The sequence below is a fragment of the Syzygium oleosum genome, unplaced genomic scaffold, assembly GCF_021117445.2.
Source record: "Syzygium oleosum isolate NSW1041296 unplaced genomic scaffold, Sole_v2.1 Sole_v2.50, whole genome shotgun sequence".
Classification (NCBI taxonomy): domain Eukaryota; kingdom Viridiplantae; phylum Streptophyta; class Magnoliopsida; order Myrtales; family Myrtaceae; genus Syzygium; species Syzygium oleosum.
This window is the reverse complement of record NW_026607534.1, coordinates 1,009,615-1,081,703: the sequence shown is the minus strand read 5'-3', so window position 1 is coordinate 1,081,703 and position 72,089 is coordinate 1,009,615. Positions and strand designations below refer to the sequence as shown.

The following is a 72,089-nucleotide window of genomic DNA, read 5'->3' as shown; positions in this document are numbered from 1 at the left end:
TGGGAAAAGGACAGTCTTTTTCTAGTCGGTAACATTAATAAAGGCACGAATATTTCGAGGAAGAATTTCTTTTAACTTACTCGACTGTTGGAAGACCTTGGTATCATTTAAGATGTTGAGGCATTTAAACATATAAGGATCCTATCCGATTCAGTTGCTTCAAGTCATTAAAGCATTCTAATATGACTTCTTGTGGGTGTTTGACGAGAGATGTTCAATAATCATACATTTTGTTCATCCTTGAGCAGACGCGACATGACGTGATTGGCCAACCTTGAAATTACTCTGAATCAGTGTGTCATACTCAGACTTGCAGCAAGATTCCATGTCACTGTGTCAGGGCTGAATTGCTGATTGCGAAATTGAGGTCTCTATTGTGATGACTTCCAGAAGTTAATTTCCTTGAACAAATCGCACTCATTAGTCTCGATAGACAAGCCTAAAGATGTGAATGATAACCGTTCAGTTTCTCTATTTTTCTATCTTTTTATTCCCGGAAATATATTTGGAACAAAAATCCGTTTGGTAAAATTTAACTTTTCTATTTCTGGAACAGAAACCTAAATAACAGCTCTCTTTTATTGCTCGCCCTTGCCACCAACCATCGCCCACCCACCGGCCGTCCGCCGCCGCCCGTTGCCGACCACCGTTGTCCGTCCACCGCCGTCCACCGCCGTCCGCCCTCACCCGCCGCCTGTCAGGAATAGAAATTTAAGAATAACCTATCAAAAGAATTTCTATTTCGAGAAGAGAAATTCTGTGTCGTTATCAAACGTTACTTTTACTTAGAAACTCGTTCAGAGAATAGAAATAGATTTTTCTATTTCTAGTCAGAAATAAGGCTAGGGAAGAGAAATTTTATCATTCGCGCCCTAAAGTAAACACAGACCACACAATCTGTGACAAATCACAACCTTTTTGGGACCTTGTTGGATGTCTCTAAGATCTCTACGATTTCCTACCCGATTAATTTGCACGCTCCTTTTGGATTCATCGCCTTCAATTCTAATGGGCCGATGCAAATCGAATACCCCGGTTGCTGTAAAAGATAGCGAAACTCATGCCATCTTTGTGTGGCGAGTCAATTAAGGTCATAGAACATTTCTCGTGTTCGATAGGTTCAACTTTCATTATGGGCGATTCTCCTGTCGTTTTTTACATGAAGCAAAATCATTGGTTTGCATCATAAGGCTCTCAGGCCTTAGAATTTTCTAATCCTAGATTTGGTAGTACCTTAGAATTTTCTGATACTCATATGCTTGTCATTTTATTGTGTTCGTGAAAAAGCTAGTCAAACAGCTCATCAATCATCATCAGCCCAGAGGGTATGTGACCAGTAAACCTATTAAAATGGATAATAAATCAATTTCTTAACACATATATTAGTAAATGGGTCATACGTGGGTTAATTACATTCACTAAATGGGTTATAAATGGGTCTAGACATAATGTGAATGTTAAATGGGTCACAAATGGATCTTAAAGGGGTTTACAATTTATTTAAACTCAATTCATCTCTCTTGCGGTCACTATATCTCGCGCTCGCTTATTCCGCACTCTCATTTCAATTTGGGTATGGGTTTTCATAGATTAAGTTAAATGTAGGAGTCTTTTAGCAATATAGGTTGGGTCGGATATGGATTGGGTTGGGTATGAGTCATTAGATTTTCATTACATGGAAATGGATTAAAATTGATTAAATTGGTATATTTGGATCGGACTATTTTCGACCCAACCCAAACCCGACCAGACCCACCTATTTAACAGGTCTAGTGACAAGTTTAGGCAATAGAAGAGAAAAGGTTATATGCAAAAATTTTTCCATTTATAATAAGTGGGTCCATTCATCCTAGAGGGTACTCATGAATGTTATCATATAGGGCTTGAGGTTTTACATACTTCCCCACTTAAAGTTACAGCAATGACATCGTTGTCAACGTGGGCCTTTCCTGTCACACCCCGACCCCATTCGAGCGTGCGATACCCCACGTTGCTACAAGCACACTTAAGGTCGTAACGAAAGACGTCGTCCCAGGAAAACGTCACCGACCCCACGATCAATAGCACATGCGGAAATGAATGTAAGAACTCCCGCACTAAAAAGATGACAATGGGGTAGGGCATCAAGAGAGTCAATGAACTAACAACATTAACTTTTATACATTGCCAACGTACCGAGCATACAAACAGTATTACATACAGGCTTAGCGAGACGAGCATCAAAATACCACCGACACAACAAAAAGGATCAGGTGGCTGGGTTAACTTAGCTTCACTATAGGTCGACCTATCTTCCAAAAAGTGACTGGTTTGACCTACCCTACACAACCCCTAAAATACCCCGATGGCTCCTAATGATCACCCTCCTCCTAATCTTCTACTAGGTCCTCTGGCTCGTACCCCGGAGGAATATGTGGATCGCGGTACGGAGGGATCGCCCGCACGGGTTGTACAGCCTGCGGCTCCACTGGGGGTACTATGGGCGGCTCCTCGTCGGGCTCCTCGGGATCGATGATCTCGCCATCAGGAGGGATGATCGCCATAGGATCCCACTCACCAACGCCGTAAAAGGGGATGTCGAAGCTTCTCAGCGGACATGTCTCCTCTAAGCTGTCTCGATAGGTCCAAGCTATGTACGAATAAGGCTTCAAGTATAATCCGCCCTCGTCAACCCAAACAGTACTTGAGTACCTGACAAAAGCTCGGTTGCCTCCTAAAGGGTACTCCACCTCCTGATTATCCACATGTCTAGGGATCCCAAAACGAGGAGGCGGGCCTCTTGGGTTCATGGCTGGGGGTCTGAAATGGTGGTTATTCAACTATGAGACGAATCTCAATAAGTGCACAATCCCAAACCCCACATAGGCTCTCACGTATCGCCAGAAAAAACATGCATAACACAAACAACCAATCTACTAACAATCACATGCGATCCTACCCGGGATCCTTCATACACATCCCTGCATGTCAGATAACAATATAGCCAACTCATTTATGTTCATACTCATCAAGCACTATATCACGCGAGGTAAACCACACTCGCAAACTAACTCACGCCATGCGTCAATTTTCACAAGTCTCGTGCATCAAACCGAGTCCAGTTCATTTCCAACTTTCCATCACTACCGCGCCCACGTAAAAACGCATCAAGCTAACGGTCTTCTGACCTCGTCAGCCATCGTCACCCCGTCGGGCCGGGCATTGTCACCTCGTCAGGGACGGCATCGTCCCGCGTAACACGCCTCAGGACGGAACCTACCCCGCGTAAACGAACACGCCTCAGGGTACCACTTTTCCGACCATTCCAATCATCTCATACCGTCAACCCACACGTGCCCCACGGCCACACATAACACACGGCCACACAATCACATGCCACACATACATTTCACAGCCACACGTCACCATCACACAATCACACCACATGGCCACACATACTTGGCACGCGGCCTCATCGCACGGTCACACCACCACACCTTCACAGCCACACACATGGCACACGGCGACACCACATTCAACTCAATATTCATTCAAAAGCCAGCCAACAACCGTAAGCCATACGATCATTCAAATAAGCTCATTCAAGCCGTAAAACCACCAATCAAACATACAATTCAGCCAAGATCATTTCGCCTCACCACAGCCCTATCCGAGCCTCTTAACCCGCACATTTTCATTCACCAAATTAGTCCACAACAACCTATTATCCAGCCCCTGTTTAAGTCTCAAAACAGCCACCTAATAGTACCCAAACCGAACCCTAAACGTGTCCAACAATACCCGAGGTCCTAAGGGAGGTTTGGGGAAGTCACTTACCTCAAAAAGGGGTGAAAGTGAGCTGGAAAGGTGGCCGGAACAACTGGACCAGCAAAGAGCAGCAAGTAGCATCGCCGGCACTGGGCGGTGAGCTGGCCGCAACGCCGTGGACGGCGGGCGGCAAAGGCGGCGCGATCGGCCGCTGGGCGGCGAACAGTGTCGTATGGGGCAAGGGAGGACGGCCGGGGGTGGCTCGAGTGGCCGCTGACCGAACAAAAGAAGGGCGGAGAGGAGGGAGAGAGAGAACTTCGGCCGGTGGGTGAGGAGAGAGAAAGAGAGAGAGAATTAGAGAGAGAGAGAGAGAGAGAGAGAAAATTAATATAAATGGTGCACCAATTATTGGTGTCTAAAACCCCCACCACAAATTACCAAACTACCCCTCTAACTACCACACCAATCCAAGGGCCAAGGTTCAATCTTATCCAAATCCAACGGCCCACATTCAATCTTATCCAATAATTCAAGGGCAAAAGGGTAAATGATCATGGGAGGAGAGGGGCATTCTTGTCCTTCCATTTTCGGTCATACAGGGAGATTATCAGTCCTCTCAATTTATCCAGTCTTCAAAATTCCGTTTCCGGTGCAAAAGGGCAAAACAGTCATTTTTCCGGTCTTGAACCAAAATCCATTTTTTTACAAAAATGGGTGGCCCCAAGGTTGGCCACACCAAAAACGTCATTGGCCGCTAAAAATTGTCACTTTCAAAATTCTCGATTCCCGAGCCCGGATTCCAAGAAATGATTAAAATCGAACAATCGCGACTTTAGCTTACCTCTTACTAACGGGTGGCTCATTGGGATTACGTGCTCTCGACCCGTGACAGACACTAAGTCGAGTCACGTTTAAGTTTGCTCGAGTCAAGGCGGCCTCGGTTGTCATGTAATTGCGAGGGTCTGTCGCTATTTCCATTTATACACGATCGATCGAATGGATCGGTCTCTGTTGGCCCAAAACATTCCCTCGTTAATCCTTATGGTCGAAGGTCGAACCAAGGTCGAGTTCTTTGGTCGTGCGAGCTCAATCTCGTGATGGCCTTACCCCTAAGGTTAGCATCCCGAGAATGATCAGTTCCGGGTGAGATCTCACTATAAGTGCATTGACTAAAATATTCATTTCATAAATCCCGGAAAAAAGGATCGAAAATTCAGAATGTTACATTTCCCCACTTGTTGTATCAATTCTCTCCACTCGAACCACACCTCTCCTGGAGGAAGTCCTATTACTCTGATCTACTTACACGACTCGGCTCATTCTACTTGAATCAAATCCCAAAAAAAGTACCCAAAGTCGTCACCGTTCATAATGGATTATACGTATCAATCACTTTATAAGATCCCTTTTATCCGACGGGAGACTTGAGGTATTACACTACATATTATATGGGTCCCCAATCAAAATGTTAGGTGTTACACCCGTTTAGATGGCAGTGCAGCGACGAGCTCACCTAGTTTACGATCCTAGATCAGTGTATGCAAATTGACGGGAAATGCCTAAAATCCAGTTCCAAAAGACTCCTGTTTATGATCCCTTCCGCAGGACAACATGCGTTAAGAGTAAATAATTTCCACCATAAGCGCCAGTCCTCAAGAGCTTGTTGATTTCTAAAATTTCAAAATACCAATCATAACATGGAGGATGCTATACAAGTTTTTAATAATTTTCTAAAACTAATAATAATTTTTGGCTTTCTAACTTGAGAGGGGAAGTCATAATAAAAGGCATGCTGTTTTTTCATTAGGGATAATGACAGAAACAATCCTTGAAATTTAGCTTAATGTGTAATTTAGTCCATTAATTTTTAAGTTGTTCAATGTAGTTTCTGAACTTTAGCCTAATGTTAATCTCTGAACTTTTAATTTGTTTAATGTGATCCCTGGATTTTTGGTACCTGTTCAATTTAGACCCTCAACTATATGAAAATATTCAATGTAATCTCTTAAGGGACGACATTAAATAAATTAAAAGTTCATGGACTACATTGAACATTAAAATAAAATTTATGAATTATATTGAATAAATTAAAAATTCATGCACTAAATTACATTCATGACTCCGATTCTTTCCGTCTTCTTCTGTAACTCAATACCGCCGTCGTCAAATCTTCTCTCCAGTCTTCAAATCTTTCATGGTCTCCTTTCCGACCTCGGCGACTCTCGCACACACTTTCGGCGACTTCAAACGCCTACTCTCTCCTTCACCCCCAACTCACTCTCCGACCGCTCTGTCACTCCTCTGGTAACTACCCTTCAGCGCAAGCCGATTCTTCACCGTCCTGTCGGCCTCAATCTGTCGTCGCATCGATCTGTTTGATGGTGTGCGATGCTCATTACAAGCATGCCCATGTGAGAGTATCGCCTCCGCACCCCAGTCTTAACATAGATCGTGATTCTTTGACTCATGAACATGCCATTACCGTCGTTGCCTCTCTGGCCAATGAGGCTGGTTCCATGGTGGCATTGAGTTTCTTTAACTGGGCTATTGGGTCTGATAATTTCAATCACTTTATGAGGCTTTATATAGTTTGCGCCACGTCGTTGATTAGAAATGGTAACTTGGAGAGGGCAATGAAGTGATGCAGAGTATGATCAAAAGCTTTGCTGAGATTGGGAGGTTAAGGAGGCTATTGATATGGTACTTGAAATGCAGAATCAGGGTCTGCTGCCCACTACCCGCTTGACGAATTTTGTCATGGTGGTAGCCATTGAAAGGGGTTTTCTTGACTATGCAGGGAACGTGTTTGATTAATTGTCTGAGAGAGGGGTTTGTCCTGATCCTAACAGTTATAAGCTGATGGTCGTTGCTTACTGTCGAATGGGGAGTATTCTTGAGGCAGATGCTTGGTTGAGTAGACTGATTGATAGAGATTTCATTATTGATAATGCTACTCTTCCCTTGATCACCAACTTGTTTTGTGAGAAGGGGTTTATGAATCGAGCTATTTAGTATTTTTGGAAGCTGATATGGGTTTGAAGGCGAATGTGTTAAATTATACCTCACTGATCGATGGGTTATGCAAGAAAGGCAGCATTAAGCAAGGATTTGAGCTACTGGAGGAAATGGTTAGAAAAGGTTGGAAGCCAAATGTGTATACTCATACGGCATTGATTGATGGTCTTTGCAAGAAGGGTTGGAGTGATAAGGCATTTAGACTCTTCCTCAAGCTAGTCCGGAGTGAAAATTACAAACCGAACGCGCATGCATACACTGCCATGATCAGTGGCTATTGCAAAGAAAACCAGATTAACCATGCAGAGATGTTATTCAGCAGAATGCAAGAACAGGGACTGATTCCTAACACCAATACATACGCGACTCTCATCGATGGCCATTGTAAAGGTGGGAATTTCGAAAGAGCATTTGAGCTGATAGGTATAATGACATATGCAGGCTTCAGTGCTAACATCTGTACATACAATGCACTTATCGATGGTCTTTGGGCTCGTTTGGTTCAACTTTGCAAATAAGCCTTGGGGGAATGCAAATACCTTTAGATTAAAACCCCTTGAGGAAATGCATATGGCGTTTGGTAACTACTTTGGGCCAAGTAGTGTTTGGTAAATTTTTTTTGCAAAGAGCTTTGGGAATTTTCTTTTTTATTAAAAAAAAACAGCTTACCCTACTCTTTGCTGGAGCCTTCGAAGGGCTACGGCTACCGGCGGCCGTCGCCCGAGGTCGGGCGACCCCCGACGAGCCAGATCTGCCGTCAGGGGCTATCGCTCGAGGTCGGGTGACCCAGGTGACGGCCGCCTGGGTGGTCACCGGACCATAGGTGGCCGTCACCTAGGTCGTACGACCTCGTCGGCCCGATCTGATGTCGTCGGCCCGTGCCGGCTGCCCTCGCTAGCTGCCCTCGCGCGAAGAAGATGAACAGTAACAACGAGGGACAAAACCGGAATATTAAAAAATAAGTGAGGGTAGTTTGAGAGCAAAAAAATTGATTTTAGCATTTGGCAAATGCTAAATGCCCAAAGCTGGTCTGGATTAGCTTTGGGCTTTTAGCATTCCCAATGCTAGCTTTCGGCCGAAAGCCCATTAGGGATGCTTGTCAAACGGTTAAGCATTTCCCAAGGGGCTTTCGAGGCCGAAAGCCCCCTGGGAATGTTGAACCAAATGGGGCCTTTATGAGAGGGGTAGGTTTGAAGAGGCTTGTAAAATGCTGAAAAAATGTTTCTGAAGTGGACTGGAAGCTGATCTGTTCACATATATAAGAGGGGTAGGTTTGAAGAGGCTTGTAAAATGCGGAAATTTTTTTTCCGAAGTGGACTGGAAGCTGATCTGGTCACATATAGTATACTCATCACGAGCAGTGCAAGAGGGCGAGCATTGAGCAAGGCCTAGATCTTCTGAGCAGGATAATTAAACTTGCTGTGCAGCCTGATACACATACACCATAATGATTTCCGCCTTAAGTAAGCAAAAGAGAATGAAAGAAAGCGAAAAGATTTTCGAAGAAGCAATCAGGCTCGGCTTAGTTCCTACCAAAGAAACCTACACATCCAAGATTGGTGGATTCTGTAGGGATGGAAATGCCTACTTAGCAATAAATTTTTTCCACAGGATGAGTGACCATGGATGTCTCCCTGATGGCATCACTTATTGTGCTTTAATCAGCGGACTTTGCATAGAGTCCAGGTTGAAGGAGGCTCGTCAACTATATGACTCGATGATAGACAAGGGACTTTCCCCATGCGAGGTTACTCGACTGACGTTGGCCTATAAATACTGCCAAAAAGATGAATCTTCTAATGCATTGCTGATTTTGAAGAGATTAGAAAATAAACTTTGGATCCGAACTGTGAATACATTAGTGAGGAAGCTTTGATGTGAGAAAAGAGTGGGAATGGCAGACCTGTTCTTCCATAAATTAACCGACAAGGAAACCAGAGTGGATCGTGTAAACTGTAGCTGCATTTATGACTGCTTGTTACGAAAGCAACAAATATGCTCTTCTTTCAGATCTGACCAAAAGGATCCGTGAAGGAAATGGCTGCCACTCACAACTTATTTGATGGATCATCATAATTGCTAAAGTTGATCAACAGAAAGTGCAGAGATGGCCTAGTGAGAATTTTGAGAATTTGTACATTTAATTATTTGGTGTTGTACAGCATTAGTAATGAATTCAAATATGATCTGAGTCTGATTTTATATAAAAAAAATCAAAGAAAATTTGAAAATTAGACCTTTGGGAAGCCGGATTTTCTTATATGCCTATTATTTTAGTAACAGATAGAAGAGACGATTTCCTTATGATATGATTTCTAATTGATCAGTTTTCATATTGACATGTCATTTTCATATTGTATTAGCTAAATTTATGTGGCTGAATTAGGACCCTTCATTTTGTAGTTCTGTGAATTATGAGTGTGTGACTTGTTTAAGAAATTTCAAATGATAAAAGAATAGAAGTTATATATGTTACTTGATGCTAGTAAGTATTTTTTTCATCCCCGAGACAGATCTTCCTTACTAATATGGATCTTCTTTTTAATAATTCTTGAAAATGGAACTTAATCATGTCGAGGCAAGTAAGCAAAGTTTCGTTGGTTTTTTTATTGTTCACCTTTCTCTTTTAGAATTTAGAAGAGGCAAGAGGCATTGGTAGGTGCAGTGTGGCTATTCTAATCCGACCAAATTTATTTGATATAGAAATTTTACCTTTCACTTGTTGAGCTGTTAAAATCTAAGCATCAAATGGCACTTAGCATAACTTTCTTCCGGTTCACTTTTCACCATTAGAATGGCATGTTCATGAATCGACAGTATTTCAGGATCTGCTTCTTTTCTTGCTATCTGTTCAGAATTTTTTCAAATTGATTTCACAAGATTTAGATTCTCCTTTTCCTGCTGAATCTGGAAGATATTATATTTATGTGTCATTTGCTATAGGTGTGTGCAAAACGGACCGCCCAAACTGGAACCGACTGGACCGGCCGGTTTTGACCTCAAAATTGTAAGGATAAGAGGTCCATAAAAGACTAACATGTAGAACTAGCGAAACCCTGAAATGGGAACTTCATTTCCAAACTCCAAAACCATCTCCCTCTTTTTACTCCTAGTGTTGTTCACCGCTTCATATTCTTCACCTTCTAAAGCCTTTGCAAACGAAACCCTATCCCAATGCCTCATAAGCCATTCCCAAGTTTCGCACCCTATAATCTCAGCCTTATACACACCCGAAAACTCTTCTTACTCAACCGTTCTTCAATCTTGCATACAAAACCTGCGGTTCAATGCCTCCGACGTGCCAAAACCCGCTCTCATCCTCACCGCACTCCATGAGTCTCACGTGCAAGCAGCCATTGTTTGTGCCCGAGAGCTCTCAGTCCAGATGAAGATCCGAAGCGGAGGCCACGACTTTGAGGGCGTATCCTACTTCTCCATCTCCTTGCCTTACTTCATCCTTGACATGGTCAATTTCCGCTCAGTTGATGTTGACATTGAGGCTGAGACCGCATGGGTCCAGGCGGGGGCCATCCTCGGCGAGGTCTACCATGGGATCGCTGAGAAGAGCAAGGTCCATGGCTTCCCTGCTGGGGTTTGCTCCATGGTGGGCATCGGTGGCCACTTCAGTGGCGGCGGCTATGGCAACATGATGAGGAAGTATGGGCTCTCCGTTGACAACATAGTCGACGCGTCCATAATCAACGTCAAGGGGGAAATTCTGGATGGGAGAAGATATCTTTTGGGCCATAAGAGGCGGTGGCGGAGCGAGCTTTGGCGTCATCCTCGCGTACAAGATCAACCTTGTCCATGTCCCCGAGATGGTGACTGTCTTCCGCATCCATAGGACGTGGGAGCAAAACGCGACCGAGGTCGTGTACAAGTGGGAACAAGTGGCGCACAAGCTGCATGAGGACCTCTTCATAAGGTTGGTCATGGACGTGGTTACCGGAAAAAACGCCAGAGAGAAAACAGTAAGAGCCACTTTTGTCGCGCTTTTCCTTGGAGACTCTCGAAGGCTACTTTCCTTGATGAGCGATAGTTTTCCGGAGCTAGGCTTGCGAAGTTCAGATTGCATCGAAATGAGTTGGGTCGACTCCACGCTTTACTGGATGAATTTCTCGATTGGGACTCCAGTCGATGCTTTGCTTTCACGCACGCCGCAAGTGTTGATGCATATGAAGAGAAAATCCGACTATGTGAAGCAAATCATACCGAAGGACGGATTGGAGTTCATTTGGAAGAGGATGATCGAGCTCAAGAGGCCAATTTTGACCTTCAACCCTTACGGAGGCAAGATGGGCAAGATTCCAACAACCAACACCCCATTTCCGCATAGAGCCGGGAACCTATGGAAGGTCCAGTACGCGATAAACTGGGACGAGGAGGGGGACGAAGCGGCACGACACTACATCGAGCTGACGAGGAAGCTCTATGGTTACATGACGCCCTTTGTGTCGAAGAACCCGAGAGCAGCGTTCTTGAATTACAGGGACCTTGATTTGGGGGTTATCCACCATGGAGATGAGAGCTATGAGGAAGGGAAAGTGTACGGGGTCATGTACTTCAAACGCAATTTCAATAGGTTGGTGGAGATAAAGACCAAAGTCGATCCCGGTAACTTCTTCAGAAATGAGCAGAGCATTCCGGTTCTCCCCGGTAAGAAAGAAGTGACATGCCCAACAAATCATTGCACTTTTCTTGGTCCTTCTTATACATTCTGCACTAGTTCAGTGAAGATTTTAAGTTTGTATGATGAACAAAGCAGAATGTGTGAATGTGAATAAGATAGTGGAGATGGGTGTTCATTCTTCTTTCTTTGGTTCATTATTAATGTAAAAATACGCTTTACCTATTCGTCATTAGACGAGTCCCATACTATTTCTCGGCTGTACAATAAAAATGTGATTTGATTTTTATCTTATTTGTGTTTTCAAATTTAAATATCAAGATTGAATTATTAATAAGACATAATTTTTTTAAAAAAATTAATATATATAGGCCCTGACCGGGCCTCAAGGCCCCTTCCTAGGCCTACTGCCCCCTGGTCCCGCATGAATATTTTGCCTAGGCCCACCCAACGAGCCTAAAAAATCTAACCAAGCCCACCTTCTGTTACTCGCCCGCTCACTGATCAGGTGTACTAGTAATTGATCTAATAAAATTCCAAAATATATTTCGACAAACAGGGTTAAAGCACTACAATAGTAAAATTTTTAATTGTGCAAATGCATTTACTCTGTAGAGGTGAAAAGTTTCTATTTCGTAGTACAATATAATGGGAAACTTGATTGCAAAGTAATGCATCATCTTATATTCAAGTCTGTCAATTAGAGTTTACAATTCTAATTTAAATTTTTGTGAAGACTATTTATGCATAAAATAAAGTGAAAGGGTTTAACTTGTGCGCGAACTCAAGCACTATTCGTATTATAAAACTCAATTTATTTTGAACGGGAAAACAACTGTAATTGAAAATTCATTGTTCTTTATTAAATTATTGGATTTGGAAATTCTATCATTTAAAGCAAAACTTCGTAAGAGACGTGTCTAAATAATAGCATCGAGGGGATGAAAACGATGAAAAAAAGAACCAAACCTTATTATCCTCGCGTTTGATCTTGATTCTGTCTAATCAATCTAATTTTCTTTTAAAAAGGGTTTGTGCCTAATCCATTAAAATTTATTTGATGTCGAAACCCGGAGCTTCCAAACGATGCTTTCGAAAACTTGCTTTTCACTTTTTCCACCAAAATATAATCTGTCATTTACTCAATTGCACATAAATGATTCCCGAATAGGAGGGGCCACCGGGCCAAGCCAGCTCATTTGCCAGGCCTGGTACCCTGTTTCTAAATAATTTAAATTTTTAATAAGATTAAAAAATACTAATCTGTTTTCAAATAGTAAAAATAATAAAAAGATTAATTTAGGAGAATTAATGAAAGAAAAGCACTCATTCAATTATAGAAAATTGACACAAATACATCGTAAAATCATTTGAAAAAAATACATATAATCGTTCCCTAATAACGATTCAACTTAAATTACACCATAACGAATGTCTAATAATTTTGGTATCTTTGATGACCGTGATTTGGATTTACAATGTTGTCGTTTTGCTCTTCATCCAAATGGACACGTTTATCTAGAGTTGATTCTTACAAAAACAAATCATGCCCTCCTATAACCATTTCTGAATTTTTCTCTTATAGACTATATCTATTGTCTTCAGAAACCGTTGGCTAATACTAAAAGTGGTCTCCAATGCTACGGTAGATATCGGTGGTCTTAGTAACTCACGAGCCACGGTGGAAAGAATCGAAATACTAGTGGCTCTCCTCTTTCACCATTTCCAAACGTCGTTGTTACATTCGCTAACTCCACTAATGTATATATTATAAGCTGTTCTTAAGTACATCTTCAACTCATTGGTGTTAAGGTTGTCCCACATTGATTATGAAAGGAGCTGGTAGTCAGTTTATAAGTGTGAAGGAAAGTTTTACCCTTTGAGCTAGCTTTTGGGGTGGGAGGGTCTAAGACCACCCAACACTGGAATCAGAGCCCAGATTACCAACAAGTCTAGACCCAACAATCATGCCGGAGAGTTATGGGTTGCTGCGGCTCCAACCTAGGCCTAATGTATGAGGGGGAGATTGTAGAGGTTGTCCCATATCGATTGTGGAAGGGACTGGTGGTTCATTTATAAGTATGAGGGAAAGTCTCAACCTTTGAACTAGCTTTTGGGGTAAGAGAGACACAAGACCACCTAACACAATTGTTGAGGTTGTCCCATATCGATTGTGGAAGGGGCTGGTAGTTAGTTTATAAGTGTGAGGGAAATCCTCATTCCTCACCCTTTGAGGCTTTTGGGAGTGAGAGAAGTCCAAGACCATCTAACATTGGTTTGAACCAATAACTCTTTACAAGCTTGATCCCATATGATAATCTATATGGAGAAATAGGGTTTCTTATTATTATTATGTTGTAGCCGCAAAAAGAATGTTTTTTGAGATGTAATAATAAGAGAGAAAGATAGAGCAAAAAGTCTAGGTTGAGGAAATATCTGATTTTCATCAAGCTGACATCGAAGGTTAATTCGTGATTTGATCGAACTAAAATTTTCTCAGCATGGGCGTGACACATTCTTCTCAAATATGATTGATTTGATTTTTCCTTGAAGCACCCTACATCAAGTTTCTCGTGGGTCTCACCAAAAGTGCGCTTTTGGTGAGATTTATCCTTTGTCTATTGTGAAGTTCATGTCTATTGCCAAGAATGATGTTCTTGATATCTTTGTTGCTATGCACCTCTAGTACTTATTAGAGAAGAACTTTGTTCAACTACTTTTTATGATAATGAAGTTTTTTTGGATGGACTCTGGTCCCGTGATTTTTTATCTCCTCACTTTAAGGAAGTTTTCCACATAAAAAAATCGCCTTGTGCTTGTGGGTTGTCGCGCCACGCTCTCGTGTGCTAGAATGGAGGTATTTTTCTACACGGGTCTCTCCCAAACCATACCTCACGTGACAGCGGGGTAAATTTGACCTAAATTTATACTTGGAGTCGTCACTAGTCATTTATGGTAGGTTGACTAGAAACCTAATCGAGGTACGGAAGAAGTACCACGATCCTACAAACTAGAGATTCCGGATAAGGGACTTGGTTACATTAACGATCCCAAATTGAGACCATTAACGCCCTTTCGGTACCTAAGAACAATATGGCATGTCTAACGTGTCACACGGATTCCTAAGGTCGATTCACTAATCTAATCATGAACAAACAATTAAGCACCCAAAAATTAAATGCGCAAACAATGGCAAATCAATCATAGCAACCCTAATTTGGCCACTAAAAATGAAAATCAAGCAAAACATCCAAACCCTAATGAAGCTCTAGAGGCTTATTCATTTAATGGTGCATTTTTGGGTTTAGGGTTTTTTAGGGATTATAACCCTTAAATTTGGAATTTTCCAAAAATGCCACTTAGGTATTTCTGAAAATTCAAATTTCACTTTTTGTGGCTGGCCATGATGATTTTGAATCATTATGTGGATTTTCAAAATTTTTGATTTTTTTTAAAATGCCATTTGGGCACTTCCAAAAATTCAAATTTCACTTTTTATGGCTGGCCACAATGATTTTGGACCTTTATGTGAATTTTCAATTTTTTAGAATTTTAGAATTTTTTTTTTGGAAAAATTTTTAAACCGAGAATTGATTTTTTATGATTTTCTGAAAATTTCTATGAATTTTCCAATTTTTTCAATTTTTTAATTTTCTGAATTTTTATATATTTTTTTATTTTCTATTTTCTGAATTTTCCGAAATTTTTTTGAATTTTTCCTCATTTTTTAATTTTTTATGAATTTTCTCAAATTTTTTGAATTTTTATGAATTTTTTTAATTTTCTGAAATTTTTTTGAATTTTTTTGAATTTTTGAATTTTTTATGAATTTTCTGAAATTTTTGAATTTTTATGAATTTTTTTTATTTATTTTTTAAATTTTCCCGCCGAGGGACGAACTGGACCGGACCGGTTCAACCCGGTTCGGCTAAGCCGAACCGGGTGTCACCGGCGCTGGTGCCGATCACCACTCCGGTGAACACGACGCCGAAACGGCGTCGTATTGGGTATTTTCATTGAAGCATTTTTACAAACACCTAGTATGCACTGTTTCCATTTCAACGTTCTCGAGTTTATCGGTTCGGGCTCGTCGCCGACAAGCCTCCGGCGACCTTTTGACTATTCCGATTGCACCACAATGAAGTCCATGTTACCTATTACCAATCTAGCCTAATTTTTGTGCCGTCGGACGTTCGCTGGCCGGCGAAAAACCGATTGGAAAATGTCAATTTACTATTATTCCCGGCTTAACATTACCAGAGGCTCCGAGTTCCTATTTTCATCGCCCTAGCCGTCTACATCGATTAAAATAATTTCCAGAACATCAAACAAGGTAAGAATAGACTGACTTGATAGGCCTATGGCCTCAGCGATGCTCCGGCGAAGCTTCGGGGTTTCCGGGGAGGGGGTTTAATGGTGAGGCCGACTCGGTTCATGCATTTTTAGTACCCAAAAACACAATCAAACAACACGAAAATGATTAGAAACTAATAATGAACATCGAAATGCCAAGATTCGTAAATGAAATCACTCAAAAATGCACATTGAAACCAAAACCAAATTCTGGAAATTTTTTGAAAAAACTGATCGTGAACGATATTTACCTACTTCGTCCGATGATTAAACGAAATTTTTGAAGTGATCCGCGCCTGCAGTGTTGTTCCTTGACACCTAGCATTCACTTCGGTGGCCGTGGCTTCGCCGGAATAGGTCTGGATGCGCCGGCCGAGGCTGATTTTCAGACCTTCGTGGTCAGTTTCGTCCGGTTCAAGCTATGAGGGGAGGACCACGGCCTCTTCATGATTTGCCGGCGCTCCACCGTATATGGCGGCGCCGAACTCTCGTGAGGGGGTCCTCGACCCTCTCTCTTTCTAGATTTTGCACTCCTTCTCTCTCTCTCTCTTTTCTCCCTCTTCGGAATTTCCTCAAATAGTTTCCCTTCAATGTTTCAGTTTTTTTTTCGTTTTTGTTCATCAAAAATCCCCGCCCAAATTCGTTAGAACTGATTTCTAATCGGTTGGGATCGTTAACCGGTGCCAGCTCATCATTATCCAGCTGGAAATATCGATTAATACGTGCTCAAACTCTTGGATTAAGTTGGCTAACATATGGGCATGAGCGGGAATTTTCTGGGTTTCATCGTGTTTAGAACAAATCGGGCGAATGAGATGAACTGTTCGGGTCGGGTCGGGTTGACCAGCCCAACCCGGCAGTTCTGGTTTTGACCAAATACCCAAATTGGACTCAATTTCGACCGATTTTTTCAAATTAAATCCAAAAATTGGATTCCCCATCATATTCTGAACCCAAATATATAATTTTCCCCAATTTTTATTGTAATTGAGCCCAAGATTTTCTCATTTTTGTACTCGAGTTAATAGGATTTTGTTCAATTTGATGTCCTAATGACCTGATTAGGAAAAATTGAAGCCAAAATTGAATTACCCACATCTCATTAATCCTAGAAATGATGGTCTCACATTTCGACAATTTCATATTGGGCGCGATTCCCAATTTGGGTTCAAAATTCTTAATTTTCAATCAAATTTTGGGAATTTTTGATTTTTATGTCAAATTGTGCAATTGGATTGACCATTATGCAATTCAAGGTCCCAAAATCAATTGTTGTGAAGACACTATGATTTAAAAATGACTATAAAAAAATTAATTGCATTTTTGGTTCAATTCGGGTTTAATTTTGCCCAATTTTGGGAAAAACATATACCAGATTGAGATTTTCTAAAATTGACAATGTATTTATGAAATTGGATTTAAAATAAAACTAATGACTATTTTTATGGAATTTTATGATTCCATTTACTATTTTTCTTGATTTTCTTGCTTATTTTGACTAAAAGAAATTAAGAAAAAATGCAGAAAAATGCTAAAAAATTATTTTTTGGTTTAGAAATAGGTTTTTAGGCTTGGCCAAGATCCCTAGACCTAATTTTGAAATTTTTGAAAATATGACAAAAATGAGCTAAAAATTAGGTGTCAACAGCTGCCTCTCTTTGAGATTGAGCTCGTTAGAGGTTGATCTCAAAGACAATGTGACACCTGAATTTTTAGTTGACTCACTAAACAAGATAAAATGGAAATTTCACAACAACTGATTAAGGTCTTTGCTTTTGAAATTCGTGATCTAATCCAAAGGTTATCTTTTTGGAACACATTTTGAAAGGTTCTTAATGATTGAGGGAGAGAAACTTACCTGTTTGTGAGAGTTTCTTTGTTGCTCATCCAAGGGGCATGAATTGATGGTAGTGATGATTATGATGATTATTCTAATTTCGCGATTTAAGGACGAACTCACGAACCATGAACGCCTGAGACTCTTTGCCTGAGGACTTGAATTTGCCTAGTGGTTCCTCACCAGTTGGATTTTGGATATTTGCCTAATGACTCCTTGTCAAATAGGACTTTGAAATTTGCCTAGTGGCTCCTCGCCGAATAGGACTTTAAAATTGCCTAGTGACTTCTCGTCAAATAGGACTTGAAATTGCCTAGTGACTCCTCGTCAAATAGGACTTTGAAATTGCCTAGTGACTCGTCAAATAGGACTTGAAATTGCCTAGTGGCTCCTCGCCAAATAAGACTTTGAAATTGCCTAGTGACTCCTCGTCATATAGGACTTGAAATTGCCTAGTGGCTCCTCGTCAAATAGGACTTTGAAATCGCCTAGTGGCAAATAGGACTTTGAAATCGCCTAGTGGCTCCTCGCCAAATGGGACTTTGGAATTTGCCTAGTGGTTTCTTACCAGTAGGACTTTTGTAATAATTTTCTGAAGCTACGGTTTGCGATCACTTACGGAGGGTCAATTCTCCGAGGCTACAAATCCGCGATCACTCAGAAGAACTATAACGAGGCCATGCTTTAGGCCCAAAAAGTCATCCAAAGCTACAGGTTGCGAACACTCGGAGGGTGATGGCTCCGAAGCTATAAACCTGCGAACACTTGGCAAGACCATAAAAATGAATAGGCCATTCTATGGGCCCAAAAAGTCATCCAAAGCTACAGGTTGCGAACACTTGGAGGGTGATAGCACCGAAGCTACAACCTGCGAACACTTGGCAAGACTATAAAAATCACCATATTCAAAGCTGCAAAATCGCGATCACTCATGAGAATTATCACTCAGAGGCTACGAAGTGCAATTTGCTTTAGAATATCTATGAAGAGGCCATGCTTTGGGCCAAAAAAGTTATCCAATGCTACAGGTTGCGAACACTCGGAGGGTGATAGCTCCGAAGCTACAATCCTGCGATTACTTGAGAAAACTGTCAAGATCACCATATTCAAAGTTGCAAAATCGCGATCACTCTTGAGAATCATCACTCAGAGGCTACGAAGTGTAATTTGCTTTGGAATATCTGTTAAAAAATGTGATTTTAAGGGTAATTTCACGAAACCTTTATATGGTTTTTTAGCTAACCAAAATATATTTTGAAACATGGTTTTTTAGATTGCCACAAACTTTTTGAAAACTTGGTTTCTAGTTAACCAAAAACTTTTGAAACTTGGTTTTAAAAACATCATTCTTCATGTCAATGCATTTTGACAATCAAATTTCCTTTTAAAGGAAGCATTTGAGCAAATAACTCGAAAACTTTCGAGAAATGTTTTGAATGATCATTTAGAAGACCTTCATTAGAAAGGATTTATCTTGATCTATGAATTTGGTCTTTTTTTCATTTGATTGAAAGGGGACTGATATGATATTCTTCAATTTTATCTCTCTTAACCAACTTTAGGTATTCGGAGATGTTCGCAATGTGTACAATCTAATTGATCCGATAAGGTCTTTCAAAAGGTTGTAATGTTGGCTTGGTCAATGGCTATTCAAAGGATAGGCATTCTGAGGCCAAGAAAAGGATCTTATCATCTTTCAACTCACTTCGGGTCTTCAAGTTAAGAACCTGAAGGATAAGATAAGACAATATTGCACACACTTCTTTAAGTGATAGCTTCTGTCATGAAATCATATTTTCACTCTCAACACCCCAATCTGAAGAGTCTTTGGGGAGAGGTTGTAATGTTGGTATTGGGTAGGCTCAAAAAGGCTTATTGGTTTGAATTCAGGATTTTCATCAAACTGGTGATCTTCTTGGCATCACCGTCCTTTTTCTTTGTCCACTGGGGATCTTTTCTTATCATGAATACAAGAGTCCCCTAAATTTTCATCGAGATCTTTTCAATCACTGATTTGTTATGACTGTTGATTTTTCACCACTTTTGCTTTGCTCTTGACTTTTGTCATTCTTTCTTTTGAATGTTTTTTTTCTTTTATTTTGCTCTTTTTTTTGGGCATTGGCCTTACTTTTACTAGGCAAACTGCTTTTTTATGCCCTAGACTCCTTTGTCCTTGATTTTTGCATTCTAAGGACTCTGTGTTCTGCCCTTTTGCTTTTTATTTATCAAAGTGGATCATATGCTCATGCTCCAGTGCGAAGTGATGATCACCAACTTGGGATTCTGAAATGAATATTCAGGCTCAATTGGGCTTTGTCAAAGGTAATGTGTTTGGGTATAAGAAATGAAGTGCTCTTCTTCCTCTTGGGATGTTTTGAGCTTTCATATGACTTCATGTGAAGTTATTTCAGAAAGATTGATGCAAGAGTATGCAATAAAATCTTTCTTGATCCTATTCTCCATAGTTATCAATCCACAAACCTCCTGATTTGCCCCAATGTGGGGTGATTCTTAACAGGGTTATTTTGGAGAAAACTTATCCACTATTTTGGCTCAAATTTGGTTTGCAAGGGATAAGCATGTGTTTTGGATAGTGAAATGATTGCCTTTCATCATTTCAATCCATGTAATCATTGTGAATATCCCTTATTTCCTTCGGATGAGTTTTTCTCACTCACTTCAACACTTTGACTTTGAGTGTATAGGGGACGTGTTTGGATATGGCTTACCTTTCATCATTTGAAGGTCTTTCATTTGATTTTATCCAAACTTTTTCTCTGAAATTTTTCATGACTTTTGTCAAAACTTCCTTTTTAAGGAATTCTGATGCGTAATGCATGCTCAAAGAATGTGTGTTTCAAAACTTTTTGTTTAAAGCACTTTTGAGGTAATCTTTGAAACAATCTTTCATGTTAATCCGCTTGGGGAAAAGAAGTTTCATTTTTCCAGAAAATTAACCTCTTCGAGACCCAAATTTATGAGTTAGGGATACTTACCTGATCGGCTTGTCAATATCCCTCTTGATTGTTTTGATTTGATTTTTCAAGAAAAATTATCTTTTCAAACTTCTGCATTAATTTGCTTCACTGGGGATTTGAAAATGAAATGTTTGAACTCAAATTCATGGGTTAGGGATACTTACCTGATCGGCTTACCGGGATCCCTGCAAAAGTTAAAACACAATATCAAAATAGGTTCTTGTTTTGTTCATTTCAATTTGAAACGATACAACCAACCTCTTGACTGTTCTGATTTGAATATCCACGAAGGATTGTTTCTTCGATCTCTTGTTTTGATTTCTCCCACTTGGGGAGGTTGAATTTCTTTTCGTAAGAATGAATTTTTTAGGGTTCGAATTCATGAGTTAGGGATACTTACCTGATCAGTTTGATGAGATCCCTGTAAAATTAAAACCCAGTGTTAACATTGGTTCGAGCATTGTTCATTTCAGATTGAAATGATACAACCAACCTCTTGTTCGCCTTGTCTTGATCATTCATGAAAGATTATCTCTTTTGATCTCTTCTCCCAGTTTCCCTGGGGATGATAAAAAGGAAAAGTACGTTAGAAAGCAACATTGAGAAAAGTGAATTTGAGAATGACACTTCCCTTTTTATTTTCCAACTCCATTGAAGGATTTTAGAAGTCTTGAGTCATCTCAGATTTCCTTTTGTCATATTCTGCAAAATGAACGAACATGTTCTATGGAATGCATGATATGCATGATATGCACATGTTATAAAGGGTGCCAATCTTGTTTTTGAAATGTTCAACTTCATTTTATGAGCAAAACGTCTTGACAACATCTGGAATGAATTTGATGCATGAGGTTTTATGAAAAACCATTTTAAAAAATTATTTTGAAATCGGTTTTGAAAGGACCAAGAGGATAGAGCTAGTCCTCATATCCTTGGACATCATTGTTCTCAAAACCGTTTTTACAATTAGGAGTCATATAGAAACCCAAAGCCTCACACCTCATGAGTGAGAACGATATTCATCATCGGTTTGGGTTTGTTTCCATATGTCCTTAACAAAACATCAAACACTTTTATTGAATTGAAAAGTGTGATCACAACTATACTGACAAGAATGAAAATTGCAACTAAGCCGAAATTGTAAACAACATCAGTACGAAGCAGAAAAATTGTAAAAGCAATAATAAGGAAATGGTTCAAGAGAATCTTCCTACTCCAGTACGTAGGTATCTTCGTCTTCAGTTATAACGACGTTGATAACGTTCTCTTCAAATAAGCCCAGCAAGATAGACTCTTCTTCTGCATGTAAATTTTCTTCTGAAAGCAGTTTGGAAGGTCCAGGAAAATTTTCTCTGATATGAATATGATGATAGGTTAGCTTTCTAGCTTTACCCTTCCACGTTGATGGGTTAATGGTTCGATCACCTCGGCTTCCACGGCCTTCGTGATTCTTTTGACCCTGGCATCGGCCTCCATGGTGATTACTAGTGACTCATACCCCACCCCATACTTTTTCTTTGTGCCAAATGGGATAATGGGTTCTTTAATTCCTTGCGCTTTTGTCCCAAGTCCATCATCAAGGTTGAATCCATATTGGTATAATACTTTTCCAGACATAATAGACGATGCCAAAAGTTCCGGAGACTTCATGACACTACCAGCGGGAATTTGTATCATAGAAATCATCTCAAAGGAATGATAGCTGGGCTATTCTTTTATCTCAGGCTCGACATAAGGTATGGCACTTTCCTTGTAAGTGGTGAAGTCCGTCTCCCCATGCACGATAATCATTTTACCATTAATAACGAATCTAACTTTTTGATGAAGACTAGAAGGAATGGCGCCAGCCATATGAATCTAAGCCTTCCCCAGCACTAGGTTGAAAGTCCTTGGAATGTCTACCACTTGAAAATCGATCAGGAAAGGCACATGGCCTATATTTACTTCCAGCTCAATGTCACCGATAACATCTTTCTTCATCCCATCGAACGAGCGTACAGTCACCTTTGAAGGCTTGACGAACTCTTCATTAATTCCTAGACGATGCAGCGTGCTTAATGGACACAAATTAAGCGCGGAGCCATTATCAATCAGCACGCGGGATACTTCCTTGCCCTGGCATTTAACGGCAATATATAAGGTCTTGTTATGTGAACGGCCATCCATTGAAAAATCTTCGTCAGAAAAAGCTATCTGATCTTTCAAAAGAATAGCCCCAACGAAATCTTCTAGTTGCACCTCGTTGATCGTTTCGGGAACATGTACTTCGTTAAGAAGCTTCATAAGCACCATTTTGTGGCTTTCTAAGGTTTTGAAAAGATCTAGTAATGAAATTTGTGCTGGCATCTTCCTCAATTGCTCAATTACCTCATATTCGCTTGTCCTCATGACTGACAACAACTGCTTGACATCTTCTTCAGTTACTCCTTTCTTTTCATGCTCACCTTCTTTTGGAACATAACATCTTCCCGATCTGGTTATTGCATCAACTTCCTTAGGTGTGTAGTCCCATGGTACACATCTGGTATCAAATTTCTCCTTTGGAGGCAAAGTGATGATCACAGGCTGAACCTCTTTCTCTTCGATCTTTAGTTGACCAATTGGGAGCTCAATAGTAATTGATTCAACATGATCATTCTCTTCCTCAAGCCTATCTACTTCATCAAGATTGATCAATAGTGGTGTAATCATGGACACCATGCTTTTGTCAGCTTCAATAGTATCCATTCCACCTCAATCGTCAGGCACGATATTTTCATCTTTGGATGCCCATGAAGGTGGTGTGTATTTGACACGGTAGTTATACCAGCCACTGTCTTGTCCTAGATAATCCACAATTTCGCCTTGTTTTCGTGCTTTGCGAACAAATCGTCTGTCTCCTTGGCGAGCATTTTTCTTCATTTTCTCGTCTTGATCTTCTTTCTCCTCAAGACTTAATTTGTTGATTGGGATTTCATCTATGCCTCCCCATCCATCAGGCACAATAGTTTCATTTTTAAAAGCCCAGGGTGGAGGTGTGTACTTAACACGGAAGTTGTATTTTCCACTGTCTTGACCAAGGAGGTCTACAGTGTCACCTTGCTCAAGTGATGTTTGGGTAAATCGCCTTTCACCTCGCCGAATCCTTTCTTTCTGCTCTTCAAATTGATCTACTTCATCACCAGATGGAGTCTCATTTTGTCTGCTGAGCTCATCGTCTATGCCACCCCAACCATCGGGCACAATCACTTCACTTTTAGAAGCCCACGGTGGTGGAGTATACTTTACTTAGAAGTTGTATTTGCTAGAATCTTCTCCCAAATTGTCTATAATTTCCCTTTTTAAGAATGCTTCACGACGAAAGCGAGCATCTCCTTGTCGAGCAGTCTTTAATTTGGTCTCATATTCATCTTCATCATCAGGCCTTATTATTTCTCCTTCTGTAAGGACCATATTTACCACATTGTGCTCAGGAAGAGGGTTCTGATGCACATTTGGCTCTGGCTCTTGAAAACTTAATATCTTCTTGTCTATGAGTTGCTGAACTTTGTATTTCAAGACTATACAATTGTCCACATCGTGTCCTCTTTCTCCCATGTGATATGTGCAAGTCTTTGACTCATCGTACCAGGGGATCTTTGCAGGATTATCTCTTGGCACTTCTTTGGCCACCTAATGCCTTTCCAACAGCATCGGTAGTAATTTCGACATGGGCCGTGGCAACGGAGTGAATTGCCTTACGGGTCTTTTCTTCAGCTCAAACTGTTTTGGATTTCTCCAAGGGACGTTAGACTGTTTTGGGAATGAAGCCTGATTAACATTGGGGCTAGATACCATAGCCACGTCACGTACAGGTTCTTTATCCTTTCTTCGAAGATACGATCTCCATGCTGTCACTTCTTGAGATTTCTTTTCCTTCAATGACCATTTGATTCTTTCACCGACCTTCACCAACATGGTGAATGTTTGGAAACCCGATATATGCAGCTTGTCGTAATACTCAGTTGGTAACGACTTCAAGAAGAGTTCAATAAGCTCATCCTCACTTATAGCCGGTTTAACTTGTGAGGCTACAGCTTTCCACCTTTGAGCGTAGGCTTTGAATCCTTCGCTTCTTTGTTTCTCGGTTCTGACTAAGTTCTCCCGGGTTGGAAGTACTTCGACATTGAATTTGTATTGGCGAAGGAATTCTCCCGCCAAATGATTCCATTCGGTAAAATCTTCTATGTCGAGAGCGGTCTACCATGCCAGGGCTGCTCCTTTCAAACTATCTTGAAATGTACTGATAAGAAGTGGCATGTTGTCTGAATATCTTGCCTTGCGGAGGTAATATTTCAAATGACTTTTAGGACAGCCAGTTCCATCATATTTATTCACAAACTCCGGTTCTTTGTAGTTTTCTGGAACCACCACCTTTGCGTAAGGTGAGAATTTATCGAACCTTTGAAGCTCATATCCTTGGCTTGCAAGGCATTCTTCAATTTTGGCCAATCGTTTGGCCTCCTCTTCATCCTTTGTTTTGGATGCTTTCTTGGTTTGATCATCTTCTTCCAAATTCACTACCTCAGGCATAGTCTTTGGAGGATTTTCTTGAACCGGTTCTTTGTTTATGACTGGATCTTCAACTGGTGTTTCAGTAGTATTGGAAGTTCCTACATTTGGAGTAGTAGGATAAGACCCTCGAGATGCGAGAATAAAGGCCTTCATTTCCGCCATCATGGCCGCCATTTGCGTCATCTGGTTCTCCACTCCAGCTAGTCGAGTGCGAGTTTCTTCCTCGGCCATTTTAATTTGTAAACGGGTTTGGGGTCTTTTGCCTTCCGTTGCTAGAAAACATGCTTCATGAAAATCATCAGGATATTAGAATTGGTGAAATGAATATGAAAACCCACATTCTTTTAATTGTATGGTTTCTTGTGATTAACAAGGATAAGAACTTTTACACAAGCCTTAGCCTTGCATAAAACTTCTCATCAATGCTTTTCTCAAGGAATCATACCATTCAAAGAATTGTAATCCATGGTGATCCTTCTTTTTAATCATGTCTTTGAATTTATCCAAACGGATTTTGAAAAATGAGTATTTCATATAAAATCCAAGATTGCTTTACAAAATGATTTTAGACTCGAATGGGAATTCTAAATCATCCAAGTCTAGGCTTTTTGCTAACTAAGGTAGCTTCCGCCTTGTGGTAATCTTTCCATTCTTTGATTTGAGATTTCCATTCTTTGACATCAATCACGACTTCTTCGGGGATGTAAGGCTCAACTCCAGGCACGTGTGGGACAATGTATTGTGAGACATACTCCTCCTCGGGATCCGTTATAATGCTCAATGGAACGTATGGCTCCACATCAATTGGTCGTTTACTTTCCATCCACTTGATGTATTCCTTGGATGCCATATAAATCTCCATGTCTCCTTCCAAGTTCTTTGGCCATTCCACTACTTGTGAAGGTGAATTATCCAAAGAAAGGATAATTTTGTGAACCTTGGCTTGAAGGTCTTTCTTTTCTTCTTCGGGTATAATTCCACTTGGGATGTCAAAGGCAAACTCCTCAGGGTTTCATGCCGGTGGGACTTATTGAAGCATCCCAAATTGTCTGACAACTCTCAAGGGACAATAGGCGGCTCCCTCATTCAGCCCGAGTAATGGTATCGCGTTCCCTTCTTGGCTTGTAATCCTTGCCTTGCTAATCTTTGGCCAACTGATCCGCCATTGGATTTGATTAGGAGTTAAGGCTCTAATGAAATTGGCCCAATCTAAGAAAGATTGTTTGGGCAATTTATGTTGAATACGAAGGTATCGTTCTATGGGATTTATCGTTGGGCAAATCTCACGAATACTCATGGAATGACACCATGGTCGAATATGTGAGATGAACCATAGAGATAGGAGACCCGTAGAAGCTTGAAAGATTCCCTTCCCATGATTTTGGTATGTGTTTAAGGAGATGACAGTTTGGGCAAGAAGCATATTAGAAAAATCCCATTTAAGACATGCTTGTCTTGCGATCACAGTCACTAAAGGGTCTAATCCCGTTCTAGACACAGGGAATAGAATAAAGCCGAAGAAAGCTAGAATGAAAACCCGAGCTGAAGTGTTTCCCATTTCCCTAGGAAGTTTGGAAAAATTGTCTATTAGAAAGGATAATGGAAATCTACCCGTGTTTGATTTGATTAACTTTTCGATTTTGGAAGTTTTGAGGTTAAGGAATTCTGCAAGAATGCTTATGGGATTAAGTCCGACGGGTGGCTCTATGACCTTAGGCTTGGAATCAATTCCAATGGCGGCTTGATATTCTTCCAAAGTCGGTGTCAATTCATACTCTCCAAATTGGAAAGTGGCCGTGGAAATTTCCCAAAAATGCGCCAATGCTTGGATCAAACTGACTTGATGTTCCACATGGATCAAGTCTAGAAGGTATCCCAACCTATCTTGGACATAAACTTGGTTATCTTTTGTCATGTCATTCCACCAAGCCATGAGCTCTTTTTGTGGAATGGGAACCACTTGGATGTCTAGTTTTCCCATCGAGCTTAATTATGCAAAAAAAAGTTCGTTATTAATCACCATGGATTACACGTCAATTTTAAATGCCCCCATTTTAATTATGTCCTTTTATGGGAAAAATGGAGGTAAAGTACATTTGCATACTTATGACGTAATACAAATGCCACTTCTAATCCATTTATGCCTTAAAAGAGTATATACTTGAAAATGTGAATGAAACCAATGTTTAATGCAAATGCCTTTTGTCATGCTCCATTTTGACCATAAAGTCCTATTCTATGGTTTACAACTTCGAATACATCGAAAATAGACTTTCGGCAAATGGGATGGTACGTGTCACATCTTGAGCATTCAATCTACTTGAATTACATTGAAAATCGCCATGGACCTATACATTCCATCTAGAAATGATAAATATGACCAAATGGAGCATGTCACCCTATTCATTCATTCTAGTATAAAAAGCCATTTTGATCAAACATTGATTGTCATTTGGGCATTTTTTTAACAAAATTGTGTCAACTAACTTTGCATAATTAAAAAGATGAGAGAAGTGGAACGACACTTACTTACCGACACATTTTTGCTTGGTTTTAGGTATACCAACCACAAAGACAAGCATATGCAACAAGTGAGGTTTTGACACCTAAAAGGGTGAGATATACTAAAGGCTCAAGGTCACCACCTTAATGGACAAGGGATTCCATTCCAATAGGCAATCGGCCTAAAGTAATGGAATATTATTCCATCTCGGTGATCGGTATTGTATTTAAACGATCCCATGAGCAATCGGCTCACAGTTTCGCCTAAACACATACCTCCTAAGGGTGATCCTAAATGTTGCCGGGGTTGGGCCACGGGTGGTGTGTGCGAAAAGTGTAGTGCTAAAGCAATTTAAAGGCAAGCACAACAATTTATAACCAAACAGCACTTCTAAAATTTGATGGAATCACATTCAATCTCAACACCATCCTGCAAAACAAAGGTAAGCACAGACTACACCCCTTATACCTCTCACCTGCATCACCATTTAACACGTCATTAGTGGAACGTACTTGGAATCCTTGCAAGCACAAACACATGCACATCGTTCTATTTTAGGCTTAAGTCCACTTAGAAACCCAAGGTTCCCTAGCGGAGTTGCCAAGCTTGTCGCGCCACGCTCTCGCGTGCTAGAATGGAGGTATTTTTCTACACGGGTCTCTCCCAGACCATACCTCACGTGACAGCGGGGTAAATTTGATCTAAATTTAAACTTGGAGTCGCCACTAGTCATTTATGGTAGGTTGACTAGAAACCTAATCGAGGTACGGGAGAAGTACCACGATCCTACGAATCAGAGATTCCGGATAAGGGATTTGGTTACGTTAACGATCCCAAATTGAGACCATTAACACCCTTTCGGTACCTAAGAACGATATGGCATGTCTAACGTGTCACACGGATTCCTAAGGTCATAGCAAATCAATCATAGCAACCCTAATTTGGCCATTAAAAATGAAAATCAAGCAACACACCCAAACTCTAATGAAGCCCTAGAGGCTTATTCATTTAATGGTGCATTTTTGGGTTTAGGGTTTTTTAGGGATTATAACCCTTAAATTTGGAATTTTCCAAAAATGCCACTTAGGCATTTCCGAAAATTCAAATTTCACTTTTTGTGGCTGGCCATGATGATTTTGAATCATTCTGTGGATTTTCAAAATTTTTGATTTTTTTTAAATGCCATTTGGGCACTTCTAAAAATTCAAATTTCACTTTTTATGGCTGACCACAATGATTTTGGACCTTTTTGTGAATTTTCAATTTTTTTGAATTTTTGAAATTTTTTTTTCGAAAAAATTTTTAAATCGAGAATTGATTTTTTATGATTTTCTGAAAATTTCTATGAATCTTCCAATTTTTTCAATTTTTTAATTTTCTGAATTTTTATATATATTTTTATTTTCTATTTTCTGAATTTTCCGAAATTTTTTTGAATTTTTCCGAATTTTTTAATTTTTTATGAATTTTCTGAAATTTTTTGAATTTTTATGAATTTTTTTAATTTTATGCAATTTTTTGAATTTTTCCGAATTTTTTAATTTTTTTTTTATGAATTTTCTGAAATTTTTTATTTTTTTGATTTTTTGATTTTTTTTTTAATTTTCCCGACGGGGGACGAACCGGACCGGACTGGTTCAACTTGGTTCGACTCAGTGGCGCCGGTACCGATCACCCCCTCTGATGAACCCGACGCCGAAACGGCATCGTATTGGGTATTTTCATTGAAGCATTTTTACAAACACCTAGTATGCACTATTTCCATTTCAACGTTCTCGAGGTCATCGGTTCGGGCTTGTCGCCGACGAGCCTCCGGCGACCTTTTGACCATTCCTATTGCACCACAATGAAGTCCATGTTACCGATTACCAATCTAGCCTAATTTTTGTGCTGTCGGACGTTCGCCGGCCGGCGAAAAACCGATTGGAAAATGTCAATTTACTATTATTCCCGGCCTAACATTACCAGAGGCTCCGAGTTCCTATTTTCATCGCCCTAGCCGTCTACATCGATTAAAATAATTTCCAGAACATCAAACAAGGTAAGAATAGACTGACTTGATAGGCCTATGGCCTCGGCATTGCTCCGGCGAAGCTTCGGGGTTTCCGGCGAGGGGGTTTAATGGTGAGGCCGACTCGGTTCATGCATTTTTAGTACCCAAAAACACAATCAAACAACACGAAAATGATTAGAAACTAATAATGAACATCGAAATGCCAAGATTCGTCAATGAAATCACTCAAAAATGCACATTGAAACCAAAACCAAATTCTAGAAAATTTTTGAAAAAACTGATCGTGAACGATATTTACCTACTTCGTCCGAGGATTAAATGAAATTGTTGAAGTGATCCGCGCTTGCAGTGTTGTTCCTTGACACCTGGTCTTCACTTCGGTGGCCGTGGCTTCGCCGGAACAGGTCTGGATGCGCCGGTCGAGGTCGATTTTCAGACCTTCGCGGTCAGTTTCGTCCGGTTCAAGCCGTGAGGGGAGGATCACGGCCTCTTCACGATTTGCCGGCGCTCCGTCGTATAAGGCGGCGCCGAACACTCGTGAGGGAGTCCTCGACCCTCCCTCTCTCTAGATTTTGCACTCCTTCTCTCTCTTTCTCTCTCTTCTCCCTCTTCGGAATTTCCTCGAATAGCTTCCCTTCAATGTTTCAGTTTTTTTTTCGTTTTTGTTCATCAAAAATCCCCGCCCGAAAATTCGTTAGAACTGATTTCTAATCGGTTGGGGTCGTTAACCGGTGCCAGCTCATCATTATCCAGATGGAAATATCAATTAACACGTGCTCAAACTCTTGGATTAAGTCGGCAAACATATGGGCACGAGCGGGAATTTTCTGGGTTTCATCGTGTCTAGAACAAACCGGGCGAAGGAGATGAACTATTCGGGTCGGGTTGACCCGCCCGACCCGGAAGTTCCGGTTTTGACCAAATACCCAAATTGGACTCAATTTCGACCGATTTTTTCAAATTAAATCCAAAAATTGGATTCCCCATCATATTCTGAACCCAAATATATAATTTTCCCCAATTTTTATTGTAATTGAGCCCAAGATTTTCTCATTTTTATACTCGGGTTAATAGGATTTTATTCAATTTGATGTCCTAATGACCTGATTAGGAAAAATTGAAGCCAAAATTGAATTACCCACATCTCATTAACCCTATAAATGATGGTCTCACATTTCGACAATTTTATATTGGGCGCGATTCCCAATTTGGGTTCAAAATTCTTAATTTTCAATCAAATTTTGGGGATTTTTTATTTTTATGTCAAATTGTGCAATTGGATCGACCATTATGCAATTCAAGGTCCCAGAATCAATTGTTGTGAAGACACTATGATTTAAAAATGACCATAAAAAATTTAATTGCATTTTTGATTCAATTCGAGTTTAATTTTGCCCAATTTTGGGAAAAACATATACCCGATTGAGATTTTATAAAATTGACAATGTATTTATGAAATTGGATTTAAAATAAGACTAATGACTATTTTTATGGAATTTTATGATTCCATTTACTATTTTTCTTGATTTTCTTGCTTATTTTGACTAAAAGAAATTAAGAAAAAATGCAGAAAAATGCTAAAAAATTATTTTTTGATTTAGAAATAGGTTTCTAGGCTTGGCCAAGATCCCTAGACCTAATTTTGAAAATTTTGAAAATATGACAAAAATGAGCTAAAAATTTGGTGTCAACATGGGTGCTGTTGGGACTAACTATGCAACCTAAAGGGGGGGTGAATAGGTTGCTTTGAAAGATATTACAGTTTTTGCAGAAAACAGGGTGTAACAAAGAGATATTGGAAAACACCAGATGTATTTGAGACAATATATCACTTGTATGCTAGAGATGATAAATAGAAATATAAATAGCTACACACAAGGATATATAGTGGTTCGGCTTTATCCTCAAGCCTACGTCCACTCTCACCACTAATAGCCACAAGTTGGGCTGGATTGTATTAGTAATTTGCTGATCAAGTTACACTTCAGCAAGCACTACTCCTAACAGATTGTAGATCACACTACCAGGAGGTGGATGCTGCTATCACTTGGTACACTTGAAACTTCAACACAATTACAATGCAGCAAGTGCTATCGACAAGCGGGAGCTTTTTGCTCAGTACACAGCAAGTAAAAGATTTCAGAATTCTTTGTAAGCACACACACTCTCACTCTCATTTGTTGGCTTCAAAGACTGTCTCTTTTATAAGCATCTTCAAACTAGTCGTTGCTGATGTCCCGGAGAGGCAAAGTAGCCGTTAGAGTAGTTGGAACTGTTGTCCTCGGAACTGACTGCCCATATAGCCTATTCCTGAACTTATGTAGACTCTCCTGAAATAGCTTCTGCTGTTTTACTGTAGTTGCGATATTGACTACTTGTCAGAACGACTCTTCTCCTTTCTGCTGTACCTGTCCAGTCCCAACGGCTATTATAGTGAAATAACGGTCATATTAAATGAATCGTTACTTAAACATCACCAATTACTAGATCTCTTCAGCTTGAATAAGACATCGTCATTGAGCTGATATTTGAGATTGATGGTGCTGTTTACATGATCCTTCAAGGATAGTCTTGTGATCTTTTCTTCAATGAATAATATTATGATTATCACTCAGTCCTTTGAATATGGTTACACTTAGACAATATAGATATTATACTAAGGATAGTTTGGGTATCATCAAAATCATTTAGAGATGTTTCTCCGACAATTTCCCCTTTTTTTATGATAACAAAACTATCTTAAAGATGTGAAACAAATATAATGAGTTTAATGTGCTGTTAACGAAAATCTTTGGAGTGAAGATTTTTCATAGAGAATATACTTTTGCAGAGAGTCTCTTAAAAGTTTGCAAGAAATAATAAAGACGATATCTAGATGATATTTTAGTAGTATACTTTTTAAAAGAGCAAATCTACTAGATTCTATGAAGTGAGCGAATATCATCAAAAATAGATTGCAAGAGATTAGAGTTAATTTTCGTAATTCATTATTCTTTCTGTTTCGATGTAGCTCCCCCTGTTTTGATGTAATACAATATTTCGCCATATCTCATATATTTTTGTAATTCAGTATGTTGCTCCCCCTGTTTCAATGTAATTCATTTCTCTATCTTCAAGATTGTTCAAGATTCTCTTCCTTTTGCTATCTTTCACATCCAAGTTCTCTCCCCCTTTTTGTTATCAGCAAAACGAGCATATAATAGACAGCATATAGAAAGGAGAGTACTTGCATTGATAAGGAAGTCAAACATGAGCAGATAGGTACAACTGGTCTAACATCAAACATAAGCAAAAGAAAAACATGAGCAAATAATAAAAGTTAGGTGCGAGGGCTTTTTCTTTGCTGGGTGGTGGAGGGTTGAACAGTTGGTTCCTCAGGGTCAGGTCGGGCAGGGTTATAGCAATCTAAGCTAAGCAATGTTCATTCGATTTTCACCAAATACTTGGTGAGAGAAGTAATGGAGCTCTTGATGTCGTGAACATCAGCTTGAAGTTTCGAGATTGCAGCAGCGGGAGTAACCGATGATTCGACAGGAGAAGAGGATCTCTCTAGTCTAGGTGGATGAGCAAACGGCCGCTATGTGGTTGCCTTGCCTTTCCCTTTGCTGGATGATGCGGCCTGTACTGCCAGCTTTTCTTGAAGAACCTTCTTCGCTTTCTCATCATCTCCTTGACCTACGAGAATAGCTTCATTCTTTTGATTGACCCATCCTTCAGGCGTTATTCTCAGCATCATTTTATCCAGAGTCTTTTTCCCGATCTCCACATGAGGTAAGCTACGTGGTGCAACATCATCGAAGTCAATGTGCTTGTGCCTGAAGATGCGAGTGATGAGAGCATCGTAGGGTAGCTTGCCTGTCTTGCATTGGGTAGTTCAGTACATATGGATGAAAATCACATGTGCCAGGGAAAAAACTTCATATTTGGTGAGAATGGCCCAGATGACCCGTGCTTCATAATGAGATACATCGTTGGTTGAGGACGATTTGGGGCGTAGGCAGAGGGTAAAGATTTTTTGACTGAAGTTTGCTTTGAGGGACGGTAGGTACAAGGGAACAATTTCTCTAGAGCCTCAAGTAAAATCAGGAGTTTCCAAAATGAAGCTGTATGCAATGTCTGGCTCAATAGGAATCTTTTTGAAAACTTTGAACTCGGTATTGATGATTTCGGCTAATTCATCTAAAGTGACAGTGTAGTTTTTCTTGGCAAAAGAGAAGATGAAGGTGTCCCTATTTGAAAAATGCAAATTTGAATAGAACAGGTCCACGAGAGTGGGGTGCACTTCATCTTTCATTGTGCAGAAAGATTTTAGCCAAAGATCTTCAAACAGCTCAAAGAGAAAAATGCCATGAGCATCAATATAGTCGAAATTGACAAAACGATGTGGAATAGTACCTCGATTATCGAAAGATTCAAAATCATCCTTGTGTTCTTGATTGAAAAGGAGTCCAAAATCAAAAGAGGGGTCGAGAATAAAACCTTCAGTAGGTTCAAAATTTTGAAAGACCTGGTCATCATTGTCTTCTCTCTTTTTATCTCCAGTGGTTTCTTCTATCTCAGTCCTTGGGTCACTTTGTGCACTAGAAGTAGGAGTTTGAATAGGTGGTGATGGCTCTTTTTCTAGCTTCTCAGATTCTTCCTCTTTCTCAGCGGAAGATTTTGTGGATGGTAATGTTGGCAGTGGTTGAGAGGATTCGCCAACAGGTAGTGCTAGGGTTGAGTTTCAAGAGCCTTGCTTGCGGCAGGGACATGCACATACCCTTTTTCTTTGACGAATGCGTGTATTGTCTGTTCGAGAGAAGTGCCAGGCAAAATGGTTGGTTGAGAGGGTGCTTCCAGTTGCAATAGTGAAAGATCAGATGGGATGGCCTTTCCCTTTCCAAAGCGCATTTGAGATTCTGGAGTTTTGGTGCTTGGAATAATTCCTTCTGTGGAGGATGGAGGGGCCGTACTTGTAGTGGTAGTTTCTCCATGTTCTCCAGTAGGTTGAGAAACAGGAGGACTCTGAGTTTGTGTTACTTTAGTAGAGGCTTCAGGTTGGTCAGTGAGATCAATGTATGATGATCCTTCTTTAGAGAGTCTCGATTGCATTGTACTAGTGTGAGTGGATTTGCGTGTACCGATGGCTTTGCGAGACTTGGGAGCCATTTGAGAGACGGTTTATGTGAATGAAGAAGACGAAAATGGCTGAGGGAGTTATAGAAAATGACGAACAGTTTATCCACGCGGTTTTCAAGATGAAGGAAAACGTGAGCACTATCTCCTTATAAATAGGAGCAGTTCAGCCACGTTCAGAAGGTTAGCCGTTACTCAATAACGATAACTTTCTTATTTATATCAATATATTTTCAAGAAAATCGAGATGATAGCATATGAGAAAAGATCGAGTATAATGGAAGTAAATTAGCATGTCAGAATGGTCAAGAAATCTTCAGGGGCAGTTATTGTAACGGTAATAAATTTTTGAATTTGGCAAATGCGTACCTGGAGTCCATTGTTCTTGCTGAATGGATGTTTTCGATTGAGTTGATAATCCTTACCTGATTTATTGAAGTGGTTTGCATATTCCCAGCTCCCCTTTGATAAACTCGAAAGCTTGTTTGTCCAGTGGCTTGGTGAAGATGTTAGCTAGTTGATGTTTCGACTCAACGAACTGAATGGAGATTTCTCCATTACTTACTAAATCTCTAATGAAATGATGTCTTACTTAAATGTGCTTGGCCCGAGAGTGTAATATGGGATTTTTTGATAGATTGATCGCACTTGCGTTGTCACACAATACAGGAATGATTTAATTTGTTTCTTCAAAATCGCGAAGTTGCTGTTTCATCCACATTAGTTGAGCACAGCAGCTTTCTAATGCAATATATTCAACTTCCGTTGTTGATAGAGCAATTGTATGTTGCTTCTTTGAGAACCAAGAGATTAGCATATTTCCTAGTAATTGACACGTACCAGATGTACTTTTTTGATCAACCTTACATCCTGCATAGTCAGTATCTGAGTATCTAAGTAGTGTAAAATATGAATTCCTAGGATACCATATACCTAGCTTTGGATATGAGCCAATGTATCGAATGATACGTTTAACAGCTAATAAATGAGATTTTTTTTGGGTCAGATTAAAAACGTGCGCATAGACCTGTTCCAAATAATATATCCGGTTTAGATGCTGTTAGATATAATAAGGAACCAATCATACTTCTATATAGCTTGGAGTCAATAGATTTACCTTTCTCATCCTTGTTCAGCTTGATAGAAGCAAACATTGGTGTTTCCACGTTTTTGCTTCCTTCCAGATCAAATTTCTTTACAATTTCTATGGCGTACTTCTCTTGATGGATGAACTTTTCATTTTTTGTTTGCTTTATTTGGAGACTGAGAAAGTAATTGAGTGATCCAATCAGGCTCATCTCGAACTCGCTTTTCATGATGTTTGCAAACTCCTTGCATAGTTCTTCGTTAATGGATCCGAAAATGATATTATCAACATATATTTGTATGATAAGAAGATCTTGATCTTCCTTCTTGATGAATAGTGTAGTACCCACATTACCTTTCTCAAAATTGTGCTCTTCCAAGAATGTACTTAATCTTTCATACTAGGCTCTTGGAGCTTGCTTGAGTCCATATGGGGCCTTTTTCAAGCGGTATAAATCCTGTGGTCTATTTGGATCCTCAAATCCTAGAGGTTGCTCAATAAAGATTTTTTCTTTAATGTAACCATCAAGAAAAGCACTCTTGACATCCATTTGATATAAATGAATATCGTAGAAACATGCATAGGCAGTTAATAATCGTATAGCTTCCGGTCTAGTAACAGGAGCTAAAAATTCATCAAAGTCAATACGTTCCTCCTGTGAGTAACATTTTGCAACTAATCTTGCCTTGTTGCGAGTGACTTTATCTTTGTCATCAAGTTTGTTTCTGAATACCCACTTTGTTCCGATGACAGGATGATCTGAGGGTCTTTGCACTCATTTCCAAACTTCATTAAGTTTGAATTGATGCAATTATTCTTGCATGGCCTCTGTCCAGCTTTCATAAGAGATAGCTTCTTCAATCCTTTTGGGTTCTTGTTGAGATATGAGAGCGAATGAATTTATCATATTTTGAGTGCAGATCTGGTCTTGATTCCTTCATTTATGCTTTCAATGATTTGTTTTTTGGGATGCTCGGTTTTGTATCTCTAGTCTTTGAGAACTGTGTTTTGCTTGGAAACATCAGCATTTTGGTGCTGTTGTTGTTGCCTATTGGTGGAAGAAGACAAGAGCATGACTTCATCATAATCATTTGCTTGTATCTCCTTTTGATTGTCTTTGAACTCCACATTTATGGATTCTTCAACTACCTGTGAATCTTTATTGAACACACGATAACCTTTACTAGTAGTTGAGTATCCCAGAAAAATACCTTCATTTGCACAAGCATCAAATTTCCCAATGTTTTAATTCTTATTTTTAAGAATGAAGCACTTGCAACCAAAAACATGGAAATATGATATATCGGGTTTTCTGCCTTTGAAAACTTCATAAGGAGTCTTTTCCATCAATGGTCTTAATAGTACCCTGTTCAACATGTAACAGGTGGTAGCAACTGCTTTAGCCCAGAAGTATGTAGACGTACTGCTTTCAATCATCATGGTTCTGGCCATTTCTTGTAGAGAGCGATTTCTCCTTTCAGCAACTCCATTATGTTGAGGGGTGTATGCTGTGGAGAAATTGTATTCTATTCCACATCGCAATAATCATCAAACATTTGATTCTCGAATTCTACTCCATGGTCTATTCTGATTGTTGAGATGCTGTATCCCTTTTCATTCTGGCTCTTTCGAGTAAATTTCTCAAATGAATGAAATGCTTCATTCTTGTGAGATAGAAACATTACCCAGGTAAACCTTGAGTAATCATCAACAATTACCAAACAATATCTTCTTCCTCCTAGACTCATGGTCCTTATAGGTCCGAATAGATCCATGTGCATAAGCTATAAAGATCGGTGAGTAGCAACTGTGTTTATTGATTTACAAGATGATCTAACCTGCTTTCCCAAAGTATAGGCATTGCATGAATCACTTTTGTCGAAGTTGATTTTTGGGAGACCATGCACTAGATCCTTTGATGAGATCTTAGAGATTTGCTTAGCATTGATGTGTCCAAATTTTTTGTGCCATAGATCACATTCATCCTTGATAGACATTAGACATTGAACATTATCAAAATTCACATTTCGTAGATAGATGTTGTTATACCTTTTACCCGTGAATGATTGGGATCTGTCTTGACTTACACCAATACATTTTCACCCGAACCACACACCGCCCCACGATACGCCAAACGTCAAACGGCATGAGTAAAAAAATCCGACATTAAAATTAGAACACGGGAAAAACCACCAACATATATTCACTTAAATATTTACACACCGCCAAACAAACCACAAAAAATTTATACACAAACTATAACAAACCACCAAAATCAAGATCAGCCAAGCCATCCCCCAAATTTGTGAAACAACCAGAGATCACATCTCAATAAGTCACAACCTAAGCCCCACCTAGGCTATCACGTAATTCCGCATACATCCAAACGCGCAACCAAACAACCAGACAACCAGCAATCGAACATTCACACATACCTGGACTCTCTCGCATACGCACCATGCACGTTAGCCCACAATCCCAACATACAATTCTTGCACACATGCCATCACACACTTTCCACGTATCAATACACACGCCAATCATACCACAAAGAGACATCACAAACGCGCGCGTGCTCGATTATAAAGCAAAACCTACTTGGGCACGTCCCATACCATGCCTAGCAGATTTACCCCATAATCGCGCACCGCATCACGCGATACAAACACACTCGCACACTAACTCACACCATGCATCACTTTCACAATCCTCACATGTCAAGCCAAATCCCGCTCATTCTCAACCTTTCCACCACTACCGCGCCCGCGTAAAACGCATCGCCAACGGTCTTCCCGACCTCGCCGGCATCGTCACCCGGCCGGGCCGGCATCGTCACCTCGTCGGGGACGGCATCGTCCGCGTAAACGAACACGCCTCAGGCGGAATCCTACACACACTTTCCTTCTACCGCGCCCGCGTAAAACGCATCGTGCCAACGGTCTTCGACCACGCGGGCATCGTCACCCCGGCCGGGCCGGGCATCGTCACCTCGTCGGGGACGGCATCGTCCCCGTAAACGTACACGCCAGGACGGATCCTTTCCAACCAATTCCACATTTCCGTATCCTCGTTCCACTCAAACCGCACTTACACACGGTCAAGTCACACGACCAAACATACACACCTCACACGCATTCATAGCCACGCACCAATTCACATCTCATGTACACTTCACAAACACACGTTCTCGTCATACGAATACACCACACGACCGTACACATTTAACACGCGAATTCAATGCGCATTCACACTACCACACCGCCACACCTCACGGCCACATACACACGGCACACAGCCACGCCATATTCAGCCCACGACAACCAAATACCAGCCTTCATCTCAGCCCCCAAAACAGCCACATAAACCCCTAAATCGAACCCTAAACAGTGACCGAAATCCCATCAAAATAAATAGTAAACGAACTCCAAAATTCTAAAATTTGGACACGTTGCGTAAAACATCTTGCTGAACATTTTCCGTGGAGAACTCGAAACTTAGTTCCAACTAGAAACACCTCTTTTGGTCACTTGAAGTCAGACGAAAATCAACTCGCTCCAACAGACCGTTTTGTCCTCAAAATGCATTTATTTCAACACCCCAATTACCTTGAAAAGCTTTGAAATTTTTATATGTTATAAACACGAATGTACCCAACAACTTTTGTGAAGGAAGTATTTTGAAAATAGGCCTGGAAAAATTTATAAAATTTGAACAGACCCGAAGGTCGGATGAACAGTAAATCGGGCAGTTTTATTTCGGCCCAAAGATGGACTTCCGAATGGCATAAAATGATTTCCAAAAATTCCCAAATTAAAATATGTCATACTTCAAGATGTTGGCAACAACTTTTCATGAAGAAACCTTCCTCAAATTCGGCACTCAAAATTCTCTACAAAAATAGAAAACCGGGTGGGTACAGTAACCGCGAATCCGCGATTCACCCCGAACCTCACGGATTCAAGCCCGAACCGATTTCTACCGAATTCCAACCGCCAAAACTCATTTCCCGACATCTAATCCAACCCGCAACAACCACTAACAGCCATACTCGGCCACCAATAGCCATGATTAACCACCAATAACCATGATCAACACCTTAATCAACCTCTAATCACCCCAAACCGCACCCAAACGAGTCCGAAAAATACCCGACGTCCTAGGCGAGGTTTAGGGAGCGACTTACCGGACTCTAGACTAACTCGGCTAGAGCGGCAAGGGGGACGGCTGGCCGGCGGCGATCGGCGGTGGCGGCTTGCTCCGGCGATGCTCGCGATGATCGGCCGTCCAAGGCCGAGAGAGATGAGAGGATTTTGGTGAGGAGAGAGGAGAGAGTTCTCTGTTGGGGGGCTGCCGTGAGAAGAGAGGGAATGAGGAGAGAGAGAGGAGAGAACAATTAAATATTTGGTCCAAGGTTTGACCAATTTTTTCTTAATTCCAATTTTGCCCCTAAAACACTTGGTCCACATTCTTCCAAACCAAAATATCTAAGGCCTTTTTGTCCAATATTTTGGGGCTGATATTTATCCACACTTAATCCCCAAATTCAATTTCCAAAATCCCCAAAATTCGAATACCCAAAAATAGGCCTAGGGGCAAAATCGTAATTTTCCGGTCCCGGCGAAATTCCAATTTTCGCACATATGGGTTCCATATGTGGCCAACATAATATGGCGTCGAATCGCGAAATTCACTTTCTAAGTCCTCGAAAATCGATCGCGAAGTTCCGGAATAAAATAATATTATTTTTCCAATTTTTGTCGAAATTCTAATTTTGGCCGTAACCACTCCAAATATGCGTGGCCACTCTAAAATGACCTTGGCCTCGAAAAATAACCTCAAACGACCTCAAAATCCAACATCGGTGTCCATAGGGGCAAAACAGAATTTTTCCGGCCCTGACCAAATCTATTTTTTTGCGTAAATGGGTGGCCCCAAGGTTGGCCAAGCCGAAACGTCATCGGCCGCTCAAAATTGTCACTTTCAAAATTCTCGATTCGCCAAAAATCGATATCCGTGTACTTATCTCGCTAGGTCATAGATTACGCCTCACCCGTGAGACACTAAGTCAAATCACGTACTAACCAAGATTGTGACCTAATCCTTTAACTAGTGAAACATCTTTAATGATAAGATTTCATGCGAACTAATCCGTCTACCCCTAAGATGTTTCCTTTACCAATGATTCTTCCTTTATCTTTTCCTCCTCAGAATGTCCGACAATCGTTAACTAGTGCATCTCCATCTAAGGTTCTTCCTTTGTCTTTTCCTCGACGAGACTCCATATAAACTTGAAACTATCTCCTATCATGTGCCTTGAGCATCCATTGTCTAGATACCACTTGTTTTTCTTCAAAATTACCGTAGAGAGAGAGATGCTCATCTTTTCTTTGGTACCCACTTAAACTTGGGTCCTTTAGTGTTAGATTTAAAAACATCATCAAATCTTCTGTGAACCTTTTTGGGCATCATCAGCTTGTTTGGACATTTTAATTTAAAATGACCATATTCATTGTAGAGTGAGCAATCAGGAAATTGCTTGCCAGAGACTGTAGTGAAGTGTCTTGCATAATGATTCTTATAAAGATGTGCAGGAGGTCATTTAGCCAATCTTTCTTTGTATTTGGGAAAAGGATTCTTCTCATCTTTATTTTCCTCATGTCCTAAACCACATTTATTGTGGTGAGGAATCTGAATCGAGAGAATGTGCTTCAAGTTTTATGAACCGAGAGAAAACTTAGTACTAATTTTTGAAATTTCTTCTTTGAGAGAGTCATTATCAACTTGAGAAAGTTTAACTTCCTTTTCTTAGAGGTCATAGTCCTTTTTCAAGTTGTCAAATGCAATCTTGCAAGTAAGTTTTTCTGTGGTAAGATCTAGTACTTCCTTTCTCACAATAGAAATTCTTTTTAAAGCCTTTCTATATTCATCAAACATTTCCTTTAAGAAGTCCTGTATTTCTTCATAAGAAAGTTCAGGCTGAATTACCTCATCTTCTTCTTCATGATCCGAGTCGGCCATCAAATAGAGGTTTGCTTCTTCTTCGTCGCTGGTTTCGCATTCTGATTCACTCCATGTTTCAGTGTTCAGTGCTTTCTTCTTCTTCTCATACTTTCCTCTCTTCTTTTTGAGCAATGGGCAATCTGGCTTTATGTGACCTAGTTTTCTGCATTCATAACAAACAAGATCTCTACCTTTGAGTTCTTCCTTGCTCTTCTAGAATCTTCTTTCCTCAGGAGTCGTTTGCCTTTGAATTTTCCTCCCTTTTTCATAAGGTTGTTAAACTTTCGAGTGAACAGTGCCATGTCTTCATCATCACGTTCATGCTCAGATGACAATATATCACCTGCATCATTATTGTTAGCTTTAAAGGCTATGGCTTTCTTACCTTTTGAGCTACCTTCCTCGATTTGCTGCTCTACTTCATCGGATGGGAATGTTCCAATCAGTTCTTCCAATGTGATTGGTTGAATCCTCGTTGTTTCTCGAACTGAGGTTTTCACATTGTTCCATTCTTTTGGTAAGGCTCTCAGTAGTTTGTTCACTTTTTCTCCATTGGTGAATATTTTTTCTTGATGTGCAAGGCCATTCACTATGTCTGTAAATCTGTTGAACATTTGAGCTACTGTTTCATCTGATTTCATCTTGAAGAGCTCGTATTGTCTAAGAAAGATGTTTAGCTTCATCTCCTTTACTCTATCAGTCCCTTCGTACGTGAGTTTCGGTAGATTCCAGATTTCTTTAACTGTTACACATGTGCAAATTTTGTTATATTCAGTCATAGATAAAGAGTAGTATAGAAGATGTTTAGCTTTTGCATTATGTGCTGCTCTTCTTCTTCGTGTTTCCTCTGCGTTATGTGCCGCGGGAATATTGGTAGTAGCATTCTCTTCTGGAACTTCTTGATCAGTTCTTTGTGTAGTAGTAGGTGCAAGTACTTCCACGCTACGTTGGATCACGTCCCATATTTCAAGATCAGTTGCTTCAAGATATGCTTACATTATGTTCTTGTAGTAACTGTAATTGCTTCCATCAAAGTAAGGCAGCTTGTTAGGAGCAAGAACATCACTAGTACTAAAACCACCAAAGTTAGCCATAAGAGAAGATCTTTATACTCAGAAGAAATACTCTTCTCAAGATGAGCAACTAGGCTCTGATACCAATTGTTGGGACTAACTATGCAAGCTAAAGGGGGGTGAATATGTTGCTTTGAAAGATATTATAGTTTTTGTGGAAAATAGCATGTAACAAAGAGATATTGGAAAACACCAGATATATGAGAAACAATGTATCACTTGTATGCTAGAGATGATAAACAGAAGTAAAAATAGCTGCACACTAGGATATATAGTGGTTTGGCTTTATCCTCAAGCCTACGTCCACTCTCACCACTAACAACCACAAGTTGGGCTAGATTGCACTAGTAATTTGCTGATCAAGTTACACTTTAGCAAGCACCACTCCTATTAGATTGTAGATCACACTACCAGGAGGTGGATGCTGCTATCACTTGGTACACTTGAAACTTCAACACAATTACAATGCAGCAAGTGCTTCGACAAACATGAGCTTTTTCTCAGTACACAGTAAGTAAGAGATTTCAGAATTCTTTGTAAACACATACACTCTCACTTGTTGGCTTCAGAGACCTTCTCTTTTATGGGCATCTTCAAACTAGTCGTTGCTGATGTCCCAGAGAGGCAAAGTAGCCATTAGAGTTGTTGGAGCTGCTATCCTCGGAACTGATTGCCCATACAGCCTATTCCTGAACTTCTTTAGACTTTCCTGAAATAGCTTCTGCTGTTTTACTGTAGCTGCGATAATGACTATCTGTTAGAATGACTCTTCTCCTTTCTATCGGTTTTCTGCTGTGCCTGTCTAGTCCCAACGGCTACTATAGTGACATAACGGTCATATTAAATGAACCGTTACTTAAACATCACCAATTACTAGATCTCTTCAGCTTGAACAAGACATCGTCATTTAGCTGATCTTTGAGATTGATGGTGCTGTTTACACGATCCTTCAAGGATAGTCTTGTGATCTTCTCTTCAATGAATAACATTATGATTATCACTCAGTCCTTTGAATATGTTTGCACTTAGATATTGTAGTTATTATACAAAGGATAGTTTGGGTATCATCAAAATCATTTAGAGATGTTTCTCCAATATGTGCTTGGTATTTATATTCCTCGATTTAGTTATTTCCTGTTAGGCTTGCACAAGAGGGGAGATTGTTTTGTTCTGCTATACTAATCCAATATTGTTCGGATTGCCATTGTTCTCCCATCAAAATGGTATCAGAGCATTGGTTCTTGCTTGATTTTTTTGCCTTGTGTTAAACGATGGAAATGAATACGAGTAGAATGGTTCGAATTATCATGTTTGGAAAGGAAAAATGGAAGACCTTTTGTATGTGAAGGATAATTATTTTCTCATGTTTGCTGATGAGAAACTCGAGAATAAAACTGATGCTGGATGGACTATATTTCATCATCAAGTGTGTGGTTACATTAGGCAGCGATTCAAATTAGTTACACTTTCACTTTCTTGCTCACTTATAAATACATATGCTTTTGAATGCTCTGAGTGTCTTATGAATGTACTCTTTTTGCCTCTTGGACCCAATTTGTCATATTGTGAGAGGGCTCGTGAATATAGGCAGCCCAACCCCAAGGTTTAAGAAAACTTAAATCGGGTTTTCTACCTGTCTATAATTTATATGGAGTAGAAGTAACTGATTTAGAAGACACAGGTTAAGTATATAAGCAGCAGTAAATAAAGCATCACCCAAAAGGTGATCGATAAGTTAGTGTGACATTCTGAAATCTAACCCACTTGGGATTTATGAAATGGATGATTTTATGAACGTACTTGTAGTTAGATCTCGTCCGGAACTGATCATTCCTGGGATACTAACCGTTAGGGAAAGGCTAATTGGAGATTTAAATTCGCGAGATCAAAGAAACTCGATCGTGAATTGACTTTCGACCATAGAATTGTCGAGGTGACATTTTGAGCCAATGTAGGCCGATCCAAGGATAGTTAGGGATCAATTCGCCGCTATCATATTAGTGGATCACGGGTGATTCCGCTTGACCACGAGATGAACTGACGAATGACCCTAAACCTATACCAAACGATCGCGCCCGTCGAAACTAGCAATTGATCCTCGCAATTAAGTGACAAAAAAGCCATCCGTTAGTCTGAGATATGCTCAAGTCACGTTATTTAAAATTTAGTCATTAATTAGAGACCGAGTTGGGCATTGAAAATTTAGAAAGTCACGATAGAACATTTGGACGACGTTGTTATTGGCATGATCAGCCTTAGAATCATCTGAATCCCTCAGAAAAATCGAATTTCGGCAAAAAATGGAAAATGACCATTTTACCCCTAAAAGTTTGTTAAGACCAAGTGTAAATGGGGAAGGGCATTTTGGTCATTTCACCCTCACTTTAGAAATGACAATTTTTGGACAATTTGCCCTTGGACTTTTTGTGAAATTCCCATTTTACCCTTGGATATTTTGGAAAAGATTTGATCTCAATCGTTGATCTCAAGATAAGAACGAATCGTGGCCGTCGATTGAAAAGTAGAGAGAGGGGCAAGATGGTCATTTTGCCAAAAGGGGGACAATTATTGGGTTATATAAACCCTTTTCTCTCTCTCTCCCTCTCATTTCTCCCTCTCTCACGGCTCACTTTCTCTCCCCTCCCCCACCGGCTGACCGTCCCCTCTCCCCTTGGCCGTACCGCCGCTGTTGCCGATCGCCGCCGTTTAGCCGGACCGCCGTAGCCGCCGCATTCCAGCCACCTTGTCGCCCTTGGATAGGTTGTGCTTGCTTGGAAATTTCAAGTAAGTTACAATCTAAACCCTATTTAGGATATCGGGTATTAATGGACTCGTTTAGACGCAGTTTAGGGTAGTTTAGGGGTTGATTAGGGTGATGATCGTGGTTGTTGGTGGCTGATCATGGCTGTTAGTGGCTGTTGCATGTTGGATTAGACATTTGGGAATGAGTTTTGTGGGTTGGAGATCCATGGGTGTGAGCTAGAACTTGAATCTTGATTGTTTAGTTCAAAACTCGGATTCGTGACTACTGTACCCATCCGACTTGCTATTTTTGTGGAGAATTTTGTGGGCCGAATTTGAGGAATTTTTCTTCATGAAAGTTTCTCCCAACATCTTGAAGTATAACATATTTTAAATTTGGAATTTTTGGAGGCCATTTGGGTCGTACGAAAACCCATTTTCAGACCGTCTTAAAACTGCCCAGAACACTGTTCATCCCGACCTTCTTGTCTTACCGAATTTTTATAAAATTTTCCAGATCTATTTTCAATAAACTTCCTCCACAAAAGTTGTTGGAGATTTTCTTTTCTATGACATATAAAAATTTCAAAGCTTTTCAAGGTGATTTTGGTGTTAAAAGAAATGTATTTTGTGGACAAAACAGTCTGTTAGAGCGAACTGATTTTGGTCTGGTTTCGAGGGACAAAAAAGCATGGTTACAGATTAAATCGGATTTTGTGTTTTTCATAAGAAATGTTTATCAAGATGTTTTTTATGATATATCCAAAATTTAGAATTTTTGGAGTTCGTTTACTATTTATTTTGATGGGATTTCGGTCACTGTGTAAACTGCCCAGATTTACCCTGATTCTATGGATGTTCATTTTTATGAGCGGAATGGTGGGGGTGTCGAGGTTGAATAGTTGCTGCCCTCGTGACTGGAATTGATGCTTGAATGTGTGTTTGTATGTTCTAGGGGCTGAATTGATATGGTTGAATTGGGTGCATTTGGGTGCATTTAATTAATGTTCGAGTATGTGAACGTGTGAGATTTGAGGTGTGTGATGTGCGTGTGATCACTAAAAAGCCCTGAGGCGTGTTTACACGGGGTATAGATAAAATATGGTGTGTTGGCATGTTCGCGTGATCACTTAATCCCTGATGCGTGTTTACGCGGGGAATTGAACCGGCTTGAGGCGTGTTTACGCGGGTCGTGATACGAATGTGGGGCCTGAGGCGTGTTTGCGCGGGCCGTGGAAAGAGATTGAAAGTGAAATGTGTGATGTGGCAAGTGAGAATGTGATCGGGCCTGAGGCGTGTTTACGCGGATCGCGATAGGAATGTGGGGCCTGAGGCGTGTTTACGCGGGCCGAGGAAAGAGATGGAAAATGAAAATGGTGTGGTAGTGCATGAATGAGTGTGAAATGTGGGGTTCGGAATTGTTGTGTGTATGACATGTGCTTTTGGGCATGAGAATGGCTTGAAATGTGCATGTGGTTTGAAATTCGTGTATTTGAGACTAATGTGCAGGTTGAGCCCAGGTAAGTCCATTTGTGTGTGATATGTATGTATTGAGTGATTGTGTGTTTGGACCTGTCTGGAGATACGTGGTAGCTTAAGTGGGGTTTAGGCTGTCAACTTATTGAGAGTTGTCTCATGGTTGTTTAACCAAATTATTTCAGAACCCCGCCCTGAGCCATGAATCTACCGCCACCACCGCCCCAGCGTTTTAGTATCCCTATGCACATCGACCATGCAGTAGTAGAATACCCTATAGATAATCCGATCGAGATTGAGGCAGATTCTGAGTCGTCAGAGGAGCAGGTGAATCAGGGGGAGTCAGATTCAAGTTCAGAGGAGACCGACTCGGACTGGACACCATCTAGAGTTCGTAGGGGTTAGCTGAGGGTAGGGTGATCATTTTTTAAGTACCTTTTTTTGGAGTTGTTGACGTAATCCGGAGAAGCCAGTTTTTTTTATGTGTATTATAGGTTGATGAAATTTTGGTGAGTGCTCGAAGTGACTAATGATTGTGTAATGGACGAGAATGGATATTGTGTGTGTGTATATATATATCGAGGTGTAATGTTATGTTTGGTGGTTTGGCGAATTATCTCTCCCTATTACCCCATGATTTTATTATCAGGGTTTATGTTCTTGTTTCCGCCGTGTGCAAGCTCTGATGTGATCGTTTGAGGTCGGCGACGTTTCCTGGGTCGTCGCATTAATTCGACCAAAGAGGGATGTCGCGAGCTCGATAGGGTTCGGGGCGTGACAGTTAGCTTGTGAGATTATGACCTAACCATTTTCGGTAGGGTTATGCTTCTCCTCTCTGTAACACCATTTTATTGATAAGTATATGAAATAGAAAATTGTCTTTCTATTCTTTTTTCATCACATAAATTTCTGAACTCATCGAATAAATATTCTCAACCTCGATTGGATTTTAATACTTTTATTTTCTTGTCCAATTGATTTTCTACCAAGCTCATAAATTGCTTAAAACAACTTAATACCTCAAATTTATGAGAAATCAAATAGACATGTTCGAATTGAGTATAATCATCTATAAATGTGATGAAGTATACGGCCCCATGCCTTGCTCTTACATTCATTTGACCACAAATGTCCGAATGAATTAATTGCAAAGGAAACTCAACTCTTGTTCCTTTTTCAAATGGTTTCCGTGTTATTTTCCCGCTAGGCAATGCTCGCAAATAGGCAAATCAACTTTTTTAATATTGCCCAATAAGCCCTCTTTAACTAATCTATTCATTCGTTGTTGGCCAATATGACCAAGTCTAGCATGTCATATATTCACACCATTCTCACAAGAGTTGAAAGATGTAAATAAGGAAGAACAAACATTAACATCACTGCAGTCGATATTCAATGCAATAAAACCATCTAGAAAATATCGAGAATCATAATAACTTGTTCCCAAAGACAAGTCAACACAATTGTTATGAAAGTTCAAATTAAAACCAAGCTTAACTAAAACCAACACATACTAAATTCCGACGAACTTTTGGAGCATATAATACATCTTGTAGGGACAAGGTGTGATAACCATGTTTATTCAATTGGCAGGTGTCAATCCCTTTGACTTCCACTTTGGAATTGTTCCCCATATATATCCACTTTGCTTCTTATGGAACTTGTCAGAACTCTACGAAGGTATCTCTATTCTTCGCTACATGGTTTGTAGCCCTTGAGTCTATAGTCCACAAAGGATGAGATTCAGTTACCAAAACAGTACTCAATACATAAGTAACACTCTCAAGTGTACTAAGGGTTTCTACCTTATTTGGCTCACCAAAGTTGCGAGCGAAGTGACCATTTTTGCCACAATTGAAACACTTCACCTTTGAAATGTTCTTCTTGAAAGGACGCTTTCCTTTCTCATATTGGTTGAGCTTCGATTTCTTGCCTGAAGAATTCACTCCCTTGCCGTTCCACCTATTGAACCCACCCAGGCGCTTGCACTTGGAGCCCGAAGCCCCATGTGAGCCAAAATCAGCAAAATAAATGCCTGTTTTTGGTTTAGCCACCAGGAGGCGGTCCTCTTCTAGCTCAAGCTGGCTCATAGCATCCTCAAAGGTCTTTGTATACTCATTGTGGGTCGGGTGCACCTTCTTATGCTCCTAGCTTTGAGGCAAGGAATCGATTACTACTTGCACTTGCTGCTCATCAGTTAGTATGAGGCTAGCATCCTTCAGCTCACTGATCATGTTTAACATATGTCTCAAGTGTTATTTCATGGTTTGCCCATGAGGTTTCTTATAAGAGTTAAACCTTAGAGTGAGCTGTCTTAGTTTGGTGACAGATGTTTGACTAAACCCTTGCTGCCAATGCTGCCCACATATCTTTGGCATTGTCAAAACGCCTGAACTCCCGCATGATATCATTTTCCATACTCAGCAACGTAATGCGAGCAATAGAGTTCTTTTTCTTCCACGCAGCAAATGCATCTTTATCCCTTTATTTCCATCTTCAGGTTCTTCCATAATCTGGTTAAGAGTTTCGAGTGCTTCTTGCTCTTCTAGCACATATTAGATTTTGATATTTCAGTTCCCATAATTATCGTCGTCTAATTTCTCTCCTTTGTTCAGTTCTACTATATTTTTAGATACTGAAGCCATTGTATCTGAACATTTCAGACATATATGCACGAATTATAATGCTTAACATTTATGCATATATTTTACACAAACCTATTACATTAATGAATAATTTCAAATAAGGTTTCAGATTCGAAAGGTTACTATATTTCCAATCATCATCTTAGAAGCCTAATTTGAAATTATCATTAATATAATTATTTATGTAAAATTAAGTTCTTTTAAGCTACTGAAACTTTCTAGAACTTTCCACTCACATATATCATGCATAAGGCAATATCAATATAAGAACAATGCCATTGAATATTCAAAACTAAATATTCCATAAACGATGCATAAGTCTTACATGAAAAGGAAACATTAACAAGTCCTTAAGAAATGACAAATATTGACATAAAAATATATCCATAAATAGTGACTAAACCTAAAAACTTAACCTCAACGAGTCATACGCTTCTCATAAACCGGGAAAGACTAATAAAATTCCTCAGAAAATTTTATGGTGGACGTCTTCATTGCCCCAACCCTTATGTATAGTCTCGGGAAATCCTCTACAAGTTTGTTACAATCTAGAACAACGTCGGTTTCCCAAAAACCATCTAACACTTTTCACCATTCCATTCAAAGAGTGGTTGTTAGCGCTTCGATCTTCTCAAAATTTGGCATAAGGTAACCATTCCAAATGATATCTTATATCATCTCGTTGACCTTGATAACGTGCATAATCATGTCAACAAACCGTCCCATCGATAAACAGCTAACTCATTTCTTAGCCTCGAAAGTTTTGACCTTCGTTCATCCGTCCTTGGAAATATAGACATGCGTATTAAATGTACCATTATTCTTACAACAAATATAGAACAAAGAAGGATTACTTATAATCCATGGTACAACAAAATAGGGAATGCTTATTCATATACACCCAGCAATTGTAATTTCCAAAACCATAAGGAAATACAAGAGAAAATGCCATAAATACCCAAAAATATGCATATTATAGGGTTCATTATGCATTTTCACATCCTTACAAGCATCAAACATGTTAAAATTATGTCTCAATTTTGAGCCCAAAAAGGAAAGTTTCCTAATTCAAATAGATTTCGTAATTGAATGGTTTCCTAGTTAGAGAAGGTTTCCTAAAAAGATGATTCCTAATTTGGATCAATTTCTTGCCTATAAATAAGAAGGGGATGTTATTTGTGAAGATCATTAAAGATAAGCTTTTGATAGTATATTACACCTTGAAGATTTTCGAGTGTTTGAAGCTGATTAAATCTTATGGTAAAATTTGTGTATAATTCCTTCATGAGAATGAGAGATTATTTCGTGAAGAATTGTGGGGTTAAACATTATTTGATTGATCGGGTGTAATTGGGGCTTGGGAAACACTTGGAGTATTTGAGTGACTCAAGTGTGGTTGTAATATCCGTTGTATCGCTTGATCTATAGTGAAATTCAGTGCTGCTTTCTCTGTGGACGTAGATCACTACGACCGAATCACGTGAATCTGATGTCTGATTTATTTTATTGTTCTGTCTATTTTACTATTTAATTGCTTGGCTTCCGCAACAATTGATATTAGAGCTAGGCTTGACTGAGTTTAAAGCGCATCGATAGCGATAGAAGAAGGAAAAGTGAAAATCGACAAATTTGATAGGAAGGACTTTGGTTTCTGGAAGATGTAGATTGATGATCATCTATATTAGATGAAATTGCACTTACCCTATTTGGGGAGAAGCCAGAGACTATGAAGCAAGCTGACTGGGAATTGCTGGATAGACAAGCTTTGGGTGTTATTCGGCTGACGTTGGCTCATAATGTCGTGTTTAACTTGTGAAAGAGAAGACCACTGCAGGTTTGATGGAAACCCTATCGGACACGTATGAAAAGCCCTCTGCAATCAACAAGGTCTATTTGATGCGGCGTCTGTTTATTTTGAAGATGAGCGAAAGTGCATCAGTTGCTGATCATATCAATGAATTCAATGTGATCGGTATTCAATTGAGTTCAGTTGATGTTGATTTTGAAGATGAGGTATGTGCTTTGATTCTGTTATCCTCATTGCCTAATAGTTGGAATATTACTGTTACTGCTGTTAGTAATTCCTCTAGGTCAACAAGCTTGATGTTTGATGGTGTTCAAGATTTAATTCTAAGTGAGGACATTCGTAGAAGAGAATCTGGCGAACATATATCCGCTGCTTTAGTAGGTGAAAATAGAGGAAGAACTTGTACACGTATTAGTAGAAGTGGTATAAACTTGAATAGACATAGTTAATCTAGAACTGGTAGTGTTGTCTGTTGGAGTTATGGTAAGATGGGCATCTTAGAAGGGATTGCTTTAAATTGAAGAATGAGAAGGGTAAATGAATTAGAGTTGAGTCTGCGGATGATGTTGCAGCTATAGCATACAGTAATTCGAATAATGTTGATTATGTCTTGTTTGTCACTAATGATTCGTTGTTTGGCAGATGGATTATGAATTCTGGTTGTTCTTTTCATGCTACACCAAAGAGGAACTAGTTTACTACTTATAAGTACACAAATAGTAGTAAAGTGCAGTTGGGGAATAACGCTGAATGCGATGTTATAGGTTTTGGTGATATTAGAATCAGAAGGCATGATGGTATTATGTAGACATTGACTGGAGTGAGGCATGTTCCAGAGTTGAAGAAAAATCAAATTTCCTTGAGTGCCCTGGATTCAGTTGGGTGTCGGTATTCTTCAGAATGTGGAGTTCTAAAAATTTTTCGAGGTGCCTTGGTGATAATGAGAGGAATCAATCATAGTGGCCCGTATGAGTTTCAAGGTGAAACAATGACGGAATTCGCCACGAAGACATCGGATGCATCTGTTCGAGAGTCTGAATTGTGGCATAAGCGTTTAGGATACATTAGCGAGAAAAGCCTGAAGCTTCAAAGTGAAAGAAATTTGCTATGTGGTTTTGTGGTTAATGAACTGAATGTATGCAGGTGTTGTGATTTAGATCAATGGCAGAAAGTGCAGTTTAGTACGGTTGTTGGAGAAATCACGGATATTGCAAAATTAATTCACTTGGATGTTCGCAAGTTGTCGCGGTTTCCTTCGAGGAAGAGTGATAGATTTATGCTAACAGTTGTAGATGACTACTCGAGACAGACTTGGGTGTTTGTGCTAAGGCACAAATTTGATTATGTTGTGAGGATTAGGCAATTGAGAGCTGTGATCGAAAAAAAGACTGGTAAGATGATCAAGCATGTGCGGACTGACAGTAGCATAGAGTTTTGCCTGAAACTGTTAAACAAATTCTACATGAAGAAAGGCATAGTAAGACACTACTCTTGTGCCAGTGAACCACAACAAGTTGCAGAGTTTAAGAGTAGAACATTACTAAAGACGACCCATAAAATACTCTCTAGTGCTGGTATGGCTAGGAAATTCCTGGCGGATGCACTTAGTATGGTAGCTACATGAAAAATAGATCTCCATCGACTGCGATTGGATGTCGAACTCCCGAAAAAGTGTAGTCAGGTAACGTTGCTGATTATTCTGTTATTAGAATATTTGGTTGCCCATGTTATGTTCGAGTTATTGATGGTAAGTTCAATGGAAGGGCAAGAAAGTACGTATTCCTAGGTTATGCACAAGGTGAGCGGGGCTATCGATTGTGGTGCTTGGAATTAAATTCACCTTTTGTCAGCGAAAAAAGTTACATTTGACGAGTCTCCAGTACTTCTGGCTAGGAGTGTTAGTAGTAGTGTTCATACGGATCTAAACGGTGTTCAGCTTGAGGTAGAGTTGCAATTAGAAACTCCTGAGGTAGCGGGTACTAGCGAAATAATCGATTCAGATGGTGCTTGTAGCGAGGTCGAGCCTGTAGAGCCAACGGTTGCCGTAACTGCTAATATTGACAAGGAACGTGTTCGATCTCCTAATAGATATTGATGCAATAATGGTTTTATTTTATTTGTGGTTGAGGAGGTTGTGTCAGAAAATCCTTGTGAAGCAGTTAAAGATGCATGTGGAGTTGGTATTTTGATGAAGTCCACGGTTATGGCGAAGTTCAAATGAGGCTTGGAGTTAAAAGACATCTGTGGCAGTTGAGCCCATTGGGGGCTGTGGGAGAGTAGTAGCGATGTTTTGACAAAGCAACTGTGATTTGGCTCAAACGTCGAGTCAAGGTGGAGATTGTTAAAATCATGTCTCGATTTTGAGCTCGAAAAGGAAAGTAGGTTTCCTAATTGGAAAAGTTTTCCTAGTGGGAGCAGGTTTCCTAAAAAGATGTTTCTTAATTTGGATCTAATTCTTGCCTATAAATAAGAAGGGGATGTTATTTGTGAAGATCATCAAAGAGGAGCTTTTGCTAGTAAATTACACCTTGAAAATTTCTGACTGTTTAAAGCCGATTAAATCCTGTGGCAAGATTTGTGTATAATTCCTTTGTGAGATTGAGAGATTATTTCGTGAGGAATTGTGGGGCTAAATGCTGTTTGATTGATCGGGTGTAATTAAGGCTTGGGAAATACTTAGAGTGTTTGAGTGACTCGAATGTGTTTGTAATTTTCGTTGTATTGCTTGATCTATAGTGGAATTCCGTGCTACTCTCTCCTTGGACGTATGTCACTATGACCGAACTAGGTAAATCTAGTGTCCGATTTATTTTCTTATTCTGTCTATTTTATTGTTCGATCGCTTGGCTTTTGCAACAAAACATGTAATATGAATATACTAGAATGTAGAGCATTCCATTACGAACACGCTGGTACTAATAATGCTTCAATCGGAGCTCCCACCTTTCTTTCGTTTTTTGGATCAGTCAACGGTCAACGGGGTTGACCATTGGGTCAACGGGTCAGGTCTGTCAATTGGGTCAACGGGTTGATCAACTGGGTCGAGTCGAGTCAACCTGACTAAATGACCCTGCGTGGCTAACATCAGCCACGCCTGTGGAGAGGGGTGGCATGCACCGACAGCAAGGCTGCCCTTTGCGGCCCCCCTTGGCACGTGCCACCCCTCGTTTTTCTCATCTCGATGAGAGCTACCATCTCGTATCTTCAAAATTGATTTTTGATGGACAGAACTCCGAGAAGCGATCCCGAATAGTATGATCGGGTGTTATTTTCGTACCCGAGCAGCCATCGGAGCCGATTCTCATTTTTCGGCAATTCATTTAATATTATATTAACCATGGCTCTAATACCAATGTAAGGAAACGGGTTCCTAATCTCGCATAGTCAAGAAACAGTTCCTAAAACCGAGACTTGAACGAACGAGAAACATGCCAAAGAAAAAATACAAATGCTAATCGAATAGATACATCACTCAAAGGAACGTACCTTGTTTCCACGGATTAGATGATGCCAATTACAGGCTCGAGAGTTTCTCGGATTGTATGTCGAGGTGAAGAGCAAAGAGCAAAAAACGTCTTATTTCCTCAGAAGAACGTCGTTTTTTTTTTGTGATACATTTTCTCTATTGATGATGACTGCTCTCATTATCTCACAAGATTTTATTCCACTTTATATGATCCGTAAATAATTGCCAAAGCAGTTACTTGAGATGGACCCTCATGATGGGTCATGGGCTGGGTTAGCCCAACATGGGTGGCCCACCCATAAAACCCAATATCCATCAAAGATGAATTTGAAAAGAAACAAAGAATATATGCCAAAAGACTTCCTTGGTCAGCCTTATATTAAATCAACCCTTTCTTGTCTTTAACTTTCATGCTAGTATGTTAAGCACTAATGGCAAACAAAAACTTGACTATGATCATCATTTTAGTTTTCGAATACGAGGAAGGCCACAAGGTGGACATGGTGAACAGAGAAGATTACGAGATCTGAAGGAGAGGCAATGCGCTAAAATCCTACCACGGAGGCAAGACAACCATTATGCTGAGCACGCCGGGCTCCATGTACTTCACATGTCCGTTGTCTAGCCTTTGTGAAAAAGGCATGAAGATGGCGATCCACGTCGAGGAAGTCACGACTACAAGTAATAGATCCTGCCGTTTTTGTTTCCCTCCGCTCTGTTGATTTCAATGGCAATTCATGAATGATGGAAGAGTCTCTGTTTGTACCATTTGGAGACATGGTTCATGTTTAACTTGGGCAGCCTTCGTCAATGAAATAAATGTACTTTTGTGTCTAGCTTTAAACCTTTAGTTAGGGTCGTTGGACGAGCAGAGCCCAATCGATGAGTTTATTACCGATGCTATGTTGAAAAACATGTGTAAGTTGTATTAGAAAAGTCCCACATCGAATAATTGGTGTGGTATAGAATAGTTAATATATCCAAGTTAGCTCATAACTCATTGGCTTAAGCTTTTGATTGAAGGTGGGTCTAATTGGATATGTTGACGGGCTTGGACTTGTACTCTCTCTTAACAATCTCCCTAGGTAAAGGTATTTGCACTTTTTCTGAACGCTCCCAACAAATATTATGAGAGCCGATGGTTGATTAGTGCTCCACCCTAATGTGTATCGATGCTAATTGTGACATGTTGATACGGATTAATACCTGAATTAAGGAAGAGAACACCTAGCACTGAGCTTACACGTGAGAGGGAAATTATTGAGATACAAGTGTGAATTGTGTCGGAACAGAGTACATATTCTAGTTGAGATATGATGATACAAAAGGACATCTCAATTAAGAGGAAGCAGACAGATCGCTAAACTCATATGTGAGAGGGAGATTATTGAGATGCATGTGTGAGTTGTGCAAGAAAAGTCCCATAATGGATAATTGATGTGATGTGGAGCAGTTAATATATTCAAGTTAGTCCATAAGTCATTGATCTAAACTTTTAAGTGAAGGTGAGTCCAACTGGATATGCTAATGGGTTCAGACTTGGCTCGGCTCCCTCTTGATAGTAGAGGCAAAGAGAGGTAAAGCAACAAGCGATAGAGCAATAAATGCCAATTGCGCAATGGTGAGGTGTCACGCCCCGAACCTTACGAAGCGCAACATCCCTGCCGAGGTCGAACTTGTGCAACGCCCCAGGAAGCGTCGCCGACCCAAAACCCAAACAGAGATCGAGACACATGCGGAAGCAACATAAACACCCGAACAAATAAAACAACACGAGACCAAGGATAGCATAACAACAAATAACGAGATAACAAATATACATTTATATTAATCAGGGAAACATTTACACTATCCATTTACACCAAACATACACCACGAACAAAAAACGGATCGACGGCCACTAACTGCAAAAAGGGGTAGATGGCTAGGTGGTGAAACTACTACCTAAGATGGGGCTCCGATCAAAAAGGTACTGGCCCGACCTATCTAAGCTAAGGCTAACCCTACGGAACCCAGTCCGGGTCGGATCCCGAGGACTCAGAAGATGAAGAACTGTCAGACAGCTCCACCTCGGAGTCTAAGGAATCCAGCTCGGACTCGGCCTCTGCCGGCTCCTCCTCAGAGTCCATCTCCTCAGGCTCGCCTTCCTGCTCGGGGACCTCCTCCATAGGCTCCGGGTCAGTATCCCAGTCCACCGGCTCCTCGTCTATCGGGTCCGGCTCATCCACCTCCCAGACGTCAGGTCCGGTGCCAGAACTCGAACTTCCCTCGGCTGAAGCTCCGGAACTCGTCAGATCTCCGTCGGGACACCGCGGATCCATCTCACCCAGCCCGTTAAACGGGACATCAAAAGTCCGAAGAGGTCCATACTCCCCGGAGTAGTCTCTAAAACACCACGCTACATACTCGTGGGTCTCAAAATGCGATTCCCCCACATCGACCCATACTAAGGTATAATACCTAATATATATCTCCCCGTTCCCTACGGGTACACGGACATCGTCTTCTCTATCTGATGCGGAATCCCAAAACGAACCGGAACCTCTGACATCTTCAAGGCTGGGGGTCTGAAAAGTTGGGTTTTAAACAACAATGAGACGAATCTCAGCGAGTAAAACCCCCTAAACCTAAACTAGGCTAACATGCACCTCCTGATAGGCAACAAATCACGTACAACCAGTAACATTTAACAATCAATTGACCTAGGCCCTCGGGCCCAGATCGATCACACAATTAACCCTGCATGTTAGGCAGTTCATAATGATACTCATGGCACATACGCGATCACACTTAGTCACACGTACGCCATACGCATGCTCATACTCATTAGTGCCTGCCGCACATACGAGTCACCGGTACGCACTTCTGCCAATACACTCTTGCACACATATGCCACTAATATGCCATGCTTGTGATCGGGCTTAATAATGCACACTGCTCAATTCTCAATTAAGATTCGACCCGCGTAAAACGCATCAGGTCTATTAATCAATACCAACACTTCATGGCCCGCGTAAAACGCATCAGGCCCGGTGTCTCTAGCCCGCGTAAAACGCATCAGGCGCAACACCGATCTCCATATTCGGACCAAAACCCGCGTAAAACGCATCAGGCTGGCCATCTTCCGGTAGAACCGGGTACCGTCCCGCGTAAAACGTATCAGGACTCATAATGATCACACGCTCACACAACCAATTTTATCTGAACCCCGCGTAAAACGCATCAAGACAATTAGGTGATCACATGCTCATGTCAGGCACGCACCTTCGCACAATTCCCGAATCAAGCCAATGTTCAATCATGCGAAATACATGGCCATGCAATCCAGCACTCGGGCAATCACACGATGCACAGTGAACATCCAATTTCCAAGTAGAATCACAAAATCAAGTGATACCACAAAAAGCTCAATTTGTGCCTTAACATACACACTAGTCACGACGTGCCCAATTTATGCCATAACACGTTCAATCACATTACATTGGCACGCCCAATTATTCAATTTAACACATCGATAATTTATGCTAATTTAACGTACATCTCAACATGTCCAAATCAAGCAATCCAATTTAAACTTGTATGGCACAATGTCGGTACTCATATCTCCCGCATTCAATGGCTAGGATTCACACCAAACAAAGGGCCAATCATACGCGCAACACTCAGCCACACTACCACACGGCATGGCATGATAATTTTGATCCCAAATAAGCACAATTAGCCATTGCATCAACCAAACGAAACAAGCTCGGGGATTTCCACCACTAAACTCTAAATCACCCGACTTAGGCTAATTAATCGCAACACGGACAGCCACTACTTTGATCAATTCGGACATGTAAATCATCCTCAAATACTCCACTAGGTTTCCCAAATTATCACCATAATATCCACTAATCCATAGTCCACTAATCAATCCCTAAATCACCTAATTAACCACTAAAACACCCTAAACCTATCTAGAAATGCTTGGAAGCCTAATTATGGTTTAGGGATAATTTACTCACCTAATTACCTAAGCTCCACTTAGCTGATTGGAAGGGGAAAACGAGCGGTCCAAGCGGCAGCCTAGCGACGGCGACCGGCGGCTTGAACGGCGAACGGCGGCTCACGGCCGAAGGGGGCTGATCCGGCGTGATCCTCACGGCCGACGGAAGAGAAAGAGAGACGAAACGAGTCGGAGAGAGAGAGAATGGACGGAGTGGTGATGGTGGCGCACGGCGGGCGAGCGGCGGCGGCAGCGATGGCTTGCTCCGGCGGCTCACACGGCCGAGAGAAAGAGGAGGATGGATTCGGTGAGGGAGAGAGAGAATGGGAAGGGAGATGGCCGGTGGAGAATGAGGTAGAGGGAGGAATGAGAGAGAGACAAGGGCATTTATTAGTCCAAGGGGTTTGATCAACTTTTCCTTAATTCCCATCCTACCCCTCTCTCACTTGGTTCACATAATCCTAACTCAAAATATCCAAGGGCAATTTAGACCATAAAAAATCTGAATTATTGGGGCTAATCTTATCCACTTTAATCCCCAAAATAACCTCCCAAAAATTCGGAATACCAAAATAGGCCTAGGCGCAAAATCGTCATTTTCCGATTTCGGGCCGAGTTTCCATTTTTTGACCGTACTAATCCCAAATATATTTGGCCACACTAAAATGACGTCGTCCTCACAAAATAGTCGCGCACGTCCACGAAATTCGACGTCTAAGTCCGGATCCAATTTCGCGATCAAAATTGCTCAATTACAATTTTAGGGTCTCTCACTAACGGGCGGCTATTCAGGGGTTACGCGTATCGACCTAGGGTTACTCGAGTCGTGACGGTCTCGATTACTGGGAGAACGCGAGGAATTATCGCTAGTTCCGGAGGTCGTGATCGTTAGGTTTAAGTTCGGGATTTGTTCGCCACGCGTACTCTCGGTCGTGCGGAATCACCCGCGATCCGACTGTACGTCATTGGCTAAACTAAATCCGTCACCTTCCTAGGATCGGCCTACATTGGCCCAAAATTTTTCCTTGTCGTTTCTCGGAATCGGTGCCCGATTCGCGATCGGGTCCCTGGTCCAAGTACCGTTTTCCTAGTTAGCCATTCCTTATTGGTTAGTATCCCGCGATTGATCAATTCCGGGCGAGACTTACTAAAATTAAATGAGAATAATATCGATTTCATTGATCCCGGAAATGGGTCGAAATTCGGGATGTTACATGAGAAGGACGGAGTAGCAGCGGAGGTGTTCTGCTAAGGCGATGACAGCGCGCCGGTGGATGGGGGGAGAGAGAGGGGAGATAAGTATGGGATTTGAGTTTAGAATTGGGTAATTCACCAAATGCTGAGGGTGTTTTGTTCTTTTTCAAGTTAACTGCAAATGGTGTAGTCATCTCAACTGCAGAGGATCATTTTGGACTTTGCAGATCATTTTTGTATATTAGTCTTAATTATTCAGAATTTCTGTTGCATAATTTGCGGCGGGCAATGAATGCTAAGTTACTTCACTTTTTTTTATGAGACATTGACACCTTTCCAAAATAGAGAAAACATCTATGCAACATTGTTTGAAGAGGATAAGAATAGCAAGAATGCCATAACTTTCGTACGGCGCTCACTTAAGTGCCACAAATTTGAAAAATTGATCATTTAAGTGCCATCGGCAATTTACCTCGCCGGAAAATTTGATGTGGGCTCGATCGTCCTACATGGCACCAGCGACACTAACGTAGAAGATTTTTGTAATTTTTTTCGCTCACTTAAGTGTCACAAATTTAAAAAATCGATCTCATAAGTGCCACAAATTTGAAAAATCATTCGCTTAAGTGCCATTGACAATGTCGTGACCTTAGCTCGGGGTACACTACCTAGGAGTTCGGCTAATGGATTATTAAGCCTAGACTTAACTCGGGCTCTCCCAAGCCCTTACCTATTTATAACTTATGGTTCAAGTTCTTAACATGCAAATTATTACAATTAGGAGTCGCCATTAATCAGTTTATGGTGGGTCAATTCGAAACCTAAGTAAAATATCAGGAAATTACTTTACTCCTATGAACCAGAGATTATGAATTCACGGACTTGATTACGCTAGATTACTCTAATGCCCTTTCGGTACCTTTTCTTTTCATAAAAAATATTTATGCAGGCAACTTGAATCGATTTTATTATCGCCTAACACATGAGGTGATCATTTAACTCTCAATAATCAAAGCAATAAATAAATTGCAAGGAAAGGGAAGAATTACTTATCTCGAAGCAACGTAAGCATATGCAATATTAGCTAGAAAATCACATTGACATCCCAAATATAATTTCTAATCAACACGCAATTCTACTCAATATTTTTTGGAGTTTCACTTTCTAATTACCTATATGCAATGACGTACAAAAATGCGCCTATCCTAACATTACATGCAACCTTTATTAAATGACCTAAACTATTTTAGCATGAAAAGCACATGTTTCTTTTTGGTATTTTTCACGAAATTCAGAATTAATTAAATTCCCTAATATGCAATCTATCATATAAGAAATCTAATTTATTCCAAGATTATGTTTTTTTGGTATTTTTTATTAAATTCGAAATAAAAAATTATCCTTAGTGAACTATCAAGATTATAATAATGTCTAACTTAAACTAGGAAACAATCTACGTTAAATCCTAATTTAAATCGGAATATAATTCTAATGTCCTAAAATCTACTAAATTTGCAATATATCCAAAATATCCTAACTTAACAGGAAAACTCTATTTAGCATGATTTTAATCTAAGATTATCTAAAAAAAATCTATCTAAACATGCAAGGCTATTTAACAAAATGTAACCTAATCTATCATTATATATTTTTTTGTATTTTCTTTTATGGGGAGACAAATCAATTAAAAGATGAACACCCATCAACGCATCCACGCAATCCACAAAATTTGTGTTATGTGTTTAGATTTGAAAACGGAATAAACCAGCGATCATATCCAAGTAGTTATGGATATTGATGGAAAGCTTTCGTTTAAATTTGGAAACAAAATAAATCAACGATCATATCCAAGTGGTTATGGATAGGATAAAAGATTTTCCGTGCCATCGGGTATTGTATCCCGTGGTTAGAAATCGGACCGCTATCCAAGCACGTTGTCCTTTCCTAACTTGGGTGATTTTTAAAATCTTGCAGATATGCATAATTACTCAAAGATAGCAACAATTCTATAACAGATAACAAAACCAATCAAATTAGGCAATAGAATATACGAATCAATATTGGATGAGATCTTACCTAATTTCGGATATTTTTCAAATTCGAACTTGACAATGGATCGGGATTGCGAATCACGGGATCGACAAATGGTGGCTCACGGTGATTCTCGTTGCAGATGGCAATGCACAAACGGTAGTGCTCGGCCATAAAGGGGGCATCTTATGGCGTGGACTTATGGGACTACAGCTCGTGGCGTTGCTTGTAGAGGCAGCGGCCAACAAGAAAGGGGGTCATAGGACTCACGGCCGACTGGAGAGCTCATGCAGAGGACCCACGGCAAAGGATCTCCACGATGGTTGTCGCGGTGGGATCTCGAACGAGCTTTATGTGACCAGCATCAAGAAAACACATATGGGCAGTGGCAATGCGAGTACAAGAGCTTGGGCACGAGCGGCTGGGTTGATGATCCTCTACGCGAACTGGACAGGGCGATCGTGGTCGTTGAGAGCTTGTTGGAATCTGGTTGGGGCAGATACTGGCGCTTCGCTAGGCTGAGACTTGCTAATAATGGTGTAGCTACCGTGTTAAAATTGAAGGTGAAAAACTCACAATCTTAGGGAGGAGAAGGAGATGAATAGACTTCTCTACTTTCTTTATTTTACCTTATCGGAAACAATTACAAGACACGCTGATTTATAGACTAGATACATGACTCTTAGACTTACTCTTAAATGACTCATAAATGTATCTACTACTCCAAGGAGATAGGTTCCAAGGAATTTACACAATATTAACTAGACCTAAAAACACGAGTAGTCAAGACATAGAAATACGAACACTCTTTGAAAATAATGCTACAATAAAGACTCTTCTTGAACACCAGTCTTGGAATTCGAACAGCCTTTGGTAACTTGGTTAATGAATCGACAACTTCTAATGAATTTGGTTTAATTCTAACACTCCTCCTTAAACCAAATTCTCTTTCATCAATCATTCCAAGCAAACTCTTTAACTTTCGAAAAACATTGATCTTCAGAGGTTTCATAAAAATATCTACTACTTGATCTCCGGTCTTCACATGCAACACTTCAATTGCCTTCTCGTTCACTTGTTCTCGAATATACTGATATCGAACATCAATATGTTTGCTTTGTTCATGAAAAACTGGATTTTTCGCCAAAGTAATAGCAGAAACATTATCGACAAAAATCTTTATCGATTTCAACTGCTCCATATAAATTTCTTTGAGAAGTTTTCTCAACCATATTGCATGACAAACACATGAAGATGCAGCTACATATTTAGCTTCACATGTTGAAAGAGTAACACTGGGTTGTTTCTTTGATGACCACGTGAAAGCAGTGTCACACAAGAAAAAAACAAAGCTCGTAGTGCTTTTTCGATCATCAATGTCTCCACTAAAAGTATGTAGATTGATAGTAGTGTAACCCATGAGTAATAGTACCTTTGATGCAACGAAGTATCATCTTTGCCACTTTAAGATGAGATGGCTTCGGTTTCTCTATGTATTGACTCACAATTCCAACACTATACATGATATTTGGTCTCGTACATATCAAATATCTCAAGCTTCCAATCAAGCTTCTATAGTACGTTGGATCAACATCGATACCTTCATCAAACTTTGAAAGATTGGTTCCACACTCCATCGGTGTATTGACCAGTGTACAATTTTTCATGTTAAATTTTTCAAGGATATTTTCTGCATATCCTTTTTGGGAAATAAAATCCCACCTGTACTTTGCTTCACTTCCATGCCAAGGAAATAATTCATGAGACCATTATCAGTCATCTCAAATCCTTTCACCATTGATGCTTTAAAATTTTTAATTATTGCCGAATTATTTCCTGTAAAAACAGTGTCATTGACATATAAACAAGCCAATAGAACATCGCCTTTTTCTTGCTTCAAATAAAGTGCATGTTCGTATGGACATTGAGAGAAGCCATTTGCCTTGAAATAGGCATCGATTCTGGAATTCCACGCTCTCGGTCATATAGAGCTTTCTTCAACCTTAGCACTTTATCTTCATGACCTTTCACAATAAACCTCTCGGGTTGCTCGACATAAATCTCTTCATCAAGGATGTCATTTAAAAATCCCGATTTGACATCCATTTGATAAATTTGCCAACCATTTTAAGCTGCAATAAAAATGATTAATCTAATCGTTTCCATGCATATGACAGGAGCAAAAACTTCATCATAGTCGATTTCGGCTTTTTGTTTGTACCAGTTTGCGACTAATCTAGTCTTGTACCTTGTCACTTCTCCTTTCTCGTTCTTTTTAGCCTTGTATACCCATTTGACACAGATTGCTTTCTTGTCCTTTGGAAGATCAGAAAGCTCCCATGTCTGATTCTTCTTAATGGCTTTAATTTCTTCATTCATGGTTTTTCTCCAATTTTCTTCTTTGGCAGCATCATCATAGACAAGAGGTTCACAATCTGCAAGAAGGCATATAAGGTGAAACTCATCGGCAGCTTAAAATTTTTTAGATAATCTCCTCGATCTTGGCACTAACGATTCATCGACACCATTTGAAGAAGTTGGTGGTGATGAACTTGAAGAAGATATTGGAGAAGAAGGTGAAGAGAGATCCTTCAACTCCATTTGGCTTGAATCACCATGAGCATTTGCTTCATCATTTGGAATTTCTTCCCACGTGCCTTCTTCATCAAACTTAACATCTCTTCTTATATACACTTTCGAAGTGTTAGGATCAAATAATCGATAAGCTTTGGATGAGGAATCATACCCGATGAAAATGAGCTTTTTGCTCGTCTTCCAACTTCGATCTTTTCGGGTCCGGGATATGAGCATAGGCAATGCTCCCAAAAATTCTCAAGTGCGAAACACTCGGTGTTCTCCCACTCTGTGCCCCTTATAGAGTTATGCCTTCAAGTCCATAGGTGGGACATCTATTTTGAAGATAGATTGCACACATAATAGCTTCACCCCAAAGTTCCTTGGGCAAATTCTTGCTTTTGAACCTGCTGCGAACCATATTAAGAATAGTTATGTTTTTTCGTTCAGCTACGCCATTTTATTGAGGAGAATATGAAGCCGTCAAGAAACGTCGAATACCATGATCCTCACAAAATTTGTTGAATATTGCTAAAGTGAATTCTCCTTCACGATCAGTTCTCACAGCTTTGATGAAATAACCACTCTCATTTTCAGTCAATTTCTTGAATTGTTTGAAAGTATCAAACACTTCTGTCTTTTCTTTTAAAAAATACACCCAAGTTTTTTGAGTAAAATCATCAATAAAAATAACAAAATATCGATGATTACCATATGTTTGAGGATTGATTGGGCCGCACACATCAGAGTGAATCAACTCCAGTGGCTTCTTTACTCATTAAGTTTATTCCTTTGGAAAGCTAGTTATTGAATGCTTGCCGATGACACACCCTTCACATAATTGATCGGAATGATCAATATGTGGTAAGCCATAAACCATTTTCTTGCGGGAAAGTAAATTAAGTCCACCAAAATTGAGATGGTCGAACCTCAAATGCCACAACCATGAAGGATCATCCACGCATGCCTTTAAGCATCAAGACATGTCATTCTTTATATTGACAGTAAACATCCTATTTTTCGATATCTTCACATGTGCAATCAGTTTATTATTTTGGTCTCTTCGCACAAGGCTAAGATCCTTCATGTGGACAGCATAACCTTTCTCTAGAATCTATCCCAAACTCAAGATATCGCTTGAGATTTTTGGTACATAATAAACATTAGTAATAAACTGATGTGCACCATTCTTCAAGCGAATAAGAATTGCACCTTTGCCTTCGACATGAATTTTAGAATTATCACCAAACGAGACTTTTCCTTTTATTGTCTCATCTAACTCGGCAAACATCTCCTTTCGCCCGCACATGTGGTTGCTTGCGCTGGTATCCAAGTACCATGTATCATTTTGTCTTCCTTCATCTTCTTTGAATGCCATTAAAAGAACTTGCTCGGCATCATTCACCAAGTTTGCCTTTTCTTCTACTCCGCTACTCTCTTTGTTCCAACAATTAGAAGCATAATGGCCAAGTTTATTGCAATGATAACATTGAATTTTAGATTTATCGTACCATTGCCCTCTTGAGTTCTGTCCTCTTCCACGAGCACCTCTTTGATTTTGGTACTTATTGTCATTTTGAGCAATATCTCATCTGCTTCATCCATGACCTCTTCCTTGAAAGCGACCTCGGCCTTGACCTCAATTACGATCTTGATTAGTCCCTCGAGTTTGCACGGGATTTCTACTTTACTCCTTCTCATCTCGGATGGTCAACCGAGTTTGGAGTACTTCCTCCACCGGCTCATTCTTGTTTCTTTTGAATCTTTCTTCATGGGCTTGCAATGAACTCATGAGCTCACCGATCGTCATGGCATCAAGGTCTTTCGACTCTTTGATTGCAATGCCAATATGGTTGTACTTTTTGTCTAAGGATTGAAGAATCTTTTTGACAACACGAACATCTTGAACATCTTCTCCATTTCTTTTCATTTGATTGACAATTGCCAACACTCTTGTGAAATAATCGGTAATCGATTCAGATTCTTTCATACGAATTGCCTCAAATTCACCTCTCAAAGTTTGAAGGCGAATATTATGAACTTTTTGCACTCCTTTGTGTGTGTTGCGAAGAATTTCCCATGTTTCTTTAGAAGTAGTAGCATTCGACATCTTCTCGAACATCGAATCATCTAAAGCCTGATAGATGATTGACAAGGCATATTGATCTTTTGCTCGAACTTTCTCCGAGGCATTCCTCTGGTTTTGATTCAACGTGGCATCGTACTCTGGCTTATCATAGCCGGTGTTGACAACTTCTCACATACTATAAGTGCCAAGAAGAGCTTTCATTCTAGCAGCTCAATTACCATAATTTTCTTTGGTAAGACGAGGATATTGAAGAGGAAGCTGATTGTTGGCGAGGCCATGATCACAAAATGTAAGCTCCGATACCAATTTGTTAAAATTGAAGGTGAAAAACTCACAATCTCAGGGAGGAGAAGGAGATGAATAGACTTCTCTGCTTTCTTTATTTCACCATATCAGAAACAATTACAAGTCACGTTGATTTATAGACTAGATACATGACTCTTAGACTTACTCTTAAATGACTCATAAATGTATCTACTATTCTAATGAGATAGGTTCCTAAGAATTTACACAACATTAACTAGACCTAAAAACACGAACAGTCAAGACATAGAAATACGAACAGACTCTTTGAAAACAACACTATAATAAAGACTCTTCTTGAACACCAGTCTTGGAATTCGAACGGCCTTTGGTAACTTGGTTAATGAATTGGCAACTTCCAATGAATTTGGTTTAATTTCTAACATGCCGAACCTTAAGAAAACCTGCAACAAAAAGATCAAGACAAAACTCGATTGTGTTCTGTGATAGAACAAGGTGGTGATGGCACGGACACAGCAACGACCAAAGCAACCGTGTTCTCTCTAGGGTATGGTGAGCGTCTATGTCTCCGTATATCCTTGCGGATACCTTCTCAATGTTCACGTCTTCGTCCCCATTGTGTTCTTTCCCTTGAGTGTATAGTATTAACCAGAAGCAACAGAGAGATCTCCTTCTCTTTCGTTCTTTCTTCGTCTTCTTCTCTGATGCTTTTTCCTCTCCCTCTCTATGGCCGTGTATGAAATTGTATGGCCTCCTCTTTGACTTGTGAGGATTATGACATATTTATAGGCAAAAGTACACAAGAAGTGCCATAACTTGTATACGGCGATCACTTTGGTGCCATAACTTTTTTTCGGATCAATTTGGTGCCAAGTCGGAGGAAAAGAGATCACTTTAGTGTCAATTTGGCCGGAAATTCGACGTGGCATTTTTTATTAATTTTTGACGCCTACGTGGCTCGCCGGAGGATAAGTCAGCGTGTACAGTCAGCATTTTTAATTTTAAATAATTTTTTTCCTTTTTTTCCTCTTCTTTCCTTTTTCTTTTCTTTTCTTTTTTTTCTTTTCTCCTCTCGCCGGCCAATTGCCGGCCACTGGCGAAGCCCGGGAAGGGCTGGGCGAGGGCGGCGTTGCCCATGGCCGGCGAGGGGCGACCTCGCCAGCGACAGGCGTGGCCGCCCCTCGCCGACCTAGGCGAAGGCGACCCTCGCCGGCGTCGGGCGAGGGAAGCCCTCGCCCGGCGGGCGAGGTCGCCTCGCCCGAGTCGGGCGTGGGTTGCCTCGCCCGATGCCGGCGAGGGTTGCCCACGCCCGACTCGGGCGAGGGCGACCCTCGCCGGATCCGGCGTCGGGCGAGGGAAGCCCTTGCCTGGGCGGGCGAGGGTCGCCCACGCTCGACTCAGGGCGAGGCGACCCTCGCCGGTGTCGGGCGAGGGTCGTCCATGCCCGACAGGCCGAGGGTCGCCCTCGCCGGGATCCGGCGAGGGCAGCCCTTGCATGGGCCGGCGAGGGCGGCCTCGCCTGTCGCCGGCGAGGCCTCCCCTCGCCGGTCCAAGCGAGGTTGCCCACGCCTGACTCGCGAGGGCGACCCTCGCCGGCGCGGGCGAGGGTCATCCACGCCCGACAGTGAGGGTTGCCCTCGCCCGGGCCGGCGAGGGCGGCCTCGCCTCGCCGGCCCAGGCGAGGCTGCCCTCGCCAGATCTCGCGAGGCGACCCTCGTTGTCGGGGGTGGACGACCTCGCTCGACGCCGGCGAGGGTCGCCTTCGCTGAGTCGGGCGTGGTGACCTCGCCCGACGCCGGCGAGGGTCGCCCGCGCAGGATCCGGCGTCGGGCGAGGGAAGCCCTTGCCTCGGGCGGGCGAGGGTCGCACACGCTCGACTCAGGCGAGGCGACCCTCGCCGGCATCGGCGACCCTCGCCGGCGTCGGGCGAGGGTCGTCCACGCCGACAGCAAGGGTTGCCCTTGCCAGATCCGGCGAGGGCAGCCCTCGCCTGGGCCGGCGAGGGGCAGCCTCACCTGTCGCCGGCGAGGCCTCCCCTCGCCGGCCATGGGCAAGGCCGCCCTCGCCCAGCCCTTCCCAGGCTTCGCCGATGGCCGTCCGGCGAGGGGAGAAAACAAAAAAAGAAAAGAAAAGAAAAAGGAAAGAAGAGGAAAAAAAAAAAAGGAAAAAAATTATTTAAAATTAAAAATGCTGACTGTACACGCTGGAAAAAAATATTTAAAATAAAAAATGCTTACTGTACACGCTGATTTATCCTCCGGCGAGCCACGTAGGCGTCAAAAATTAATAAAAAATGCCACGTCGGATTTCCGACTAAATTGGCACTAAAGTGATCTCTTTTCCTCCGACTTGGCACCAAAGTGATCCGAAAAAAAGTTATGGCACCAAAGTGATCGCCGTACACAAGTTATTGCACTTCTGGTGTACTTTTGCCCATATTTATAGCAAAAACGTTAGATTTAATCAGTAAAAGGCTTGATTTGAAGCCTCATTAATTTGGCTCTATTAGCTTTAAGTTCAAGGCCTTTTATTAATTAAACTCAAAATGTGCTAAATTTCTATTAATCAAAGCTCAACAAGGCCCTCTTCTCTCTATGAATTTCGCCCAGTGCATGGGCTTGCCGAATCTTACTCCTTCATGGGTTCAGTCCAACTAATTCATCTAAACTCAAAACCATTCACTTGAATCTGTCCGCCACCGATCCAAATTAAGATGCAATTAATGAATTAAACTATATGCTCCTAAAAATTTATATGTTATCCAATTTAATTTTAATATTTTTGTTTAGGGGTTAAATAATAATCCCTAATTTTATATGTAATAATTACTATATGGCTAGCCAAAATTTAGGTATCAACAGACAATATGCCTCGTTGGAAAATCCACCGGCAGCCTTGCTAGCCGCGGGCAAAGGCGAGGGTGCGATGGCCCTAGGAGGCCATGACTACCTTGCCCAAGGCCTTCACGGCACCTCTGGCCAAGGGCGAGGCCGTTACGGCCGACGCACGAAGAAAAGGAAAATAAAAAATCAAAATATAATATATAAAAATCAATTTTTTAAATAAATACAAAAAATTTCATGTAGGATGATTTGTCGGAAGTGGCACTCAAATGATTGATTTTACTCCAATATGGTACTTATGTAAGCGAAAAATAAAAAGTTACCCTCAAGTGAACACCATGCGAAAGTTGTGGCACTCCTGCTGTGCTTATCCCCTATTGAAGGCTACAAAAAAAGTGTCGCAATAATTTAAGAAACTCAAGACACTTATTGCTGGCATCGCATAATAACTTTCAAATGTTACGTTACAACTATTTGTAGTGTCCGGTCCAGTGATTATCGAAGCGAAAGCGTAACCAAGAAAAGACTGTCAACACAAAAGCTCATCCCTCGGGTGGCCCTGATGATACTTAATAGGCAAGTTGATCGGTTCCACGTCACTTTGAGTTTGAGGGGAGGGGAGGGGAGGCTAGAGTTGGATATATTACTGCAATGATTAACATTGTCAGCATAGGACATCAATCTATGATTATCATTTAATAAGAGCGGATGAGACAATATATTTTAGCAATAAATAAACGCATCTATTGTCCGTGAAAAGTACCACCTTCAATCTACACAACTGAACATAGAGAAATCATATTCCATCTTTTCTAACTTCATCGACACCGGCAATAGAAACCTGGCAAGAGACAAAAATCCAAACTAAGCCAGGTATCCAATAAGCGGTCATTTAGGAAAGGACGAAAAGAGAAGAAAACAAAGCAAAACAAAACAAAACAGGAAACATAATATGTTAATCCTACAGAAATATTCCAGCGACCCAATATATGTACAGAATTGAGTCGGTACCATAATAAATTTTATGTCCTCTTTGTGTTCCTATGTCTCTGTCTTTTTGGGTATGTGACTGTTTTGGCATCAAATATGGACCTCTAGGTTGGCGTTCGAAAAATGCACCAGAGACTGAGCCATACATACCAAGCGTGGGATCATGCTCTTGCCAAACTGGATCGACGGTTGGGAAGTGAGGTTAAAATGAGAAACAGAAACTAGAACTATTAAGGATAATATGGGGACGATAACCCATTACATTTACGCACGTAGTTTGGGCATTAGGAGAATTCAATATAGGAACTGGAAGTTACGTGTTCAAATTCTATCGACAACATGCAACAACTTAATGGTAGAGCTACCTCCACAGGCCACAAATTCAAACTTAACTAATTCGTGAGACTTGTAGAGTGTTCTATGCGCCACTGTGCTCATGCATATGGATTCTAGAAAAGGCAAAATAAGACTAGATTAAAGGCTTCGTTTGTTTCTTGGAAAACATTTTTCACAAAAACATTTTCTGGCATTTGGATCGCCTAGGAAAATGAGTCAATAGAAAATGATTTTTTAATGAAAAACCGGAAATCATTTTCCAAAATATGACTAGATATCGGCGCTTGGATAAAAAACTCTACGCTCAGGGATGGAAACTCTAACACTCATTTCCGGGTCCTTGGCATCCAAGACCTGGTCCATTGAGGCCAAGACAGTGAGCCTAGTGCCCGTGCCTAGGTCCCTAGCATCCAAATAGGGTTTATAGGTCGGGACCGAGAACCTGACGTCGGTGCTCGGGTCACTAGTGCCCGTGTCCAGGCTTGAGTCCATAGAGGCCGAGCCCGGGTCTATTGAGGCCTAGTCCAGGACCTAATGCCCGTGTGAAATATATTTTCAAGGTTTTGACCACAAAATTAGGCCCAATTTAAACAAAAAAGCGCCAACTTTACCTTGAGTGATAATTCTTGCTCAAACTTTTTTCATGTATCATAAAAACTCACTAACTTTCACTTAAATCCCAAATCTGACCCGAACAGTTTGAAAATTTACACCACGAGAGCCAGATTTGGAATTCGAGTAAAAGTTGGTTCTTTTTGTTTA

The 72,089-nt window shown here is 40.6% G+C and overlaps 1 protein-coding gene and 2 pseudogenes across 1 annotated transcript; 2 read left to right on the top strand and 1 right to left on the bottom strand.

Moving 5' to 3' along the window:
- The first annotated feature begins 5,900 nt into the window (after positions 1-5,900).
- LOC115666875 (pentatricopeptide repeat-containing protein At4g19890-like) lies at positions 5,901-9,022 on the top strand (annotated as a pseudogene).
- An 801-nt stretch (positions 9,023-9,823) lies between these two features.
- Positions 9,824-11,683, top strand: LOC115694221 (berberine bridge enzyme-like 8; annotated as a pseudogene).
- Positions 11,684-41,614: 29,931 nt separating this feature from the next.
- Positions 41,615-57,339, bottom strand: LOC130136781 (uncharacterized). The gene is made up of 5 exons (XM_056307115.1): positions 57,162-57,339; positions 43,750-43,855; positions 42,806-42,880; positions 42,092-42,751; positions 41,615-41,972 (listed from the first exon to the last, which is right to left on the bottom strand). The coding sequence occupies exons 1-5, from the start codon at positions 57,337-57,339 to the stop codon at positions 41,615-41,617; spliced, it is 1,377 nt and encodes a 458-aa protein (XP_056163090.1).
- Between the last annotated feature and the right edge of the window lie 14,750 nt (positions 57,340-72,089).

Coding starts and splice junctions, on each gene's coding strand:
- LOC130136781 (XM_056307115.1), bottom strand. CDS start 57,339: ATGGATCCGCGGTGTCCCGACGGAGATCTGACGAGTTCCGGAGCTTCA. Junction 42,881..43,749: donor CTGAAGAGATCTAGTAATTG/GTGATGTTTAAG, acceptor TGGTGGTTTTAG/TACTAGTGATGTTCTTGCTC. Junction 41,973..42,091: donor ATGGCACTGTTCACTCGAAA/GTTTAACAACCT, acceptor TTATGAATGCAG/AAAACTAGGTCACATAAAGC.